Source organism: Glycine soja, chromosome 7, assembly GCF_004193775.1.
Source record: "Glycine soja cultivar W05 chromosome 7, ASM419377v2, whole genome shotgun sequence".
NCBI lineage: Eukaryota > Viridiplantae > Streptophyta > Magnoliopsida > Fabales > Fabaceae > Glycine > Glycine soja.
The window spans coordinates 45,418,280-45,485,380 of NC_041008.1; the positions used below are offsets into that span (position 1 = coordinate 45,418,280).

Genomic DNA, 67,101 nt, shown 5'->3' on the forward strand with positions numbered 1-67,101 from the left:
GAAATAGGAATCGACACCTCCCACTTTATCGACATGCCCACATCCTCTACTGGGGTTCAGGCTTGGTGGATTTGAACAGCACTCAGGCCCTGACATGTTTTTGTTTTCTTAACAATAAACTATTTTTTTTTTTTTGCTACGTATATCTTTGTAAAGAGTATCTTCCTTGATCAAGATTAATCTCTTTCTAGTTCTATAGACCAAACAGTATTCAAATGTGAGTTGTCCCTACTAGCTAGCACTACTCAACTAAGTTCTTTTCATGTGCAAGAGTCAATACTCAAACCTTTGATTACTTGCTTAAAAAACCCGAACATAAAACCTTTTGGACCAACCATTTATTCGTGAAAGTATTTTACTTCTTAACGTATTTTTAGATTTGATCTCATTGGTCTAAATTATTTATCGTTTAACAAACTAGTTCTTTAAAAATGCTTAGGTAGCGTTGTCTTGTCACATAAGCAAAGCAGTAGACTCTAGAGGAATTAAAGGTTTAAAATAAATTCCAACATGCGTTAGCCCTGACGTTTATGTTGTTATATTTATCATGTTAAGATAGTTTATCATAATATATATAAGCAATGAATGACACGAACTTCTTGATAGTATAAATTAAGTGTTTAATCATCCTTTTTAAAAAAAAAAGTGTTTAATCATCATCATGTATTTATAGTGTAAAATAATTGTGAGCCTAGTTATCAACAATTTCAAACGAAGCCTTCCAAGAGCTAGGTCACATAAGTTTGATGGAGTTAGTGTCAACTACAATGTTTATGAAAATATCTAAAACAAGGAAATAGAGTTGCACACTCTTTAGCTCAGTTAGCTAGAGAACTTTTGGATAGAAGCCCCACCTCAGATTGAGGGATTGCTTCTCTCTGATGTAGTAATTTGCCTTTGGCTGAATGAAATTTCAAAGTTCCCCTTTCAAAAAATAAATGAAATATCTAAAACACATTCTCGATCTTAGTGAAACAAGATCACCCTGTGGAGGGGAAAAAAATTCCTTTCGCAAATTATTCAGCTTATACACAAGACATTTTACATAAAGGTTTTAAAATATGATTTATTAAGATCTCAAATCACAATTGTCCACCAAACTCAAATCACGGAAAGCAACATTATTAGGATCATCTAGCAATAAGATCCACTTCCAACATGTAACAATACAACATTTATTTTCTTGCAAACTACAGCTACGTTGATTGAGTACCATTTTACATTACATCCTTCACTCAAGTACTCCATTGTACAGTCTTAACAGAGCAAGATGTCTCACTTATGATGTTTAGCAAGCCAGTCCAGCAAGTCCTGGTGGGCCTCTTCTGCCACCTTTACGGTTTCTGCATCTTCAGTGTTATATCTCACAGCCCAACCGTGTGAAACTTTGGGAAATATTTTAACAAAACTGGCAACCTGAACATAAAAAAAAATATGTTCATGAATGATATCTAAATACATGAGAGATTTTTGTATATGTCCAAATTAAAGAACTGAATAAAAATAGACAATTTCTTTGACAAAAACTGCTGTCCTGTACAACTTGTACCCCATTGTGTAATTTTTTATTTCCAAAACACATATTGCATAAAATGTGAAAAAGCTAATCAAGCTGACTTGACTGCATACAGAAATCTTGTAATTAACAAGAGAGAGAGAGAGAGAGAGAGAGAGATCACAAAAAAATAACATTGTGAAATTATCAAGGTAAACATAAAATGATGGCAGATAACCACAAAAGAAAGAACAAATCATCTGACCCCAGATTTAGCAGCTAGGACTTGTTCAAATTGTTTCACAAGCTCTGGAGGAGAAACTTGGTCTACCTCGGCTCCAAGTATAGCAATTGGAATATCAACACCTGAATGTCAGACCAACAGTTAATTGTTAAAACATGAACATCACAGTCACTGCTTTAATAAATCCGCTTCTGATTTTTCTTTTTCTTTGTCTTTATTCAATCATTGAAATATGACCAGTGAATGAGTTTGTATGGAAAAGGCTCCGAATCATTATACTGTTGCAAAAGAAGAATACACGACAGGAAAAGTAAAAAAAACATATATCAGTGTAAATTACCCCTATGACCTCTAGAGCATGGATTGCATGCATAATCCAGAAAAAACTGTCTTATATCTTATACATAGTCTACAAGCAATTGAATTCCTAATTTCTTGCACCAATATATAATCATTTGTATATAATACAAGTGCATATTACATAAAAAATTTAAAGCAGGCATTGAAAACACATTCCATTGACGTTGTAAGTGTTGCTAATCTTTCAGAAAAAAAATTTAATGATCCAATTACAAGTCAACACATTTTTGTTTTACTAAAATTTTATACAGAAATATCTTTCAGCCAAATTTCTTTCTGCAGATTTTTAACATGTTTTCATGAAAACAATCCCAAACATGCACTAAATGTAATGAATATCATTATAACAGTAGATGTCAATATAATTTTAGTAAGTTAAAAAAATTAAAGAAAACAAAATAATGGAAAGAAAAGATAAATAGAATAACAAAGGCAATTCTTCCCTTAATAGTTAATTATATACAATTACAGTTATTACTGAAAAAGAATATATTACAAAAATATATCTCTCATCTGCATGAAGATAAATATGATCCTTTAGCAAGTGACATTCTTTTACTCGAAAACTTGCATAAATTGATGGTATTTGTTTTGTTTTTCTTTTGAACAAGAAACTGCAACATAATTTTAGTAGCCTTTTACCCTTAGTAGATGCTAAGAGGCATTCCCTAAACAAAGATTATGCATATTAAGGGGAAAAAATAATCTAAATATTGAAAATTCATACCCTTGATGTCATCCAGGGAGACAAATGATGGATGCAATAGCACTGCAGTTTGGATCAGTCTGGATTTCGCAAGTTCAACCACAACCTTTGCTGAGAGAAAGAAGAAAATATAGTACATTCTGTGAGTTCAGTTATTAACTTAGTTGTCCTTAAAACTTCAAATCCAACCAATAAGTACACCTAAGAGGATCTGAATCTGCTTTCAACATAAAAGGAAGAGGGGGATGCACAGAAAATAAGTAGGCACTCACCACCCCAACAAAAACCAACAGCTGCAATAGCTGAAACACCTTTACTTTTTAAGGCTTCAATTATGGGTTTTGTAGCTTCAGCACCTTTCTCCTATTAATACAATACGTAAGCATCAGAGAATGTCACCATTTTGTGTATCTGATTTGAGACAATTCATAATGTTCAATCACAAATCCAACTGCCAACAAATGTGGCAGTCCAGTGGCTAAAGTCATAATAACATTACATAAACTAGACATCTAAATCCAGTCAGAGTGTTCAAAGTTTCAATAAGGATGCAAAAATTGGATTTCAGTAAAACCACAGAATTGTGTTTTATTTATAAAAGAAAAAATAACATAAACAACCAAGCATCATTATGAATCTATATTTTTTTAGATTCTCAGTGACTTCAAATGGATATTTGAAGGAGAAAATTTCGCCTTCCTCATTTCATGAATTGGGCCTTATGCTACGTAGTAGGCAGAGTTACACTGAAACATTTTAATCCAAACAGGCTCAATATAAGAACTAACCACTGGTCCATGATCTTTTATCCAAGCAGGAAAGGGCCTGTCCGAATTCTGAGGATTAAAGGGTTCGCCATCCAAGAGGTCAGGAACAACTACATAATACCCAGCAGCCCCAACTTTGTCAGCAAGCTTCCTTCAAAACAGAGAACATTATTATTTACTAGAAAAACACATTACATTACATTCATCATGAAACTGAGAGATGGAGACAGGGTATGGGAAAAGAGAGCAAAATAAAACAGACTGATTGTATTGGCAGTGTAATTTACCAAAACCTTGAAAAAAATTTCAAGTGAAAAGGTATATTATCTATAGAACTTAAAATTAATCTAACATATTATATTCAGCTTACAGCATTACTCTCACAAATTGTTCCTCTTCAAATCTCATTTATATGTCCTTGTTAGTTTTTAGTATTCTAAGAAAATATGTGAGCAAGTAGTTTAAAAGAGGACAAGTAGGTTCAAATAGAATATACTGCAGAATATTTTTTTTCACAAACTTTGTGATTCTCATTTATCTATATATGAGCAATTGGATCAAAGAAAACATAAATTTGCATTCCTAGATATACACACCAGTTTTCTCATTCATACAGATATTGGATTTCAATCACCCAAAAAATAAAGAGAAAGAATCAAATGCGATGAAATGTACACTACTTTGAACTCGGCCAGAAGAGACCAAAATAAATTGCCTGAACAGATAACCAGACTATAAAACATAGCAAATTAGACATAGAAAACCGACATGAAAATTAACCATACCTTAAATTTGGCGCTTCATATCCTGTAAAAAAAAAAAAAAAGATATTCAAAGTTAAAAGAAGATTTTGGTTAAAGGCAATAACTGTAAAAAGATTATCTGTATATCAAATTATCAATTCAGTATATAAACCACAGGCTGCCAAAATGCTGACACTTGTAGTTTTCAGTTGGGCAAGAAATCATATGCATATATATAAATATTTAAGAGACACAAGTCATGGAAGAAATTCATAGCCACACAAATAATAAGAAATCCAGAATATCAAAGCAGTATGATATAGTGTCAAGTGTCAAAAAAGAGTTTAATTAAAAAGAAAAAAGACAAAGAGATGAAATTAATACCAAAAACATCGGAGAGCATAAGAACAGCGAGTTTGGAGTGAGGAGATCCAGTGAAATAGGAATCAACACCACCCACTTTGTCCACATGCCCAACTCCTCCACCGGGGTTCAAGCTTGGTGGATTTGAACAGCATTGAGGCCCTGACATCTTTTCTTTTGTCTCTCTGTCACACCTCTTCACTGTTGACTTTGCCTCATGCTCTATCTCTATTCATATATATATATATATATATATATATATATATATATATAGATATATATATATATATATATAATTATTTATCATTTTAACATAATAAGGTTAATTAGCATGTATTTACAGTATAATTATTTTTAAAATTACATATAACAGTATTTTTTTAATTAATGCTATAAGTATTTTTGTATCAATAATACATAAGCACTGAACTCATGGATCAATTGATGTGGACGTGTTCCTCCTTAATTTCATATAATATTAGTTCTTGAAGATTAAATATTTCCTTTACATAAATTATTTTTAATAAGGATGAATTTATTAATGAGTTGGCTAATAGAATCTTATGAACTAATTCATGTAAATATTTTTTTTAAAGAGAACAATAAAATTATATTATTCGGCAAAATATTATTACTAACTAGAAACTTACGCTAGCAATGACGTCAATTGATACGATTTGATGCGATTGACCGTCAATCACCTCGGTTCTAAATTTTGAATCCTACGAATCGTTTCACAAGTCACAACCATGTCCTCACTCCTCACAATAGAAAATTTGGGGGGCGGGGAGACAAAACAACATGATTTTTAAATTTGTAGGATTAAAAAATAACTTTTAAAATTGTGAAAACAACAAAATTTACTTTTAAATTTAGAGGAAAAACATTTAGGTCAAATTTAAAATAATAAAATCATGTCATTTGATTGATGAGTTTAATAATAATTTACTAACAATATGAAAATATTTTATATTATCATTTTATTATAAATGATCGTTGCTATAACTTTTAAACTAATTACTATAAAAATCAATAAATTTATCATACATAATAAATTATAATTATAATTAAATAATAATTTAAAATTAATATGATTTATTTTCTCTCAGTTAATTAATTACACGTAACATATGTTAACATGATTCTGTCTAACAACATCATGAGGAATTAAAACTAGCATTTTTTGTGAAATTTGATGACTTAAAAAGATAATTTCAAAGACAAAAAATATCAACCCAAATTTAAGAGATAAAAATTTTATTTAAACAATTAATTTTTTCTGAAGAAATATGGGCAAAATAATCACATATTTTATTTATAAATATTTAAATAGCATTTATTTAATTAATTTTTAAATTTTTATAATATAATATTATTTTATTACAATAATCACATGATTCTTTCTTTAAATTTCTTGGCTAATTATTTTTAATAATTATAAAAATAACTAAAATTATTATCAATGATTGATTTCTAAGTAAAATAAATCTTAAACTAGTATTATAGCATGTGCAACAGAGGCTAAATACACAATTAAAACTTATAGAAAGTTACTTCTAAATATATAAATTATATTATAATTAAATTGTATAATCAATAAATATATTGGTACTTAAAATTATACTTAGGTTTATAATAAATAATTTATTTTATGATATATTATTATTTTTAATTATTGATGTTTTAAAAAAATATTGAAATTTAATTTAGAACTAATTTTTTTTTTCAAAGATAGAACTAAAGATATAAAAATAATAGATGGAAAGAAATAAAAACTAATGTAAATAATTCAATTGATATTAAAAGTATAAGAATATATATTTTAATGCTGCTTAGTTCTGATTAGTGACAAAGTGGTATGCTGTAAGAAAAAAGATACACGTTAGAAGAGCGTGCTTGAATTTTAAAGATAAAATATAAACTTAAAATTAGTTTCAATTACTATTTAGTGGCTAAGATAGAAAGATGAAATGTAGCTATTTTAAATTTGTGTACAAAATTGCAAAATGAAATATAGGTTATGACCAAAATTGCATTGAAGGCTAATTAAAAAAAGGGGTTTTATTTAGAGAAAAAACGATAGGGTCTGAAGCATAAACGTCGTCGTATAGTATCTGTGGACGGTTGAAACATGGGCGGAAAAAAACAAAAACAGAAAATCGGAATGATTGATTATAGGGGTCTGTTTTGGGTGTCTTGGATCAGCGTGCTTTCTGATAGATAAGGGGTTTTTGTAGGGTTTATTCTATTCATCCAAAAACAATGGGGTCTTTGGAAAATAATGGAGTAGACAAAGCAAGGGATGAACAAGAACCAATTCTAATGGAGCAAAGCCAGAGGTTTTGCATGTTCCCCATTCGCTACAAGCAAATTTGGGAGATGTACAAGAAGGCTGAAGCCAGTTTCTGGACTGGTTCGTACTTATTTACTGTTTCATTAATCATTCCATAAACTAAACTTCATTCCTTTCATTATAATTTTGTTCCTTAATTTCCACTTTTTCCTCTGCTCTGCTTTAATAACATTTCACTTCCACGCATGGGAATTCAACACAGTACTGATGTTATCGAAATTCTGAGTAATCCATTCCCAGCGCCGAATTTCAATTTCCATATTTATTTATTTTGTATGTTGCCTGAGTACTCTGTTTGTGTCACACATGTTTCATGTCCCGTCTTTTCAATATGGGAGATTTGTCTGTCACTTCTAGATTTCATTTGCATTCTTTTTTTCAACCTCTCTGTCTCAACGTCGTTTGGAATTTGAATGAAACGAGGGTAGGTATTTAACATCCATACAGAGCCAATTGACTTTTTCGAAATAGATTTTTCTTTTTTTTGTAGGCTCTGATGCTATTACAAAATATTGTGGGATTTTGTTTTTCATTCTCCCTTATATATATATATATATGGAGAGGAGAATGGGGCACAACCAATGAAGACTCATTCATGAGGACTACGGCGTAAATTTTAAACTGTATAGAGATGATGCAAATTTTTCAACCATTAATTTGAGCATTTTAATATCTATTAGTAATTAAATCATATTGGGTTTAGTTTGTGCAGATTAATGACTACGTTTCTGATAAAACCAAAAATAAAGTAGAATATGATGCTATGTAATATGAAATCATCACATGCTTAGATTGAGAATAGAGTTGATCAAGGTGCATATTACACTGATACTGAAACAGTATTGCGTCTTGCCCACTGAACACCTTGAAATAATACTGAGCATTCGATTTATGTTTTATAATGTGTTTTATATATATTTGAAGTATATGGTCACTTTTTTTTTGGCAAAGTGAGCCACCCTTCAAAGCTGTAATTGAGCCATATAGTTTTTATGTGATTGGTTGGATTAAGCATTCTGATCATTCAATTTTAATAACTTGGAAGTTGGTTACAGCTGAAGAGGTTGATCTCTCTTATGATGTACAACATTGGGAGACCTTGTCTGTCTCTGAGAAGCACTTCATAACACATGTCCTAGCTTTTTTTGCTGCTTCTGATGGAATTGTCTTGGAGAATTTGGCTGCAAGGTTTCTGAGTGATGTTCAAATTCCCGAGGTAATGTTTGTTTAAAGCTTGTGTTTTACTTATTTTGTTAATGTCTCACTAACTCTGCTTTCAAGTTATCAAAGTAGCTTTTATATTTGTGACAACATATTACTGACTTGCCTAAGATACTTGTTAGATTGAATAATCAGTGGTGGAATCTGCTGCTGTTCGCTTTATGCTATATATTTATTCTACTTTTCAAGGAGGAGCACTTTAAATTTTCATAGTAGTTTTGGTTTAACATTACTTTTTAAAAAAATAAATTCAAATTTTTTAGACACCCCCCACTTGGCCATTATTCATTTCTTGGCAGCATTTCATCTGTTGACTTATTGTTTAGTATTTAACCATCAGACTATGATTATTGGCAGGCTCGGGCATTTTATGGGTTTCAGATAGCAATGGAGAATATTCATTCAGGTATAGCTTGTAGTTGATGTCTTCTTCTCTTCCTTAGCATAATGTCTGGTTGCTTCCTGATTTGAAGTTTTATTTTTGTCAGAGATGTACAGCTTGCTGCTGGAGACGTATATTAAAGATTCAAGAGAAAAACATAAATTATTCAATGCAATCGAAAATTTGCCTTGTGTTGCAAGGAAGGCAGAATGGGCATTGAGTTGGATTCATAGGTGACTAATTAATTCTATTCACACTCTGAATAACAAGGTTTGTTAATTCAATGAACCAGTTAAAGGTTGGCCCTGTCTGAAGAAATTGACTGGCTGGCCTAATGGGCTAGCCTGCTAGGCCAAAATATAGATATTTGAGAAATATACTGCCAGTCTGCCAGTGACTTTTGGGTTTATGTTATCTACTACTTTCTCATCGAAAATCAGAGTGAAACCACTGGTAACATAAAAATTGTTTGTGAAAAGAAAGAAATATTAAAAATGAATTGTACGTGAGCTGTGTATATTGTTCATTCATATTATTTCTGTAGACTTTTATTCATGTACTTGTTTAGAAATCAAGCACAGAATTAATACATGTGTAATGTGTATGTCCAATATGTACGGAGTTACTTCAGTGCTACTTTACAAAAAGGCATTGAAGTTTGTGGTCTATAAACTTCTGGATGGAGGCTTTTATGTGGATCCATTTACTTTATTATTTAATGGGGATATACACACTTCATTCTGTGAACAACTCTTTAGTTTCTTCATAGGAAATATTGCTCCATCTTTTTGTGAATTGTGATCATAAACTTATTAGATTTTATGTTTTGCTGTTATCTGCTCTTTCTTTTGTTGTTACTTTCTTTAACTTTGTGTTGCTTCATATCTTCTAATGGGAACATAGAAATTGCTTTCTAATGACTTTTCTTCATGTATGAACTACAGTTCCACTTCATTTGCAGAGAGACTTGTTGCTTTTGCATGCGTTGAAGGGATATTTTTCTCAGGAAGGTAGTTGTCTCAAGAAAGAACAACTTATAGGCCTTTCCTTGTTTCTTTATGTGAGTTATGATGTCCTACTTTCTGCGTAACTTCAATTGGGATTTGCTTTCAGCTTCTGTGCCATATTCTGGCTTAAAAAGAGAGGATTGATGCCAGGTTTGACATTCTCAAATGAGCTAATCTCTAGAGATGAGGGCCTTCATTGTGATTTTGCTTGTCTTCTGTACAGGTAGCGTTGACCTTTTCATTCATTATTCTAAATAGAATGAAAATGTATGGATGTACTGGAATATGTTCTCATATTTGTTTTGGAGAATTGATAAGATTTTGAGGAGGAAACTATTAGTCAATGCATTGTTATTGCCTGCAGTTTGTTACGGAAGCCGCTAATTTCTGATCAGGTTCATAAGCTTGTACACGAAGCTGTTGAAATTGAAACTGAGTTTGTGTGTGACGCCCTCCCCTGTGCATTGATTGGCATGAACTCAGTGCTCATGAGCCAGTACATAAAATTTGTTGCTGACAGGCTGTTGGTATGACAATAAAACTTTTCATTTTACTTGTGTAAGATGGGAAGGGAAGTTGATTCTCTCCCCTTTCCCCTTCCACTGAGGTTGGTTAACTGCTTTTCTTTTTACCCTTCAGGTTGCCTTGGGGTACCAAAGAAAGTACAATGTGGAAAATCCCTTTGATTGGATGGAGTTTATTTCTTTGCAGTGAGTATTCTATAGATCTAGTTTATTCTATTATTTCTATATTATTGTTCTTGAAAAAATATTGATTTGAATTGATTAATGAGCTTCAGCTAGGTCTGACCTGTATTCAGTGCATTGCATATTTATACCATTTTAGAGTATGCTCTTATTTTAATTCCTGAACGTACACACGGTGCCTATTAATATTATTGAGTTGTATTCTCATTTACTAAATGAAACATGCCTTCTGGATACGCTGGTATTCAAAAATTCTTTCTTACTTTGCAGCATTTTTTGGCCGAGCAAACACATCTTATCTTGGGCTATTGTTGCTTGTTTTTGTGTTAAATGCATACCTTATTCATTGTTACTCAGTGTTGATCTTAGTATAACTCATGATTGCGCAGAGGAAAGGCCAACTTTTTCGAGAGAAGGGTGGGTGATTATCAAAAAGCGTCTGTGATGTCAAGCCTCCAAGATGCCGGGAAAAACTTTGTTTTCAAGCTTGATGAGGACTTCTAATTATGATTTATCTGTTTCAGCTTCAATTATTCTGCGGATATACTGAATTAGGCATCGGAAATTTCATTTACTATTTTTTTTTTCAGTAACATGTTTAGTCTACACACATAACTTAAGTGATTCCTAGCCGCTGGTATCTATCTGCACTCAGGTCACTTGTATAATATGTTTCGTTATATTCTTAATGGCATGTAATATTTGTAACGGTAGCCAAAACGGCCTAGTCATAGTCATTAGTGATTATGGTTGAGTTTGTTTAAATTTAAAATAAAAATATTTTTTAAAAAAATAGGTAGGATTTACTTATTAAAATGAATAAAAAAATTATTTTTTTAAACAGAAACAGTTTAAATAAAAATATTAAAAAAACAAAAAAATACTTATTTTATTAAAATAAATATTTATTTCAACAAATAAATTTAAATAAATTCATCCTGAATCTTGTATCTTAAAGGACTCCGTTAATAAGGAGCCACAGAGTTATTATCTATCATGTCTCTTCCTCTTGAAAAGGAAGGGAGCTGAGATAGCTTTAGCACTTGATTTGTTGGCTTCCTTTTTCTTGCATTTGGCTTGGTTCTGCCATCCATTATAAATTAAAACTGTAGTACTGAAGCAGCGCACGTGGATACATTTCTTGGATAAAATGAATTGATTGAATAATATTATAGCGTGAATCATTGAAGGTGGTGCCTTAAACGTGAATCAGATGTAGTTCAATGGTCCATTGATTTCAATTTTTCTTTTTCTCCATTGAACCATTTGTCATTCTGTTAATCTGGTCCACATATTTCTTTTTGCTTGTTAAAACTAGGTTGAATTATTCTTATAATTACAATTTTTTTTATATTAGTCTCTATACTTGAAGAACATTTCTTTTAATCCATATACATACATTTTTTAATCTTTTTTAATTATTATAATTAACATTTCTTTTGTTTTTGTGCTAATGTTACTTTTTTTGTGCTATGATTTTATGTGCTTTAGCATGTATAAATGTTTTTTTTATACTAATAACATGTATACATGTTAATTACTACTAATACTCTTGTTATATTAAAAACAATTCTTTTTCTTTCAACCAAATACTCTGTCTTCAGTTTTTAATTGATTGGTATAGATTTTAACTTAAATAACCAAATACATTTAAATAATAATACTAATAATTTATTTACCAATCACATTATAATCTTTTAAAAAATTCCTTGCTATATTTAAAATTACCTCATATACTAAACAAAATTATTTTGATCAAACTAACTTATAAATTAGTCGAACCAACTTATATTCTATTAGAGTAACTTATCATTTTTGGATAAACATTAATAAAATTTATTTTGAATTAAATTAATTTTAATTTTGGTTAAAATTAATTTTGAAAGGATGTAATTTATGTTTGGATTTTTTTAAAAAAAATTAATAGTAAAATATAGCATAAATTTTTTTAATCACACAAAAAATTATCTAAAGTCACTTTTAACTTATAATAATAGATTCCTAACTCAGAATTAATTTGTCATCATGAAACTAAATAAGTAAAAAATTACTTAAAAATAACTGATATTTTAACATGATTATCCAACGAAAAATCAGATACACACCTAGATTCATCACATTCTAATTTCTCAATTTCTCTCACAGTTTGTTAACTCTCTTAATCAAACTCCAAGGCTATCTACATCAAGATCAAGGAGTAAGATAATAAAAAAAGGATTGACATTTGACCTTCGAGACACATCGAGATTTAGATAACATGCAGTGCACGGGTCATGGGTGATGTTATATATTACGTCGCCAATGATGGGATATGTTACTCAAACACAAACTGCTCAGCTAAATCGGGGAATTCTATAAATCATTCTACACATTTGTGTGTTTTCAACGTAGGAATTCAAACTGCATATATTAATAAGAAAATGAAGCAAATACACAACCAAACAAAAAGTCAGAATAATGAGAATATAACAAAGTAACCTTCGAGTGAAAAGACTAAATTTCAAGAAAGAACAAATATAAAGGAAACCAAAAGTACTAACACCTCGAATTTTCTTCGCAGTTTCAAATTGTTAAGTACACAGCACTCCTTCGGAAATCAGCATCTCGCAGTTTCGTGAAAAAATCCAAACAAAACACAAGAAGAAAAAAACTGCGTATGGCGTGTACATTTTAGTAGTCTTCCTTTCAATTAAGTTTCCCTGAGCAGCCAGCGTGTACGATTCAGTTTTTTCTTTCTTCGTCAACTACGTCACAATCTTTTAATTAATGTCATACATACAGTATCAAGATCAACATGATATGTTAGAATGTTAAACATGTACTGTTCACACACAGATAGTAATTAAAAGTGGTACGTACGTGGCTTTCTTACAGAGCATAAATTAAGGAAAGAAAGGAAAATAAAATAAAATAAACACCACCACCACCACAAAAATTGTTTTCACTTTCGGGTTCTTAAAATTATAAAAAGGAATCAATTTGTTTGTATGATTTCGGTAAAGTGTTAAATAGGTGAAACACAAAACGTAACAACAAATTTATTGATCTCATTAATTAGCACACATATGTAATGCAACGAAATTACAGCGCTGATGTGAACGGATATACCACTTTGTGTTTTTTTTTTACAGAATACCACTTTGTTAGTAATGAATAAATACGAACTAGAGAGAATTTTAATACTTTGCCACACATGTTATATGAGTTTATCAGAGTAAAGTAACACAAAATAACTAGTATTACGCATATAAATAAATACTCAATTAAAATACTAATTAAATGAACATGCTAATGATGAAAGGTTAGCCTTTAAATAATAATTTTAGTTAATAATATTATTTTTAACAGAATTGCCGTCAAAGCATCGCAAGCAATGACTTAATTACGACAATTTCTATAAACAAAACCAAAGCAAATTTTAAAAGGGAAAAGCAAGCGTTTGCCTTCTTAAAAACATCAGGGAGGATGACAAATTGTCAAAAACTCTTTTTATTTAATTAGTTATTACTTGTTTATCTCATATTTTATTCGTTTACCAATTATTAAAGGCATTAAGACAGCACAAGCAATTCGTGAAGTGTACTGTGTTGTTCCAAAAAGGCAGCGCCACCTCATCTCGCAATTCTCATCCCTCAAGGTTCCTATGGTCAGACTTGTGAATATTGATGTAAAAGAATACATGCTCCATTAGAGAAGCGTACCAAAGTTGTACATTAAATTAAGGCATTAAGCCAACCCCCCTCACACGTACAACATCATCTACTTTCTCTCTTAAAAACCACACTCTCTTCCTTTCTCAATATCCGCCTCATCAGAACACAAACATATTTTCCCTCCCAAATATTTGTGCTCAAAAAACACACTTCTCATCAAGACATAGTTGATAAACATATGGGCACTCTAGTGGGACATGTGGCTCCAGGTTTTGGTTTCTTGTTGATAGGTTTGTGGCACCTCTTTAACCACATCAAGCTCCACGCCCTTAACCCAAAGTCCTACAAGGGCCCATCATGGTTCCCAAGTGCCAAGTTCAGATACATAGAGCTTGTGCTCATCATGGTTGGCTCCACAGCCTCCGTAGCCATGGAACTCTTCATAGGCCCTGAGCGGCACCAACCTCTTGACCCAGATGGAACCATTCCCTCCAACCATCTCCACAACTTCGAGCACTCTTCAATCTCCATCACCTTCTTCCTCTACGCAGCATGTGCCATCATCTTGGACCGGGCCCGAGTCCAGGCCCAATTCGAACTAACCCAATTGCTTGGGGCCATAGCCTTTGCCCAACAACTGCTTCTCTTCCATCTTCATTCCGCGGACCACATGGGCCCAGAAGGACAATACCATCTTTTGTTACAGATTTTGGTCTTTGTTTCAGTCTCCACCGCCCTCATTGGAATTGTGCTCCCCCATAGCTTCTTGGTCAACTTTGTTCGCTCCGTCAGCATATTCTTCCAGGGTTTGTGGCTTATTGTGATGGGCTTCATGCTTTGGACACCTTCACTCATACCCAAAGGTTGTTACATGAACGACGAGGATGGTCACATGGTCGTTAGATGCTCTTCTCACGAGGCACTTCACCGCGCTATTTCACTTGTCAACATCGAATTCAGTTGGTTCATTATCGGTGTGACCGTTTTTGCGGTTTCTTTGTACTTGGTTTTGGTAAAAGTTTATGGGGAGAAGAAGGTGGAGTATTTTTCGTTGGGGAATGAGGATGAAGAGTCAAACGACGACGTTGAGTCACAAAAGAGCGGTGCCTTTGATCACAGCAGCAAAAGCTTCATTCAGGTGGGCAAAATCTTTTCTCAAAATGACATGGAAAGGTAGATAGATATGTAGAGAGTGCGTGATGAAAGTATGTTCATGTTAATTTGTGATTAGTGGTTGGGTGTGTACAGGTGTCTTTTAATTAGGAGTTAAATTAATTAATTTAGTCAGCAACAAAGTAGTTGGCTAAAGGAATGTTGTGCATGTGGGTAGTTTTGTAAGGGAATTATTTTGATTTGATTGTGCTTGCTAGTTGGGGCAAGAGTGTTTGCTGTTGTTCAAAGTTGGCGATGACGTACAGTTACAACGTGCTTTGCATAGTCTTTTACTTTTTTATTCACAAATATTATTTGTTAATTTTTATTAATGAAAAAAGTTAAATCTACAACCTCTCACCTTCTCTTTTCACTATCCAAATAATCTTATATTTTCAATAATGCGATCTACTTCTAGCTAGCCAATCTTCGATCTACTTCTTCATTTCATGCAGAAATCTCTATTAGTTTCTCTCCATGAATGACCTGTTATTTGCGTGAAATTGTGTATACAATATAATTAAGAAGTGTATGGATAAATTAAAATAATTCTAAAGGTTTAAACATATATGAAGAATTCTATTTTCGGTTCTTTTCTTGCCACAAATGCGCCATCCCCCACCCCCGCATGCGCCAAATAAGGTAGGGGTTTATAACGACTCTAATTTACACAGTAACGCAGACTCATCTTATGTTAAATATATAAACGCAAGGCTATTTGTTTGTTATCACTTATCATGTATTAGAAACTGGGATAAATAATATTTCTTTAGGAAAAATAGGAGCGTACCCTTAAGTTTGAGGGAAAACTATACTCATCCATTCGCTATATCTTTTATCTCATTTTTTCTCTCTTCTGTTTTAGTCAGATTACCTATCACATTCATTATTAATCGTTTTCGAATGTAGTATATATATGGGATGTATAAAAGAGAAAGATAAAAGAAAAAAGTAAAACAAGAAAAAGGTGATCAATGTGTTGTAAAAGAGAGATAAAAAAAAAAGAGAGAGGAGAAAGTGAATGTATTTTAAATTTTAAGTTTTAAATATGAATTTTCTTCATTTGTATTTAAGATTAGTTATTATTCATATTTAAATGAAGATTTATTTAAAAAAAATAAATCATTATATTTATTGTTCAATTGAGTAAATACATCACAAACTATTAAGAATATACCAAACATTTTAAAAAAGGTAACTACTTTCGTGTTACTTTAATTTACACTAGTTATGTATTATTCAATATGTCTTATACATTAGACAATTCAATTTAAATTTTTTATTTTTGTAATTAAAGTCTGAAGAATTTTTAACAAATTTGATATTTTTATTTTTATTTGATTTTTAATTTAATATTTTATTAAAATACCATTTAATCCTACCTAAATTTACTTGTTCGTTGTCGTGTTTCTCCATAACAACTTAAAGGTTGTTATTACATAATAACCGTCTTTGAATGTCGACCAGATGTAATTATCAAAGGCGGTTATTACATAATAACCGTCTTTGAATGTTACATCTGACGGTTATTATGTAATAACCGCCTTTGATAGTTACATGTCCTCGAGATTCAAAGACGGTTATTATGTAATAACCGTCTTTGAATGTTGAACGAGACACTGCATTCAAAGACGATTATTACATAATAACCGTCTTTGAATTGTTCTAACTTTCAAAGACGGTTATTATAATAATCGTCAAAAAAAGAAATTGTGTTTCAACGACGTTATATACAACGACGATTTACAACTGTCGTTAAAAGCACTTAATAACCGTCGTAAAAAGCCATTTTTCTAGTAGTGAAAGAAAATAGAAAACTTCCCTCCAGCAAGTGCAGGTAGCAGCGGAAGAAGAAGCAGCCCTTGGGCCTCACCCGAATTCGAGTTGTGGATGGTAAACCCCTCTTTATAGTGTTATTTGTGTCAGTAATCCACCTAATGCTCATGCCAATATTGCTGGTAAGTTTTTTACTCTGCACAGACCAAGAAGGGCCATGTAACTTCTCACTAGTCTCTCGTTCTATTTATCTAACTATGGTAATGGTACACACACGTGTCATTATTTAATTATCGCAACGATCAAATTTTCTTTGGTTGTTATGGAGAACCACCGGCAACGATCAACCAGAGCAAGACATTGAATTAGCTAGGGATTGAGTTTGGAAGAGTAAGGCTTGAATGGTCTTTTAATAAAACATTAAATTAAAAATTAAAATAAAAAAAAATTGTTAAAATGTCCTGTAGAAATAAATAAAAATTAAACTGAAGAATTGTTTGATGTGTCAATGTATGTCATTTGACTTTATATGATTAAACCATCCATAATTCTGGTGAAGTAATCGTCTTTAAAAAAATACTAAGAAAGCCTATTACCATCAAATAAATATATCAGTTTTTGTTTTTGATATTAAGTAAGCAACTTGTATTTGAATATCCATAAATTTTAAATATTTTATCAATCCATCTTATTTCTTTTTTCCTATCACATTACATCATCAATCAAATCAATAATTTATTTTTCCTTTATTTCTATCTCTCTCATGGTGTTGATACTAAGAGGGTGTACAAAATATTTTTCTAAGCAAAAATATCAAGATCCACAAGGATCAAGAAATAATAAAATAAAGTTGGAGTAATATCTAACCAAATATAGGAGTGTGTAAAAGAATTGATTCAGATTGAATCAAATTATAATCAAATTTAAATTGAATTGATTTTTTTTAAAATTAGTTTAAGAAAAAAAGAAGACACTATTTTATAAAATCAATTTGGTTAATTGAATTATCTTTACAAAATTATTTCAGTTAATCGAATTGATTTTTATTTAAATATTTTTTTTAATTAGAAAAATAATTTTAAAACTAGTTTGAAAATAAGTTTAAAATTAACTTAATTCTTAAAACCAGTTTAAAAATCATTAAAAATTAATTAAGTTCAGAACCATTTTTTAAAAATTAGTTCGATTTTGAATTAGTTTTATAATCAAATTGATTATTTAAATATAAAATCAAACCAATTAAAACATTTCAAAATCAATTCACTTTAATTTTTTTACCGAATTAGTTTTTATACTCCCTGACCAAACACCCTAATTAGCAAAGGTCCAAGTCCTTACCATTTTTATATTACTCCCACTTGTTGATTTTTATCTAATATGTGGTGCTTAAGAAATGTTTGGCATAATTAGCTGGCCAAAGAATCTTCCCTAACATTAAATAAAGCCATAAGTAAAACTATCATCAAGCCAAGAGACATAAAGAAATTTGTCTGTATGAGTAGAGCTGTCTTATGAAAAATCCTCATCGACTTCCTTAATGCACGGTCATATTATATATATATACGTCGCTCAAAAAGAATAAAGCATATATATGCCCATCTCGCAAGCAAAACCGAAACCCTCCTTAGCAGCAATCACCTCTCCTACATGTGAGCATTCATGTCCCCACTTAATTTGACGGACTTATGAAGCTCTCGCATCCTATTTCCTTTAATTTCACCATATATCCCCACACCACACGGCCAACAACATTCCTCTTTGCATTAATTAAGGAAATTACAGAAAGAAATAGAACACATGCGTACAAAATGATTGCATCCAATGTTACGGGAACTGCTGCACACCCCACTAAAATACTATCCTATTTGATTCCCAACCACTTGAAGAGATGATGAGAACACGAGGAGTACAAACGACATGCTTGCAAGCTAACCCTCCAAAAAATACTTGCTTATTTATAGAGATTTTGGATTTGCAAGTAGACCCACCCCTTTGACAACGAGGCTTGGAAAATACTTGCTTATATATACGACAATTAATATTGCATTCTCGTGTCACAAAATCAGTTGGCAAAAACCACAACCAAAATTAACTGAAAAAAACCATAGACTTGAAATAATTGCTTTTGTTAGCTGCTGCATGCATGCATGTACTCACTTGCATATACACATGTGCATCATTTCTATAGCCCCCAAAAATCTTCTAAACAAAATAGACTCTCACGGCCACTGGACAATAAAGGAAAAGCATCAACACCTCGAATTTTCTTCGCAGTTTCGAATTGTCAAGTACAAGTGTCGTAAAAAATCCAAAGAAAAACACGGAAAAAAAAAGAGCAGCCAGATTGTTCAATTCTATTCAGATTTTCTTTCTTCTTAACTATATATGCCACAATCTTTTTAATTTTTTTTCTTGGATAATCCAAAAAAATATTTTTAAAAGCTAATTAAGAACACAATGCGCAAGAAATGCTCTCTTAATTAGCATAAGACAGAAGTACATACAACGTGAATGAAAAGAAAAACAATTGTACAGGGTAGCGGGTACCCCTCCCACGCCACAATCTAGTTAGGAGGCAAAATAAAGAATATTAAACAGCTACTGATGATCATACTTACCTGGCTTATTTACAATGACAGATCATACATTAAGGAAGAAAAAACTACTTAAGATAATAACAAACACACCATGCCACCACAAACATTGTTTTCAATTGCGAGTTCATAAAATTATAAAAAAAATCATTTTGCTTTTACGATTTCATCAGTAGTGTTAAATAGGCGAAACTACAAATAACAACAAATGTAATGGTCATATTAACACATATATAGTGCAAATAGCGTCAACATATGAAACACTACAAGTAACAACAAATTTAATGAAATATGGTTCGATCTTAAAAATTGATTTTGTTAGTCTTACAAACTATGACAAATGAACTAAGCTGAACCTAGAGCCTGTTTTGAAAGGGAAAAAACAAACGTTGCCTTTTAAATAGAGGGAAAATGACAAATTGTCCAAACCTCTTTATTTAATTACTTATTTATCTAATGTTATGCGTTTACCAAGAATTAAACGCATTAAAAATCACAAAGAATTCATGGTGTGCCGTGTTACAGAAAGGTAGCTGTAGCACTACCTCAACTCTCAATTCTCATTCATCATTCTAGGGTCATATATATGGCAGACACTAAATAAAAGCTAAGTTTTTCTTTTTTTACCATCTAATAAATGCGGACATATTTATATACTTTTCTTATGACTAAGTTTTGCCCTAAAATCTAGCTGATTATTTTAGCATAGTTGTTCTTTTTAATCATATTTTTTCTATTTATAAAAATTTTATTTTATTTCAGAAATTTGAACTCAGATTGGGCCACTGTAATGTTCATATATATATAAAAGCTAAGCTTACAAGTGAAGGTGAATCCTCCAAAGTTGGACTTTAAAGCGAAGCCAACTCCTCAGTTCTCTCACTACACCTGCAGACCATCAACTTACCCTCTTAAAAACAGTCCTCTCTCTTTTTTCTCTCTCTCTCTTTTTTTTTTTTTGTATGGACAAATAGTTTTGCTAAAAATATTAGTGGAAGGAATTCCAATGTGTGATCTCTCCTTCCTCCTTTCTTACTTTACCCTTAAATCCCCTTCACAACCATCACACCAACCTTATATCTCCCTCTTCCTTTCTCTTTCTGCCTCATAAACACCAACATACTATCCCTCCCAAATCTTTGTGCTCAGAAAACACACTTCTCATTAAGATCATAAATACATACATAGTTGATAAACATATGGGCAATCTAGTGGGACATGTAGCTCCAGGTTTTGGTTTCTTGTTGATAGGTTTGTGGCACCTCTTCAACCACATCAAGCTCCATGCCCTTAGCCCAAAGTCCTACAAGGGCCCATCGTGGTTCCCAAGTGCCAAGTTCAGATACATAGAGCTTGTGCTCATCATGGTTGGCTCCACAGCCTCCGTAGCCACGGAATTCTTCATAGGCCCTGAGCGGCACCAACCTCTTGACCCAGATGGAACCATTCCCTCCAACCATCTCCACAACTTCGAGCACTCTTCAATCTCCATCACCTTCTTCCTCTATGCAGCATGTGCAATCATCTTGGACCGGGCCCGAGTCCAGACCCAATTCGAACTAACCCAGTTGCTTGGGGCCATAGCCTTTGCCCAACAACTGCTTCTCTTCCATCTTCATTCCGCGGACCACATGGGCCCAGAAGGACAGTACCATCTTTTGTTACAGAATTTGGTCTTTGTTTCAGTCTCCACCGCCCTCATTGGAATTGTGCTCCCCCATAGCTTCTTGGTCAACTTTGTTCGCTCCGTCAGCATATTTTTCCAGGGTTTGTGGCTTATTGTGATGGGCTTCATGCTTTGGACACCTTCACTCATACCCAAAGGTTGTTACATGAACGATGAGGATGGTCACATGGTCGTTAGATGCTCTTCTCACGAGGCACTTCACCGCGCTATTTCACTTGTCAACATCGAATTCAGTTGGTTAATCATTGTTGTCACCGTTTTTGCTGTTTCTTTGTACTTGGTTTTGTTCAATCTTTATGGGGAGAAGAAGGTGGAGTATTTTTCGTTGGGGAGTGAGGATGAAGAATCTAACAACGACGTTGAGTCACAAGAGAGCGGCACCTTTGATCACAACAGCAAAAGCTTTATACATACATATGGGCAAATTCTCTTTTCAAAATGATAAGGAAGGGTAGATATATGTAGTGATGAAACTATATATATATATATATATATATATATAATATGTGTGTGTTAATTTGTGATTATATAGAGGTTGAGTGTGTGGGTGTAGAGGTGTCTTGTAATTAGGAATTAAACTAATAAGTCAGAAACAATGGGGTTGGCTAATGGAACATTGTGAATGTGGGTAGTTTTCATAGGAATATATTGGATTTGATTTAATTTGTTTTTGTTTGCTACTTGGGGCAAGAGTACGTGTCTGCTGCTCTTGAACCCAAGGGATTTGTGTGGTGGAGCAAAACAGTCTTCCATATGACATTTATTCTGATTTGGGATGAGAAAAATGTAAGTATTTTTGTAAGCATGTTTTTGTTGTTCTGATTTGGTGACAGATGTAACAATCTTTAATTATATGCGATCTACTTCTACTTCTACGTTCCATGCAAACATCTCCATTGATTAATTTGTTTTCTATGAATGACCTGTTATCACGTGAAACCACTACTATAAAATATACTTTTCCATCACAATATAACACGGTTCTCATGTGAAATGTAAGAACAAAAATGCGATCACAATTTCTTAAATAAGTAGATATTTCTTTCTCGAGCTTATGAATATCAGGCCACTGTTGATTAAATCTCAGCGCTCTGTCCTCATTACCCACCCTAATCCTAATTCTTCCTCGAGGCCAAACGGCGTAATATAACTGTGTATACAATATTAAGAGGTGTATGTATAGATTATAAGATTTAATCAGGCTCATCTTGTATTTTTGGTTCTTTCCTTGCCACAAATGCACGATTTCTTCTTCTATCAAGAAACTAGTGGTTCATAACATGCATCGAGTCTGATTTACATGGGAGATTCGTCTTATTTTAAATATACACGCAAGGTTATTATGTTTGTTATCATGTATTAATTAGACACCAAGATAAATATTATTTCTTTATTTGATTGCACTAGAATTTTTAGAGACTTAATTTGTATATAATAATTATGGATTTATTTAATCTTGTTGATCCAGTGCAAAATATTATTTTGCGGAATTATGCATGCAGAGTTTTGGACTATGTTTGGCTTAGAGCAGAGAAATTACCTTAGAATGTGGATTTGATTTGATATTAACTCAATCCTAAAAGTTAGTTTATAAAGTGAGATTTATGACCCGAGAAGGCTTGCGGCTTTATGACCCGAGAAGGGATCGGATGCCCTTTATCATCAGAGAAGGAAAAGCAGTCGCGTATTTGGTCTTTGCTTAGAATTGGGGAGTAGGATTTGTTGTTTTTCACAAGAATGGACTACATTGGGACCAAATCTTTGAATAGTTATTGAACATCATTAATTGGGCAAAAATCCCAATGTATCCAAATGAATATTCTATTAAGGGAGAAGAAAAAACAAGAAAAATATAAATATCATCGTTTGCAGATACTGTTCAACATGTAGTGAGGGAAAATATATATATACATCATATATATATATATATATATGATAAATTGTTAATGCATGGGATGTTTTTGTGTGTAGGAGAGGGAAAAAAATGAAAAATGTTTAATGTATACTTAATATGTTATTTAACACTTAAAAAAGAAAAAAAGAAAAAAAAATAGATAGGATCCAATTTATGATATGACAAAAGATAGAAATAGAAAAAATATTGATAAAATATTTAAAATAAAATAATATTTATGATCATTACTAAAAATAAATTATAAATATAATGATTATTCAATACTTATTAAGAAAGATGAAAAAATATAAGAATATATATATATATATATATATATGATATTATATTCTTAGTTTTTTTTCTCTCTCACTAAGTATTAAATATAATATTTACACACACAACATATCAATTATCATATATATGATAAGATGTGAATGGGATGTTTATGTTTGTGTGTGTTCATGTAATAAAGGGAAAAAAAAAGAGTATAAATATCGTAATTGATATGTTATGTGTGTAAATATTATTCCATACTTAATGAAGGAGAATATATATATATATATATATATAAAAGTATGAATAAAGTGTTTTAAAAATAAAGTGTCTTCTAATCAATACTCTGTGTTTGTGTGTTAATGTGATGTTTATAAAATCATTTTCTTAAATAGTAGTCGAGTTTTATAATTGTTTAAACAAGAATTTGGTTTTTGATTTATTTCACTTGCCATTCTGGACCGGACTCTTAAAAAAAATCCTTGGATCCTGTACAAGATTTTTCAACAAAGAACATATCATAAAAAGAGAAAGTAACAAGTCATAGTTTAGCACACCTACACTGCAACTGCAGTGAGACACAAGAAGCTTCCCTTCCCTTGCTTTTGCACTTCAATTATTATTCAAAAAAATTCATCAAAAAAAGAAAGTGCGCATGTGGCTACATGGATGGAAAGTAATCAAGTACTGAAGTTTCAAACTTGTGCCCCCAAAATTTCAAACCTTCAAAAAGTTGTGTTGAAAATTAAATCATTCCAAGCTCATCGCCTTAGCCCTAATGGCAATAAATCTGGCCTCTCCCACAAAATACATTGCATGATTTTCATGTGCTGGCCTGACTCCCTAATTCATGCATTGCCCCCCTCACATACACACAAGGTCAGATGACAGAGCTGTCAAATTTGGCCCACTAAGTCCGTTTTTACAGTTTGTGGAATTTCTCAAATTTCAATTATATAATATAATTCCTGATATTTTTTTTTTCCAATTTGATTGGGAGAAAAACAAAAGAAAGTACTACAAAATTTCAAAATCCAGTTGCTTAATCACATGAGCTACATCTACATACAATACAATTAATATCCAATTCTCCCCCTCTTTAGCAATATTCCATGAGAAATAGGAATTGTTCACCTTTATGGTGGAGTTTAAAAGCTATTGTTGCTTTGTCTCAAGCCCTAGCCAATACAACACAAGTTATAGGTCTCCTATTTATTTCATGCTGAATTATTCAGTTCTGTTTTGTCATCTTCTAGTTGTTCCAATTTCAAATGGACCTCATATTTCTTAATAGCAATCAGCAAAGCATTCACTCTCTCTCTAATATATCTTCCACCACTGACACACACATAATTTGAACATAAATTCAGTGTTTCCCTAAAGGGAATGTTGCCACGCTGGTCCTGTGTAGTCTCAGTTAGTCACATCCTGAACTACACAGATCACCAAACTTTGTCCATCACTGTTCTTTAAAAGATACAACAGATAGTAGTCACAGTAGGTCTCCCCACCAGCCTGGAACTTTCTTTTCTCACATTTCTGACCAAAAACAAAACAAAACCCAACACTTGAAATAACATGTCCCCAGTTTGATCACAAGTGGCCTCCATCTCATTGGTGTAACTATACCTCTTTGTGACTCAAATTTCATCTTGCCAATTTTACTAGGACCCATTCTAGCTGGATATCTTTAGGACTAATCCCAAAGGTCCACAAAGATTAGTTATACATGCTAAGGATCTTATCTTAGACACTTTATGCTTAAAGATAAGATGTAAGGCTGTGGGAGCGTTTGAGTGCCAATCCTTTTTGATAAATAGTGTGAGACATTATTTGACAAGCTTGTAAGTCACATGCTGAACCCATTTTTAAGTAGAACAAATCAAGGTCTTGGAAGTAGGAGTGGACCAAAGAGGGGGAGTGATGTTGAAGTTCTGGTTTATCTTTGTTGGGTTCATCCCCAAGGCTTAAGTGAAAATCATTTCATGCCTTTCATTTGAATTGCTTGATGATCAAGAAAGTTAAAAAGGGTCCTCTGTTTGAGAGGATAAGGTGTTAGCTTTAGCTACACTACTATTGAAGATAAGGCTGGTGTTCTTGTACTTGCTAATCGCTTTCAGGGAAGCGACATTCACTAATGGCCGGCATGATTTAACTAAAAACTTAGCGTCTCAGTTGAATTTGGAAAGAGAAGGCACGTGATTTTGATGTGAAATTCAAGTACAAGTGGAGCCTTAACATGAGCGCGTGCAAATCCAACACGTGGATCCAATCACTAACTACATTTGAATTGAACCTCCTGCCACGTCGGATTTTATCTTCAATAAATTGTGCCCAAATTGGAGCTACATGCACAACTTCAAAAGGAAACATGGGTAGGAGATTTTCCAAGTTGAGGAGAATGGTGAGGCAACAAAGAGGGAAGTTTTACATTATGAGGGTGTGTATCTCTATGCTTCTAAATTGGGATAAGCACTCTTAGCCCACAAACACATTTTTTGTGTTTCCACCAGCTTTGAGGTGTCATCATCTAGCTCAATGGCTTTGACCGTTATACATTAGCATTTAATGAAATTGTGTGGTTAACATTCTATGGAGTGTAATTTGGGGCTGAAATTTTTTGGAGCAATGTATAAACTCCCAACACCAACTTTGTTTTGTTTTTTTAATGTCTGTTGCTAATTACTTTAGAAAGTATGTACATACTGTCGAAAGCACCTGGTTAATTAGTGTAATTCTTTTTTTTTTTTTGTTTCATGCCTTTGAAAGTAAACTCATTCCAGCAGAAATTAATGTTATGATACTAATTGGATTGGATTATTGACAGCAAATAAATAGAAATCAATGTCCTTCTTAAAGCTTTTACATTTGTACGATTGGAATCTCGTGCATAAATTACTTAACTTGGCTATGTTCTACGTAAATACAAAAAAAAATTATCTTCAATTTTCACCCGAACACGCTATGTTACGTGATCTGTTAAAAAGCTGATAATGAATCACAACATTCTGTTGAGTGAAAGGCTAGATGTTATTTTCCATCAGTAACGTGCAACATATGAGGTGCTAAATTAAAACAAGCTAAAGATCTCTTCTCAATCACAAGGTGAAAATCCTAGCTGGACTACGTGATTGGTTAACTTTAAGAAAAAGTAAAATATTTCGGTTCATTATTATTGATAGTATCAAGGAGAATCCATACAACACAACCTGAAATTCAGGCACAAATGCGGTTGCTTTGGGAATATACTATGTGTACAGTTAGAAAGGTAGATAATATATAGGGTTCTAGAGACAGGGTTGGCCACTACTATTAGGATGAGACTATGAGTTGTATTAAGTCCCTCTTGCTTAGGGAGACACTGTGATGGAGACTTCTTTGTCATCTTCAATTCTTTTCAGGGACCACCCATATCACCTGCTACTCGCTCTCACACATTCTACACAACCTTCTATCATTCACACACATATATAAATAACAACAAGGAGTTCTAGTTTTATAAGGGCTACAAAATCAAAGTACTACATTTCGTTCCAAAAGAAGTGAACCTCTTTCTTCTCTGTGTGTGTCCTCTAGGCCTTTTGCTTTGTACCATGCCATGGCAAGACAATCGTTATCGATGAGAATTCCAAAGTCTGGGTTAATGCAACGGTGTACAAGGCACTTCCGGGAGCAGAAAACTAGATTTTACATTATATGGAGGTGCACGGTGTTTCTTATGCGGAGTGAGGATAATAGAATTTGATTGGTGTCTTGAAATTAGGGGGGAAAACATGGTTTTGAGAACATGGTGAGTTTTTTTTATTATTATTATGTTATGTGTACATGCAGAGTGGCTGCAAGGCTCCAATTACATAGTCTCTGCCACAAGAGTTGCTCCACAAAGTGGTTCTGGAGTGTTACTTACTTTGCCTGTGAAGGCCATGTGTCAGCTCAGCTGTGGAGGAACCAAAATGCTTCAGTTGTTGATAAACATGTATAGTTTATAGTTAGTTGATTACTGGATTTTGTTTTAGTCTTCTTTCACTCTCTTGGCCTACTATTCTTAGTTTTCTTTTCATTTGGAGAAAAACTTATGCAAGATCGATAATAGATCATTGTCAACAAAACTTATGTGTAACAAAATCTCTTGGATGATTGATTACCTCATAATTAGTTTCAAAGTCCAAGTGAAGAAAGGACAATTTCTTACCAGATCAATATGAAATTCAGATATGAAATGCCAAAAAATTTATGAACTTATTCGAGGGAAAATTGGAGGCTTGTGGGCACACTAGTTTTACTAGTCTCCCAAGGAGCACAAAATTTAACACAGATATTGACATCAACACAAGACACAACACGAATAGGAAGACAAAATATAAGATATTCCATTGAGAAATAAATTATCATGTCTTGTGTCATATCTACCACAGATAGGCACCCTTCATAACTGCTCTTCCCTAGTTCTGTTAGAAAGAAAGAAAAAGATACGCTAGGTTGTGTTTCTTTGGCCTATTTTAAAAGTTAGTTATTTAACGGTCAAAACTAAAAAATTTAAAAAATAAATAAATAGTTATACAAGTTTTTGCTCTTTGTGAAATTTCAGATTTTATTCCTTTGGTAACTATCTTGCTTATATTTAATCTCTCGCCTATTTTTATTTCTCATATCTTGCAACGAATTTTTCTTTCACTAAACAAACACAAACTAATAGTAATAATGTTTACCTGAAAGAAAATAACATAATAAAAAAATACAAATAACAATATTTTTTGAATTAGATTGGAGAAAAAGTTAAAGAAAACGTAAGAAAAATGTTTTAAAATAAATTTTCAAAATTTCCTTTTTTTTAAACTTCCTTTTCAATTTTAATTTTATTTTTTTTCCTCTCGTATTTTCTTTCCAACAACATATCAAACACATCCTACATATTTTTATATTCGTCACCCTAGGACAAACTTTCTCAGCCAAATATTTTGTCCTACATTCAACTAGAATTTCTAATGTCTCTAACAATGCATCTGTCAAATTCAAAACTTAATTGACCTTGGAAATGTTGTGATGAGATTATATTTTCATAAGGGTATTGAATAGTTACGACGGGTAACAGATGCGCGTGAGATAGGGTAATCATAAAACTTTGACCAATGTATCTTTTGAACTATTTGTTGATTATTATTTATAAATCTAGTTGCCATAAGAAATATATCATGAATATCTCTAAATGTTTTTTTTTCTTTCTCTTGTTTGAAACAAGTTATTAATATATACAGTTCACTTTTTTTTGTAAATAATAGATTATTGAGAGAAATGGGTAAAAGAAACTAACAAACACACTTTTCTTTCGGTAAAAACAAAAGACATTTTGGATCTAACATAAAATTGCAGCATGGCACCGGCTTAATAACCTATATAAATAGGAATACATCCGTTTATGCCCTTCCTAAAAGGAAAGTTATTAATTTGATACATCATAAAGATCAAATGACTAAAAAACTCTCCTTGACTTCTTTTTCATCATATTGCTGACACATAAACAGCCCCTCAGTATTAAAGGTTCATTATCCCGACAGGCTAATATGCATTTCCTTATTGCTTTGTAGAGTTCAATCCATTTTCCTCTGCAGATTTCTTTGGAGCTTGCCCTGGCTTACTTTGGATTCCCTGGATGGTTAAAAAACATAGACCAGAAAGCAAAAAAGGATGAACACCCATTCTGGATATACAGTAAAAGGCTAACAGCCTTTACGCAACAAAAGTAAAATCATAACCCTTCTAGCTAAGAAAATTTGAAACTTGCCGTGAAATATCCATAACTCTCCCCCATATCCTTTGATGAAAAAGAAACTAACTTTAAATTCTTAAAATTACAAAGGGGTTGGGAGATAGATCTGCAACTTAATGCTACTCACATAGCCATAACCAAGTGATACAAAATAGGACACACACCTCTGCAGGAGCCATTTGATCTCTCTAAGAGGCAAATCAATTACTAGTTCATGTCATTCAATGGCCTAAATGTTGATTTGGATAAAATATATTTTTGGTCCTTGTAAATATGACTAAACATAGTTTTAGTCCTCCAAAAACCTATTTGTTGGTTTTGGTTTTCATAAATTTTAATTTTTTAAAAAATAGCTTTTATCATCATTTACTAATGGCATGACATACATTAGAACATGTGATGTCACATGTCACCTCAAAATAGTTACTAAAACTATATGAAAGTATATTTATAAGGACTAAAAACATATTTAAGTCTATTAATTTTTAAACACTTTTTGTGCCTGCATACTCTTTTTTCAACTAATCAAAAAAGAAAATGTATTGTATTACTCAACTTCAGACTTGTACAAACACTGAAAATGGGTATGATACTATGATGCAGAAGGACTTGATGGAATCTAGTTTCATGACAAGCACCGTTTCCTTTTTCATGCTCCCATTATCATCAGAGTACAAATTTTCACTTACTTCCGTAGTGCTTGTTTCAATTGTCAATGGTATATATAAATAATAAAAAATGTTCATCTTCATAGCCAGGAGGCACTCATCAACAAAACAAGAATGGAACTATGGCATAAATATCCAATTAACCTTGCTCTTTGGAGAGGAGGAGGAATCATACTAGGATTTACATTGAATAAAGGTGGTTAATAATTAAATTCAAAGTGAAAAAAAAACACTTTAGAAACAATAAGAAATACAAAAACAAAGTATTACCTAATTCAGGATTTAAGCTACTACGCATTTTATCAGAACAAAGAAACTTATTCAAAACAATTTACTAGACCCTGACACTTTGATAATATAATGAATACCAATAATTCATACATCCTTTTCATGATAAAATTAGAAATAAATATTCAGTTCCAAAAGATTGAGGCATGGATCACTAATAATATTATCAACCCAACCAATGAGGAAAAGATAAATCTTGAAATAATTTGTTAAAAGGAATATGACTTATGAAACAAGTAATGTCTTTCTGGATCATAATGTTGGAGTCATGCCAACAATTCTGAATTCCTATCATCTCATTCTCATCCTTGAATCCCATTTAGTTACAAATTCTCAAAAAATGTTATGTGCTAATTTAAACTTGATGCTTTTGGTGGAAGGAGAGATATTACTTAGACTAAGATATATCCCTTCAATCCACGTCCTTAAAGTCATACAATACCATGCAAATCATCTAGTATTACAGGATAATAAACCATGTAGAGAAACATGAAAATTCAGGACCAAAAACCCCTAAAAGGAACCACTTTCTTGTCTCAAGAGGTAAGAAAAAGAATGATTTCATTTATCAACTGTAACAGGCAAGAAACAAATATTAAAAGCACGAAAAATGTGTCATAATAAATCACTTACTGCTCCCTTCTGGCTAGTCAACCTTCGCGATGATGGAGCTCGGGCCACTGAGGAAGCAGCTGCAGCTGCAGCAACACGTATTCTGCAAAATAAAATTTATGTACCATCAAAATTCAGATTTGCAGAAGTTTCATGCTTCTCTGCTACCTAATTTTTGAAAGCATGTACGCTATTACCTCTTATGAACATCCACATATTCATCTGTCTCATCAACAATTTCTTCCTGTATTGAAGAAGTGATGATAATCAGTTTTCAGGGTTGGAAAAAGATAAACACTGAACAGACAAGGGGTAATGTCTCAGAAGACAGAAATTTACTTGCAGAAGTTCTTCAAATACATCTTCTAAAGTGATAATACCAATCACTTCACCATCTTCAATATTTTCTGAAGAGGGACCATTTGTTGTGCTATCACTACGTTGCAAAACAGACAGCTTATTAATGCTGGAAGGCTTTGAAGGCTTGACTATGTCAACAACAACACTTCCTGATTTTGCATCCTGCTTCTGTAGCAACGGAGTGGTCAACTGTGAATCCCCACCAATGCTTTTGTTTTCTTCATTTTTCTCTTCATCAATGATTTGTGGAGTTTCTTTGCCTTTTCCCCTAGCCTTAACAACAGCAGCCATATGACTACTTCCCTTTTGGAACTCATTTAGTATATCATAGAGAGGCATATCTGATGGAACCCTGTACATATAAACCCGTCCACAAACTTTGGATACTTGACTATTAGATTGGAAAAAAAAAACATAAGAATAAATTAATAAAGGAAAGCACACCGTGGAATTCTCCGGATGGATACAGCACTGACAGGTGTCTCTGTTTCTGGTCGTACAGTAAGAAGACTTTTGACCTAATTTAAATAGAAATAATGATAAGAAAGAACCCAAAAATAATAAAATGGGAAAATATAAAGTCAAAATGTGGAAAAACACACCAGTAGAAGCCCAATAATATTCCTTGGATTTCCAGAATAGACAGGAACTCGGCTGTGCCCGCGAGCAAGAACTTTTCCCATTGCTTCCCTGATTTAAGATTGGCAGCATTAAAAAATTAAGGAAAAAATAAAAGAGGGGGAAAAAACAAGAATGATTCTACTCTTTACATATGTTTTGTATCTTCTAACCAAGAATTCTACTCCCAACATGCATCCAAAGTTAGGTCCCACTAGTTTTGAGGGAAATGACTAGAGAAATATTTTCTGCATGTTCTAGCAATTGGTGCAGTGGAAAAGAAATATTCAGCAACAAAAAGTGAAACCACTTTCAAAACACAAAGGTCAAAAAGTGAAAACAAATGAATTCATCATCAACAAGAGAAGTCATTTTCAAAACAAATTCAATCACCTATTTGTGACCGGCTAAAGAATAATGATCAAGAAATTAAGAAAACTTACCAATCCAACTTTGAATTAACATCCAAAGAAAATGTCGATTCAATAGGAGTCATAGCCTCCTCAGCAGTCTGTACAAAGAGACAAATTAAAACACAGTAACAAACAGAAAAGTCAATTTGTAAAGCAAGCTGGAATAGAATGCGTTGAATGTGCCACATATAAGTGAACAGCATTAAGCATGATAGTTAAGTTAATAACGAATTTAAACACAAAGAAAACTCAAGTATGCATGATATTGCATTATTTATAGAACAGGATTACTGGAAGTGGATGGCCAAATTGGCATCAACATGGAGTGGTATGTTGATAAATATTTAATCGAATACAGTTTCCCATTCCAGTTCTAACACAGTTGAGTATTGACATTTTCTAGCATTCCTAAGCAGAAGACAAGTAAACAGGTACATGAAGTAAACTTCTAATGTCTCAACTTTCTACCATCATCAACATATATTAAAACTCAAAAATAGGTAAGAAACTTCATATTCTGCTGCATTGAACATCACCTACTAAAAATTGTATTGGATTGACATGAAATGGAACACTAATGAATAGGTTGACATTCAATCCAGCAGGTGAATTGCAGCACCTACCTTTTCAGTCAAATCGAGTGCTCCACTGATAATTGTTGTTTCATCATGTGTAAGCTCACCACCTTTCCCGGCCTATAAACAAGCAAATTCAACACATATGAATCAAACACCAAGACAGGACAATGAATAGCTTCACCAATCTTGACATGACTTATTCTGTTTATTCAAAAATAATTACTAATTTATACCTCCTGGCCGTGAATGGAGACAAGGGCTTTTAACTGAGCTCGCCTAAATAAAGCCTCATTATGCCCCAATAGGTGATCCAGAACCTGGAACAAATATTAGTGAGAAAAAGAAACACTTGAGGTCATCATGATTAAAATAAAATCCATCATAAATAAATGAGAAAAACTGGTTCTCTATGCTTTCTGGTGTGAAGAGCTAGTGAGATTGACCAGAGTTTCAGCCCTAAACGCGTGCCAGTAAATAGTAATATTTCTCATTTTCTGTTGCTATCATGCTATAGCATTTTTTAAACTAGGAAAGACAGATGTAACTATCTCCACGAACAACTTTAAAAATACCTAATTTGTACACACATCATAATCAACATAACATTTGCATACTGATGACTCATGGAAAACCTTGAAATGATATGCTATAATTTCCATTTCTTCGTTCTCTTCTCAGTTATATTATATAGGTTATCAAAAGAATGCCAAGGAACAACCACTACAGAAAAATATACCTTTCCAACTGGATAAGAAACTGGGTAACAGATAATCATTAAAATCCGCACTAGCCATGCAAAGTTGGCACCTACAGCAAGACCATATCTACTACAAATTGCTTGTGGAATAACCTGAAATAAAAGAAGTGTTTTTAATATATATATATATATATATATATATATATATATATATATAAAGGACTTCATAATATTCATTGGGTACAAATATTGAGGCTAAACTACTGAATCAGAAAGTCAGAAAATCACATACCTCCCCGAAAAACAGAACGAAAGTTACAGAGAGAATGATAGCAACAAACTGATTGAATAGTTTATCTAGGTATAACGGCAGAGCCTGCAGATTGCAAGTTTCAAAGCCAATGGCTGTAAAAAGTTAGGCAGGATCTAGGAATCAGTATGAACTGTACACATAATCCATATGAAGCATAAATAAGTATACAACCAGTCACTAGCTAGTGCCTGCCCATTACATAGAAAAGCATATTCAGCAACAAAAGTGTGGTCATTTGAAAGAAGTTATTTTAATAAGAAAAGAAAAGAAAAAAACTTGACCATGGGACTAAAACTAGTCTACATAACCTGACTTCTCCAATAAACAAAAAGTGTTAAAGCAGTAAAGTCAGTCATCTGATGAGCTTCTATCAAACAGCTTAAGCTTCAATCATAGTAAGTAGGAATGAGAAATTAATTGTAGGCAAAGGGGGCGATGCATTTCAATTAAATTACCTCCATGGCAACAGCATTACAGAGAAGTAGGGTGACAAGAAGCTGGTGTTGTTTTTTAACCACAGGAAGTATAATCGCTGCATATACACACGACGACACAAAAAGATTAACGTAGGATAATTGGGAGTGAAAGAAGAAAGAAAAGAGAACGAGGAAGTACCAGCTTGCATTTTCTCGGCAGGAGAACCACTGCGTTCGAGGATCTCGAGGTCCACGAGGCCCAGAGACATGAGTCCGAGGGTGAGACCGGACATGATGCCAGCGAAGAGGACGAGGAAACAGGAGACGCCGGCATAGGCGAACCACCACACCGATCCGAAGGGTATGCTTTCGTTGCCAAGGACAGGGAGCGAGTGGTCCCGCGTCAACATCCGAGCCACCATTAACGCACTTACTGCCCTCATCGTTTCTCTCTGATTCTGATTCTGATTCTGATTCTGATTCACTGTCTGGATCAAGCGATCGGGATTGGACAGTGATTCGCAACACACCGCATCGCAACCAAACCACAGATCCAACTCCCTACGTTATTTCATCATTCCGTTTCTCGATTTTCAATTCAACTCAAAATAGCACGTGTTCTTTTGTTTTAGCTAAATAAATTAATTAAGTTAATGGCAGTAGTATATAACAAAAATTTTATCCAACACCTTTGTCTGACTGTTACAATTTCGATTCCCTTTAAGTAAATTTTTGAGATTTGAGTATTATAGATAAAAAAAATTATTATAAAAATAAAAACATATTAAAAGTGATTATTTAAATTTTTTTATCAGATTAATTATTAATAAAATTAATTAATATTTTATATCGATAACATAATAAAAGATAATATAAAAAAATTTAAAACAAAAATGAATGATGTACATGTACTAACAAGTGGTCAATCAGGCCCAGCTGTCCTTTATTGAGTGGTAGAGAATAGTGTCTACGTCTACGTGAGATGTACCAGTAAACCAAACACCAATTCCCTCTCCTATTAAAATATTGCAGGAGATTTTAAATCAAATCTTACAAGTGATTATAGTCACTTTTTTTTACCCAAAGAAAAACTATAACAAAACAAATTAAATTAAACTGGTTAATGCAGGTTTGGTTGGAATGAACTGGTCAAGCAAAACCCAAAAATAAGTTTTAAAACAAAGGCTGTATATCTATTTTGAATAGAGATGCAGAGTTAAGTCGTTGCAAATTAAATAATTTAACACACTGCGACTTTCAAGTGAGACAGTTCTAAAAAATGGTTGACAAAATACCCACACCTCGATTATACTACATTTTAAAATTTGGCTCACCTTTACTTTTGCAAAGTTAGACTAGTGTGCGATGATCTTTTCAAAAACAAAGACTAGTCTGCGATGAGATAGGTCAATTTATGAGCTTGTTTATTTTTTTTTTATTTTATTACTAGGTAATAATGGTAATTTTTTTAACATGTTTTTTTTATGTTTTTGGCTTTGGATTTTTTTTTACATTTTTTAGAATTTTTTTCTGTTTTTCATTTTCTTTATTTAATAAGTGAACTCACCAGATTAAAGGGTTATGCTGAATTAACATTTTTCCAATTCACTATAAAAGTAAGCCAAATTTAATTAGCTTATCTTTGAACCCAACTTATGGTAATTGAAACCGGTACATCTCTATTTTTTAGTAAACATGAAATGTACCTAGACCTTATTTAAATAGTTTCTAACTTTTTTTAAGTGCTCTTCCATCCAAAATTAAACAAAAGCTATAAAGCCCAGTTTGCCTTTATTTAGATTGCTATCTTTTTAAGCTAGGATAATAAAAGTACGTAATATATAAGTTCCAATACAAATCACCTAATAAATTGGCACAAGGCTGCGCTGCTAATAGATCAGATCAGACAGAGACAGATATAGTGCGCACATAAGAGACAAACAGAATCCAAAATGGCAAGAAAAGACAGAGGACAAAAGCTGAAATTTCGAGTCTCGGTGTTCTTATTTGGCACTCAAATGGATTGCAAACTGTAAATACATTTTGTAGTTGAACATGACCAATAATCCTACAGCGTGAATCAGCATCCTTTTAACTTTTCCATTCTCTACACAAACTTTTTTGCCTTTTTCAGTTTTCATTAGGCTTCCTATCACCTTCGAACATCGGCCTTTTAAGGCATTAGTAATCCACAAGATATATATTTACCACTTAGTTCCAACCCTATAGCTAGCTAGTTAGCTCTCTCCCTCCACTTCCAAAGGAACCATATAGAAAAAAGTCGGGTGGTTCGATTAACAATCGGTTACCATCGAAAAATGAATTGCACAGAAATATCAATTTTTTTTATGAATTTAATTGATTCACAGTGTACAGAAAATAAGAGATTCGCAAAAGAACAAAAAAATCACAATAGAATATCACTTGTCAATGTTTGCGGGAACTTCAGATCAAGGTAACATGTTATAATGTACCCACTAGTGAAATACAAAAACTATTATTGTTTACCCAAAAATTCCCACGACCAGCACAGCCAAAGTACTGTTGAATTGATTTTCTAGACGGAGACTATAGAAATGGAGCTCGCTCTCTTACGAATGAATTTTTTTTTTTTTTAAAAAAAAAAAGAAGGCAAAAATAGTGTAACTATTTAACTCATGACAAACAAACTTGAGAAATAAGTTTAGACTTAAGAGCCAAATTCAACAAATTCAGCAGAATCTGGTCTCGTTCTCTTACGAACTGAGATAGAACCTCTCATGATCCCAGCAGATTTTCATCTCAGAAGAATCCCTCGGATCCTTGAGGCTAATATACTGCTGCTTAACCATCCTTAAGGAATGACACCCTGTGTCATGAATCCAAAATATAAGGGTGACAAGTTTCATCATAGCAATACAATAAGCTCTTCAAGCTCCAACCAACACTGTCACTCCTTCCAGGCATATATGCCTTATATATATATGCTTTTCCGTTTCAGTCTTTGAGAAGACCCTTGCTTCAACGTGTGAAACTTCTTCAGTGATGATCCCAACCTTACTTGTAGCTCCACAGGTCGATCACTGAGGTACCATATCCTTGTCCCATATCCGGTGCCTTGAGGGAGGTCGCGACAGCTATCAAAGCAGCCACCGAAAGATAGAAGGCTAAAACCTTGCACTTCCCCCCACCCCCCAGGAGGGACTAGAACTGCTGCTTGTTCTTGATCACCAACTTCAAAGCAATATATGTTTTTGTTATGGGAACTTCACTATGTATATAACCCACACATAATACTATTTGTGATAAGTTTAGTTACTTTGCAAATCAAGGGGTCTCTTGATTCTGAGGCTAGGGAATAGAATGTGTAGCATTCCATCAAGGAATTGATAGGGTCCTTTAATGCCAACCAAGATTCAACAAGACAGTGGAAAAGTTTGTGGACACTAACAATTAAAAAAAGTTGCTAGAATAGCTTTTCCTTTTCTTTTTTTTTGGTGGTGGGGGGACGAAAAAGATGCAATTGGAAACTGTTCATATGATTAAAATTTGTAGGCTGTTGTCCTCTTGGAACTTTTTGATGATCCAGGCTTTGCAATTGTAACATAAATAAACCTGCCATCAAAAAACTGCATCACAAAACCAGCGCCCAGGTCAATAACATTTTAGTATGGATAGGATATCTCTTATAGTTAGAAACTCTCAAAAGTCATGCACACCTTTCCATTCATCTCTTGCACAGCCAATTGGGCAGACTCTTCCTTGACAAACCAAATATATGCAAATCCTAAAGACTGCCCAGACTCTCTATCTATTGGAAGCTGGACTGCCATGTGATAAAATCAATCAAAATTAAAGGTCCTTAATAGATTCAAGACTTTCATAAAATGAGATTCAATTCATGAAAAACATTTTTCTACTAAATATCCCCCTGAAATAAAGGTTAAATCCAAAGATAGCATGCCAACAACCCAAAAAGAATTTAGTATTACCTAGAGTAACTTCACCAAACTCTGAAAACACCAACCCAAAAAGAATTTATTATTACCTAGAGTAACGTCACCAAACTCTGAAAACACCTTCATCAGACGTCCTTCAGAGGTTGAGAGAGGAAGCCCTGCATTGGCCCACCATGAAAACTTCAGTATAATGATTAATCACAAAAAATGGATATGGAAAACTTATTATTAAGACTAACATTGCAGATAGTGGATCAATCAGTTGATGTTACCACAGTCCACATGCAATACAAGAGATTTTGTGATGATGATACAAGAGTCAAAGGGATCCAATGATTTCTATTCAGTTGTAAAGATTATTTATTAGATGATTGGTGACATCTAAAAAAAATCTTTAGCAACACAGAAATAATACTTAGTATTGAACTAAAGGACACACTGCCCAGGATTCCAGAAAACTTGTGAAATTCCAGCATGTAGCTTTGCATTCCTAATAAAGCTGCAAAATAATGGATCAGGCTCAAATAACCCAATAAAATGTGTGGGCTAATCTAACATGTTCAAGCCTGAAATTTGGTTAACTTCTTCTGACTCAGCTCAAAGTTGGGGTGGCCAGCCTTTGGTGCTAGCATATCACCATTTCTTTTATTTGAAGAATTGAAATCCAATTGCAAATAAGCTAGCTTGCTAATTTGTTATCAATCACAAAGCACAGATATCTCCGCAGAACGGAATGATGGACACAGTCTTGTTGGACACACGCATGTCAGACACCCCTCCACTGTGTCACAAAAAAAATCAGTTCAGACACCTCTCCAAGTCTCCAACACGACTTGGACACCAGCCTAAAGAGTGAGCCAACACCTACTCTGTGTCATGCACTCATATCAGGAATTTTTTTAAGGTCAACTCATATTATAAATATTGTGAGGCTCATTATCGTAGGACTTAACTAGTTGTTTTCACTTTTATGAGATATATGATTCATCTTCTTATCCTAGGAATTTCTTGGAAAAGATTGCATTGTGAAATGATCCCTCTTACTATTTTTTTTAGGGTCATTATCATTATCATATGAAAATTGTAAAGCATAACAACTTGGTTTTCAGAAGGTGAATATATATAAATCTTAATTCTCAAGTTAGATTTTTGTAATGATGATATATATATATATATGTATGTATGTATGTATGTATGTGCAGAGTCCTGGTGATCTTATCGTGTCTGCATCAAAAATAAGTGCTTCATTGGTTATCATTGATTCAAAATCATGCTACTCGTGTTCATTAATTTACATTTTATAAATATTAGGCCTATGACATTTATTTTAGGGGGGAAAAACTAAAGGGGGCAATGGACCTGCTTGTCCAACCCACAGTTTAGATTGAATTGGACTAGAATGACAAAATGCTAACTCAAAGTACATTAAGCCTGAATTTGGCCGGCCTAAAGTTGCTTGTCCCAAGATTTAACATCTATAATTCCTCAGCAAAGGAATTAAATTCCACATACAGGTCTTCTTCGGGTTCAAGAGGAGTTTCTCTAAAAAGTGCACAAGTAATGGTACATTTATCCATTATGTAACTAAACATAGATAATGATCTTAACCCACCAAAATCCAAGGTTGGACATAACCATATTTGCTCACTTTAGATGAGATATTAATAATAATACGACAACAAATACAATGATGGGGAATTTTCAAGCAGACAGATGTAGTAGGCACGTCCCTTTTAGTGGCATGAAGTGCTTCCATCTTAATGCAAATTAAAGTAAAAACTAGTCTGTTGCACTAGAACGCATAAGAATGAAAAGCCTTGTATTGTGCGTAATACATTATCATCCGGAGACAGAAGCAGCTAGCAACTCAATTATTATTATCCAGATACATGTAATTAATTTCGTTAAGCAATTGTGTTTAGCTTCTCAACAAACGAAAACGAGAAAAATTGAAGAAGAGCAAGGTATTAAAGGGACAAAATTGAAGCGCGATAGAGGGAGAAACGTTACCTTTGACGAAGATTTTGGGTGAAGAAGGTAAATTGCAGTGGACAGAAGAGGTGCAGCAAAACGACGCGTTACGAAGAACAGAAGAGGCGGAAACTGATAGTGAAGGAATAGTAGCACACTTTAATTGCTTCGAAATTCCGATTCGGCGAAGGTATTCGTATTGAGGTGGTGGACAATAACATGTAGTGAATACTTGAACTTGTTGTGCCATCGGAAACTCACAACTTCGCTTCTTGTTTGTTGTGAAGGTGATGACAGAAAAGATAACTAGCAACTTCTGCTGCCAAAATCTGAATCATGGATATTGAAATAGCCCAATAAGGTTGTCCATCCATGTCTGTCATGGGCCGGCCCATAGAAATCTTAGAAAGGAAAAGGGAAATGCTCACGCCAGCCTACTCTACACTATAGTGGAGTTTAAATTTACGAATTAGGAAATAATAATCTCTTTCAATTGTTTCATTATATAGTTCTTCTAAGTGTTGTTTGGGCTATTTTTTATTTTTATTGATATTCAAAAAAATTACATTTTTTTTTAACGTTTTGTGAAGGAAATTAAATATACAATAATTAAAAGTGAAAGTAAAAAACTAGTCTCCTAAAAAAATAACTAAAACGGATTTAATGTTATAAAAATTCAAAATACTTCTCATTATAATAAAAAAAACATAAAAATATTCCTTTTTAAAATTTGAGGAATCAATTTTCTTATATAAGGATAGATTTTCTTGTGATTCATACATACATATACTTCTACTAATATTTACTGGTGTGTGTATATATATATATACACTTCTACTTTGAAATACAATAAAATAATCTATAATTTGAAATTTTACTGGTAAGTATCTTATATACATTGTAAATATAAGAAATTGTGAAAAAATTCAGAGAAAATTAATTTAATCAATAAAATATTATTTTAAAATTAATGAAAAAGTTCAATACATTTGAAGCTCTTAATTTTAAAGTTAAAGAAATTGATTTGATATAAAAAAAATTCAAAATATGTACCCAAAAAGAAATTAACTTTGAGAACAAGGATAGAGAAGTTACATCCTTTTTTTAAAAGAACTCAAATTTATTATACTAGCCAGGGTTATTGTTTTAATTAATTTCTTTCATGGTGTAACTTTTTTTCTTGGTACTTAGAAGAATACGATCGAATGGTACATGCTTAATTAATCCGTTCACATGCGCATGCAAGTTTAGACGGCAGAACATGATAGCATGCTGAATTAATGGAACCATCAAATCTTTCTCCAATCATAGATATATCTGAACACTAAAAAGGTAGTTAGCATGACAAAGATTCACTAATCCAGCAATTCAATCTGATAAAAGTTCTAAGAGGAATGTCATAATGCGCATGTGTCTAGTTTTGCAGGCTTCAAAGATTTTTATCTTGTCTTGAGTAGATACAGATAATTGATTATTTAGAGTACGAAAAACACACAGCAGGCTAATAAGTGAACGACTTGAACATATATAGTTTGCACCTTCATTGTTATCACGTTTCAATTATCGATTAATTATTAATTATATATATATATAGAAAGCTCGCATGCAAATCAAAGATAACTTTATTTGGAGATACGACGAGAGACCCCGGAAGATTTGCAAAGAAATAATCTCCGATCCAAAATGATCCGAGATAAAAATCTAAGTGGAAGATATAAATAGGATCTACGTAAGATAACGTAACAAAGATTTTTATAGTGAAAAAATGGACCGAACAAATATACTATCAAATCTAACTCCCAAGCTTATAAAAAATAGTCGTTGAAGATTCCATGGAATAATGGCCCCCTAACCTCCAAAACCGTGTATAGCTATAGCTTGCTACGCGTTTAAGTTGAAAAGCAGCAAATTAGCGTGGACCATGTAGGACATATTCGATCACCCACTCCAGCTAAGGACGCATGGATGCTACGTAGAAGACCCAACAATTGCATATTATGGTATGGTACTAATTAACTTGGCCAGAAAACAAAGTAGTAGCTGGGAACTGACAAAGTGAAGGGGCCAAAGCAAAATTAATAATTTCCACCAAGGTACGAATTGGGTAGAGTGACGTATCAAAGTGAAGAGGAGATAGATAGGAAGGGAACAAAACATTCAAATGGTATTGTATAGTATTAATTAAAAAAAAGAGGTGACCAAGACCCCAAAATTGGCAGCTCCTACCACACTTTTGAATTTGTTTGTCTTGGCCAGCATGCACACGTGCACATTGCCTTGTACTGTAGTTATTTGATGAAAGAAATGGGAGTGGGTGGATAGTCTCACAGTCAGATATTGAAAGGAGTATATATATTGTTCCAAAGCTACAAAATTCCGGCACCGTCGGTTCTCAATTTTCATCACCTACGTATAACATAGATACAGCCTCCGATCCCTAGCTATTAAGAATCTGCTAAAAAAGCTCTCTGATTAAATTCACGTATGGTATTGAAAATACCCAACATATACCAACTTCTTTTCACCTATATGAAGTAGATAGAATATATATAAATTTATCACATAGCACGAATACTGTTGTTTAGTATACTCTAAAAATAAAATAGAAAAGAACATCACAATAGTAAGTGGGATATGTTAATTTTACTAAAAGATATAAATTGCTTATTTTTTTTTCGACAAAAAATCCAGCCAAAGATTTTGTATCTCTGATTTTCAGCTGCATCGTGTGCTGTCGCTCGCGATAGCATCCTCTGATGTCTAAGTTGCAATTGCAAGAGCTCCGACTTAATTGTAAGTTTGTAACAATTCAATTCCCAAATGTTGACCACACATATAGATAAGATTGATAGGACACTTAATTTCATCTGTATATTATATTATTTTTAGCAAAAGACACTTTGACCCTTTTTATGTCGTTTACACTCTACACTTAAAAACGAAATGTACACACTCGATATTTTCCTTCTTAATAAGATGAATTTAGTTACGTACAATGACTCAAAGGAACAGCATATTGTCACTTAGTACACCTATAGCACAATAGATACGATTGATGAGATATATACTTTCATCTCTAAATTATCATTAGCAAAAGAACTTTAATTTGATTCTTTTTTCGTCGTCTTTCATAAAAATATATTGGTTGTATTGGCCACCAATTCTGTCATCAATTTAGGGACAAAGGAGAGTTTTAGATGTATCTCCATCAAGCTATATAATTATCTTGCTATAACCAAGTACTAAGTACAACAGAGCACAACAACGAATGGAAATTCAAATTAATGGAGGGCAAGTGCGTCGTCTCAATATATCTTTTTTCTCATAATGTGTATTTCTTTTTAAAATATTATATTTTATAAAAATTTATTCTGTAAATGTTAATCTATTTTGTTTTATTTATTAGTTTAAATAAATAAAAAATACAAATTGACCGAAGCTTATAAGCATTTCAATAAAATATAATATAATTATATATTTTGATATCTAAACTTAATAGGAAAATTCACGTGATATCTTTCCTTTTTTAACGTATATAATAATCTCTTTAATTATTTTAAATATATTACTCTGTATATTTTTAATAAAAAAAAATATTAAATTATATATTATAACTTAATAGATTAAACAAGATGTGTGAATTGTTATACTTATAAATATCTTGTTATCTATTTTCAAATTTTCGTAGATAAAAAAATATTAAAAACATTTAAAAGGCCGAAATATCATACAAACTTTCAAGCAATACATGAAATGTGATTGTAATATTGTAATATATTCTATTTCATAAATTTTATAAACAAGATAAAGAAGAGTAATTATGTTTTGTCAACTATGTGGCCAGCGTTTTGTACCATTTCGTTTTCATTGATCATGACCGAAACTCCTGGATAAGAAAGTGTAAAATCGGTATAATAATTATGAATAAAAATAAATAGAAAGATAAAATTTTAAAATTTTATTGAGGAAAAATTAAAATTAAAATTTTATTTAAAGAAATTTTTCGCAGCAAAGAAAAAAAAGAAATATAAGTAGGGTAAAATGGAAATTGTATGTGGTTAATTTATGTTTTTTATTTTTATTTTCTTACCTACCAAATTACTTTTTTTTTAATCATACTAAATTACTTTAATTCAAATTTTTCATTCTCTCTCTTAGTTCCCAGTGTATAATCGATTATTGTTATAGTAGATTATAATTAGAATAATTTTTTTTAATAAAATTTGTTGAAAAATAAATTAATTTTGTTTTGATAAAAAAAACACCATTTACATAATAAATTATGAAAATAGTGTGTTTAAAGCTAAAAGAGAACAAAAATGTTGAAAAAATTGGAGATAACGTTTTTTTATGAGAAAAAAATTATTAAAAATTAATTACAAGTTTCAAATTTTCAAATACATGAAAAGAACTTATTCTTAAAAAAAATAGTAAAGTTTAGCAATTATTCGAAGCACACTCATTATTTTTGAAACACCTGTTTTTTTAATTAAAAAAACACACAGAATTGAAATATAATTGAGAAATTTCAGTTATCTTAAGCATGCGTTTAATAGTACTTGGACTAGCCATCTACCTTGATGGAGAAAGACTAGCAATGTGAGAGTTAGCAGAAATGATGACATTGACATCACGAGACGAAAGGATGAAAGTTTTGGGACAGAGATGCGATGTGAGTGTATCTTCTTCCCTATCAATCTCAACTACATATACTGTCGTACAGTCAATGATTTGAATCATATACATTCTCTTTACAAATTTAACAGAATAGAATTTTGTTCTTTATTCATTCGTTTTAAGGGAATTAAATCTGTTTACATTTTTTAAATTAAATTGTCTTCAACGAATAATAGTAACTCATTAAAAATATTATATTATAAAAAATATTAATATATTGTTAGTATTTAATTAAAGATATAAAGAATTAAAGAAAAAGTAACAAAGTCAGAATCATGTTCAACTCTTTTTTGTAAAACCAAATTAAATTATAGCTTATCAAAGTTATTCAACGAGTGAAATTACTGATACGTGGTATATAAATATTATTGTGAGTTTTTGTTAAAATTTATAAATAAATATATATATATGATATACTTTTACTAAAAAAAACTTGAATAAGGCAACATTTAATTTAACTTTTTTTTAAAAAATAATTAATTCAAAATACAGTAAAGATAAGGTTGATCTGCTCACGTTTCAAGCGTGGACGCCTAAACATAATAGGATTTTATTTTGGTACATAAAAAACATTCAAGCTTTTCAAATTAATAGAAAAATAAACAAAACTTTTTAAAGTGTTTTTGTGACCACAAATTATGATTCAAATTTATATTTATCATTTCTTATAATAAGAAAAGTTCTTAGACAAATAAGAATCCTAGGAAATGAGAAAACAATCTTAACCATAGAATAAATTTATAAAGAATTAAGATTACGGTAATGCTATATATATTGCAGGAAAACAATATCTTGGATGAAAACACATAAATTGCATATCAACCAATAAGAATACACATAACCATTAAAAGGAAAGTGAAAATAAGTATCATTCTCTAATAAAATAACAACACTTCACTATTTGGAACTTTCGCAAATCAAGGTTTCGTATTATTTATCAATTTTCTTAATAATAACATTTTTTATAATTACGTTATTATTGAATAATATTTAATATTAACCATCTATATATAATTATATAAATCTAGATTTACTTATCTCACTTAATATATATATATATATATATATATATATATATATATATATATATATATATATATATATATATATATATATATATATATACACACACGAGGGAACAGTACACACTTTAAGTTGTAATCGATTTAAATTTCACAAATGTCATGCAAAAGGTGCCAATAACCTTGTATATAAACTGATAATGATGTCTCTTTTAATTTATAGAGGTCACTATCCAAGGGTTGATCATGAAATGCTAACGAATGACTTTCATGCACTTACTGAATTAATATATGAGAACAGATATGTACTATACTTTTTTTTACTTAGAAGATATATTCTATGCATGTAATTTGAGGTGGAGCAAGATGCTCATCAGGCAGCAATATTGTAAAATTATATTACTCCTTTTATCTTTTCCTTTTTTTTAATGGGATGCGGTTATGCCAAGTCAAGAGACTATGCCCTTTTGCTAAAGGTTATTTTGACCATATTTCCACTTGATGATTCATAAATGTGGCAATTCCCTTTATTTGTTTAATTGCAGCAATTGTCAAAAAGGAATTCTGCCAACAATTTTTTATAGCTGATTAATTATAAGCATTTTATATAAAAAAAATGAGAAACTAAAACAAAACCGCTCAAAAGAAGGAAATATTTGTTTTCTCCTTCTAAAGCGGGTCCACTACATGTTTATAATTTAGTTAATTTTTTATGTAAAACATATATATTTAAGTTTTTAATTTAGAAAAAAAAACACAACACTCGATTATTATATAAACATTAGTTGAAATCATGATGGTTCAAAACAACTTAATAATTTCTTGAGAATAAAAGCAAACTGTGTTACTTATAAATTGGTTGGAATCATGCAAGGAGAAGACAGAGTCCATTGCCACCACCATTTTTAACCCTTTCCCGCCTTTTGTCTCTTTTTCAAGATTCCCCATAAACTCTTGGCATAAGAATATATCAAATAATTAGTTTAGTTACTCACACAATCAATGTACCTGCAAAAGTAATTAATTGAATTGATTTAACAAGTAGAATCAGTTGTCGATTTTATAGAAATTAAGGCTACATGCGAAATATATTCTTTAACAGAAATTTTACGTGACAGCTTTAGCATACAAAGTGTTGAATTTGATTTGATCAATACCCCTTCTGAGCTCTTCATCTATCCATCACAGACTATGTACATTCAATTTCATCAAAATAATAGGCTCTACTAGTAATTGATTCCGGCATCGGGGTTGACTTCTCTCATTTGGTTGATCATATTGAATGGACGGCGATTTAGATTGCACAACACAAGTTCATGAAAAACGTTATTTAGAAACATGAAAAACGTTATTAGAAGGAGAAATTTAACTATATGTAATTAGTTAGTTAGGTTTTTTAGCAAAAACATAGTCAGCATCCCATTTTCAACACGAATTTTCCTCGTTTCTTATAAATCTATGTATTATAACTTTCACATATGAAATATTTAGGGTGTTTTTGCAAATCAGTTGAGTTGGTGTTGAAAAAAAACTTCTCTCGTGTGTTTTTTTTGTTGAATGTGAGTTTCAACACTTAATCATTTTAATGTGGGTGATTTTTTTTTTCTTCTTCTCAAACTTGTATTCAAACACTCACTGAGCAAAAAACTTACTCTGTTGTTACTTGCTCCTCTCTCTATCCCAAATAATTAATGTTTAAAATTTTTTCACATAAATAAAAAAATAAGTATAACAAGTGAATTAATATTTATCAGGGAACAATTTTATTAAAAACATCTTTGTTCTCTCTTAATTTCAATAAATATATTATTAAATTATCAAAGAGAATGTTATTTATTACAGAATAAAATTAAAATTAATATTTAAATATGTCATTAAAAAATAAAAACGTCAATCAATAAATAAAAAAACCTAAAACTAAGTCATTTTGGGACCGAGTGATTACTTGGCAGTCCACATAAACGGATTGGCCTATCACATATTAGTGAAATTACTGAGGATCTAAAACAATGGATTGGACCCCACGAAAAGACAACATTATTACGTTTAATGCAGGTGCACCGCATCCTATCGGCACGGAAGATTCAGTAAGGTACATAGCAGGCGCCGAACTACCAAAGTCAATAAGAATGAAAGATAGTAGCCAAAATTAAAAAAAGTCTGGTTGTTGTATTTTGCTATTTTTAACACCTTATTTTAAATAATTTGTTATTATTAATTAAAATAGAGTTAATTAAATTATTAGTCCTTCAACTTTTTTATATTTCAACGGTTAGTCCTTCAATCTTTTTTATAACTTTTAATTCTTCGTGAATTTTTTGTCAGCCATTTTAGTCTTTTTAAAAAATTATTTATTTTCAATTCTTTATTTATTTTTAATGCACAAAATTAGTTATTATTTTTTAAAATTTTATTCTCTTATTTATTTTATATCTAAGACTACTTTCAAACAATAAAAAATAAGAGACTAAAAATGTAAAAAAAAATTAGAAAAACTAAAAACGATGACGAAAAATTAATGAATAACTAAAAATTACAAAAAAATACTTTGAGGACCATAAATTATAATATAAAAAAGCTAAGAAATTAAAAATTTAATTAATCCATTAAAATATCATAAAAGTTCGAAGACTAGATAAAAAATTATATATATATATATATATATATATATATATATATATATATATATATATATATATATATATAAACTTTCAAGCTCACTAAGATGCTACCCCCCATTTGTGTAAAAAACGAAAAACAAGAAGCTATCTCATTTGAACATAATTATCCCAAATAAAAAATACTTATGATTTAGATTAAAAAAATATATCACAAAATATTCTAAATTTTTTTAAAACAAAATACACACCATAAATAAATTGTAATAGTTTTCTAATGAATTTGAATAATGTAACATTATGATTTTTCATAATGTTTGGGTAAGTGTTTTAATTAGATTGTAAGAGTAATTAAATTTAATTTAAGTATCTACAATTGATTAATTAATTATGAGATGATCTTTGGGATGTTTATATCTTTATTTATATTGATGGTTATGTTTAGAACCTTGTTTTAGGTGTGTATAGTAAATTTTAGAGTGGTTGGACCAAGATGAGTGAGTCTTGAGTGATATGGATCAAGTGGATAAGTTTAGTGAATCGTGGGATGTAAAGAGTGATAAACCCTACAATGGACCCTTTCAAATTTGAACTAAAAACTCATATCACTCTTATTTTACTCTCATGTTCCTCTCTAAGAGAACCCTCCATTGGAGAGCATGAGACCGTGATTTCTATTGCTCAAGGGACCATATGACTAAGTTTCTTTCAAGTTGTGAACTAGTTCAATGATAAGAAACTCTCATTTTCCCTTTAATCTTTCATTTTCATTTTCCTCCCATGAGAATATTTGGGAACTCATAGATGCGGTTTTGATGTTGATTCTACTTGTTTTTGGAGTTTGGTCGTTGTTGTTTGGTGTGTTATTGTTAGGGTGGAGGAAAGTTCTCATCTTTGATCAAAAGCCTTTTCCTTTTCACTTTCTCCTTCTCAAAATTAGATCATTGGTTTGTGGAGGTAAAAGAAGTTTTGTCCCTTTTCATGTTCTTGAAAATTAGGGATTTGAGTGTTTGTGATTTATTGAGGTTTTGATAATTTTGGGTTGGATTATAAAATTATGTGTTCAAAATTGATTAGAAACATGTAAGGAATCAATCTTAGACCTCTTTGTTCGTGTAATTGATGTTTGGGTCGATTTGGGAAAGTAAAATCCCAAGGTTTGCAGAAAAATTGCAACTTTCATTATGCTGTCAAACTTTTGTGCTAATTGCAAAATGCTTATGTGCTAAGAGCAATTTTTCTAGAAAATGATGAGTTTTTGGACCTTTCGTGTTAAGTGTGATCTATCAAGAAAAAGAAGTGTTATGTTTTTATTAATGCTTGTGAAAGTAATGACTTTAAAGTTCCTTGGAATGTAGTTAATGAATGTGTGAGAACTTGGAAAGGAATACTGATGTAGTGTAGCTTTGAAATAAAATTGAGATTGATTCACCCTTTGTTATCAAGTTTCCATTTATCTTTAAAGACGAGAAACTGTTATTTATTGTTGAGATTGTCATATTGTTGATTGAGAAGTTTATAATTATTGTGGAGAATAGTAATGTTGTTGAGATGACAAAATGATTGTGTTAATGTTGAAATGATATATTATGTTGAAGTTGGGATAATTATAACTTTAAAAGAATGAGTGAAATGTTGATGAGTTTATGATATGATGATTTGATGAATATTGTTATATTGATGATGAGATAATTATGTTAAATAATAATATCTTGAATTGTGTTGGTTGATTTCTTGATGATGATATGAGCATCGTTTGATGAGGTGAATGTGGGGATGTGGATAAGATGATGATAATTGATAATAATCTTGCCTCGTGACAATCCACATGTGTTGGAAGGGTTAGTTATAACCTTTGAGAATGTTTTTGTTGAAATGAAAATGATATATTTGGGAGGATGGGTTCTACGCTAGAACTCTGCCTCACTAAAGCGACCCAGGGATCTCGTCTAGTGAGGCATATTCCCAAGTACCACCCTTAGGTTTTGATTTCAGATGACGTATTGGAGTGGTGACAACTACTTCCCAAGAGGTTTAGTGACTTTTCAGTGTATACGGGATGAATTGTTGTTCATGGTGAAACTTGGATACTTGAGACCAACCATGAGTGAAATGGTGAGGACGAATGTATCCTACCTAAAACATTCAAGGAATCTAAGTATAGTTATTGTTGTGAGTAGGGACATAAGTTGGGGGTGTTTGATGGACCTTTAACCTAGTGCTAGAGTTTGTCGGTGATGGCTAATGGGAATAGATTATCGAATGGATGAGTGAGGGAATACCTAGATAGGTTAACATTTTTGCAACCCTTTTCAAGGTGAACCACTACCCATGCTTATCCATTTTTTTACAAAACCAAATTTTTTCATAGGATTAATTTAGGTTTCTCTGAATGGTCAGATCATATAGTGCGACTATGTTAAGGGATGTACTTGGATTAATCGCTTAAAGGTAAAATCTCTGTGGAGTCAAGTCTGTCTTTGGTGTAGAAGATTAATGAATTGATAATGATGATGTTTTATGGTTGAATCATGGTAATGATGATTGATTGATGTATGATGATTGAATCTTTTTGTGATGGTTTGTGAATTAAGGATTATATGAATTCTAAGATTTATGCTTCAATTATGACAATCGAATATTACTATCTATGGGTACATGATGATGCTTGTTTATGTTTTAATAGTTAAGTTATATATTGTTTTGGTATGCTTATTTTTTGGTAAGCTTACCATTGCATTGCTCCACATGTGGTTTGTGCCTATGATGATTTTGCATTTGGCGTAAGTGGGAAACAGATGGTTAGGAGGTGACCCGATGTCTTTCATAGACTTCATGGATATGCATACTTGGGTGTGAATATGTGATTTTTTTCTGGTTTCCTTTTTTGTGTTATAAATAGTGTTGATCGATTTAGAGTTTAGGTGATTTATCTTTATGAAGTTGTTTATGTTTATATGCATGTTTTGAGGAGTTTGAGTTGCTATGATGTTGTATAAGTTTATGTTATAATGGAATGTCATAGGATACATGGTATTTTTCACTTATGTATATGTATTATGTGATGTTTTATCTTAATATTTTGCGTTTTAGCTTTTAGGTCTTTAAAACGTGAAAAAATTATTAGTATTTTCTTAAGTAAATTAATTAAAGAGCTTGAAGTAGAGTGAAATAAAATCTTGGCAAAATTGTAAATTTGGTCCCCAATTTATCTCTCGTTTCGAATTTGGTCCCCCAGTAATTTAATTCACAAATTAGGTCCCCCTATTTTGTAAAATCGTACAATGTTGGTTTCCCAGACCACAATTAAATGTTGACCATTAACAAATGATATTGACTGTCACGTGTCAAGTTCTTATTAGATGATGATTGTCACGTGTCATGTTTTGATTGGATGTCAACTCCATGAAAGATGAAATGAATTATTGTTTTGATTGATCAATCAGAACATAACACGTGACAAACATTATCTAATAAGAACGTGAGAGGTGACAGTCAACATCACTTGTTAACGGTCAATGTCCAATTATGTCCTGGGGGACCAACATTGCACGATTTTATAAAATAAGAAAACCAAATTTATAAATTAAATTATTGGGGAACCAAATCCAAAACTGAAAATAAATCGAGAAATCAAAAATACAATTTTATCTAAAATCTTATACTCGCCTAAAATGCAATTTTGCAATTCATGCAATGGTGGTGGGGTAGTTATAAATAATATTACGCTGTATCTTATATTTCAAAAAAAAAATTGTAATGAAATTATACCGTATTTCGTGTAGGAAAATATGTGTTAGTCATCAGTATAAATAAATAATAATTATTGTACTAAATTTATGTCTGACAAAATAAAATAATATGAAATTAATGTCAAATTCAATATGATAAGGTACACGGGAGTCAAACACTTCCTCAAGGAATAGAGGAAAGAAAGAACCCATCTGCTCCACTCGTGCAGTACCGCTCCCTGTTTGCTTGTCACCTCTATCTGTATATATGGCTGCCAAATGTTGCTAGCTAGGTAACCCGCTCGCAAATGGGTAATGAGATAACCCTTCATCCTATTTTGGGGTAGATTTTGAAGGAAAAAAAAGAAAAAAGACTAAGCTAGAGGAAAACACAGAAGAAGAAAAAAAGCGTAATAAGTAATGTAATAAAAAAAATTAAAGAAAAAAAGATGAAAATGAAAATGAGCGTGTGTTGAGTATTTTTTTACTCCTAATAAATATAGCAGCTCTCTTGATTCAATGACCAATTTATGATTTATCTTAGCAGTACTTAAAATCTTTCTTATCCTTTCTCTCATTAATATTACTTTATCATAAAAATCTATTATTGGTAATATTTTTCTGTTAAAAAAATTGACTTTTAATTCTTCAATCCAGTGACTTTAGAGAACTCGTTAACCTTCCACATGGAAAACTAGCATTTAATTACCGGTTCAAGTTGCAAACAGTCACCCCATAATAATATTAGCGAACAATGTAGCTAGCTAGGCATAAGCTGAGCTGAGCTTGATTAATACTATAATTAACTCATGGATCACTGTTAAGTATTTCGGTGACATGATGGTAATACATTACAACTCCCACCTTCTCCAAGATTTTTTCAACTAATTTATATTTCTTAAAAAAATAACTAATTTAATTAATCACATTAAATCTATCCATTAATTATATTATATTTTAAAATTATTCTTTCTTTATCTTATTATCCATTTAGTTGTTTTTTAATTAACGTTTAAAAAAGAATAATTAAATAAGAATATATAAATAAAAATAATTAATACATTTAATTATTTTTTTTTAAAAAAAGATCTCATAGAACAGGACAAACAAATCTCTAAAGGAAGATGTTATAATTAGAGACGAGAGTAATAAGTAACAAAAGATTACAGATTTTCTGTGGTAAGTAAACCTTTTTTTACGATATCAAAAGAAAATAAAATAAAATAAAAAAGATGTTAATTAAATGGCATGTAGTAGTGTCATCGGAGGCATGTCAGCGGGAAACGTTTCTCTATATTAGATTCTCTGGCCCTATATATATATTATCTCTAGTGAGTTGCGGCGGCGGCGGTGGCAGGCATGGGCGGCGGCGAAGAAGCAATAACAACAGACGCAATACCTGCGGGAACAACATGCGTGTCCTCATACAGGAACTTATGGAGAATCCTTCTGGTCTTGGACAAGACGTGATCCTCCCAGGCCTCCTCTGCCTCCTGGCGAGTGGTCTTGAGGAAAACCTCGGTGGCGTCGAGGCGGTGCATGTTCCGTTTCCACATGCTATAAAGGCGGTGAATCTTCTGGAGCTGCCGCTTGGCGAGGGTGCAGTTGTTGGTTTTGAGGGAAGCAATGGCAGCCTGGAGGAGGCGCTGTTTGGTCCTCTGATCGGCTCCGTCGGCTTCGGCTCTGAAAAAATCATGAAACTCGGGTACGCCAATGGCCTTTCGTATCCCTAAGGTATAATCCTGGTTGTGGTATTGAAAACTCTGTCGAACCTCGTGGAGCTGGCCAGAGTGGATCATGCGATCCACACGTGCGGAGAGAGAGGAATGGAGGACGGGGAGTGAGACATCGACCCAGAGGAAGCAGCAGTCGTAGCGTAACCGAAACTCGGTGTGATGGTTGACCAACGCGTCGAGGAAGGAGTTGGACCCACCCGCAATGATGGGTAAACCGTCACGGCCCAATATGGACCCAACGGCGAGAGTGGCCTGGTCGCAAAAGTCTTGTGCAGTGAAACTGGTGTTGGGATTCACCGTGCCTAGGAGATGGTGTGGGACCCCGCGACGCTCTTCTTCGGTGACTTTGTTTGTGGTGATGTTTAGGCCTTCGTACACTTGCATTTTGTCGGAGTTGACTATCTCCGCTGGTGGGAATTGCGTGGCCAACTCTATGGCCAGTTTTGACTTTCCTGTCCCCGTTGCGCCCATGATTACCACTACTTTTTCCTTCTTGTTCATGAAGAGGGACAGCGAGTTCATATTCCTCAGTGAATGTGATGCCGGGTTGAAACTCGCTACGGGCTTGCACAGCGCTGCTGACACCGAAAGCATGTTCATCATGGTCTTTTTTTTTCTTTCTCTCTTCTCTAGACCTGCCAAGTTGACCAAACCTTTTTTTATATATATATATATATATATATATTCAGTCTTGTTATCTTTTGCACTAGCAAAAACAGCTCATATGGGGATTTATTTAATTTCTTGCACCCAATCATAAATGGAGAACTTGAAAGAATCTAGCGACCGGGGGAATGGATCATCAAATGCCAAAAAAACAATATTAATCTGCAAGCAATGCCATGTTTATGAAATGGAGGAAATTCACACAGATTTTGAGGCAGGGGACAAGCATATGTAGTATATATGTTCATGTAAATTAAGCTCACTGATAGACAAGGATTATTATTTAGATAGCTACTAGCTAGCTAGTGTATGCACGCAGACGTACCTGGAATGTCAAACACGCGGGGAGCTGTTGAATATTTGCAAAGTAATTAAGGATGTGAATGTGACTGTGGCTGTGGCTTGCTAGTTATGGTTTGTTTGGACACACTTACACAACCACGAGACTCGAGACCAAATAATTAGAGAAGAGGAGCTGTGCAGCGGTTGGTGTATGTATGTATGCTGGTTTCTTTTGTTGAGTATGAGTAGGCGATATTATAACTAAGGATGACCTGAGAGAAATTAAGGATATTGAATTGAAAGTACAAACTCACTGCATATTAATGTTTGGGGGAGGGATTTGTGAGTTGTGACCCGAGTTTATGAGGTATTGCAGATGGGTTATCCTACTGCTATTTATACCAAACTAGAACTACTGAATGTTCATGCGCTGCCCCTTTTTAGTAATCATGGATGGGCTCTTATATTATGTGTTTTACTTGTACGTTTATAGTTTCTGATATTTTTTTTACCAATAGTAAAAACTGTCTAAAAAATATGCTATTAGAAAAGAGAAAAAAAAAATCAATAAAAAATCACGGTTTATAACAAAATTATTTTAAAAATCAAGGGCTTGTCAACACATCACTATTAAATTTATTAAAAAATATACTAATAGCTTTCCTTTTGAGAACGATTCATTCCAAAAAGATTGTACTTCCTCCTTCCATTATAATGGTTAGTTCTAAGTTATTTTACATTGATCAATAAAAAAATTAATAAATAATTTCTTTTTTGTCTTTGTAGTCCATATGATTAATATTATAAAAAAATATAAGTAAGTAGAAAAAATAATTAATGTTACATTAAAAAATTAAAATAACAAATATTTTAAAGTAATTTTTTTATTTTTATACTAATTATAATGAGACATAGGAAGTGTATTTTTAAATTAAAAAAATATGTTATATAAAAATAAGAATTTGGTGTGGAATATTTTCATATTTTTTAGGAGTCTTAAAAATAATACTTTTAGGTATTATTTATGCACGAGAAAATAATAATATCTTATTATACTTAATTTTTATTATCATGAAAGTTGTATTGCCATCCGAATATGTTAAATCATTTTAAATTTTTTTTATTTTTTTTTATTTTTACTTTTATTCCATTAACTTTGATTTGAACAATGTGTCTGAATTATTATAAATCTTCTAATACATGAGTTTAATTCTTATTAACAAAAAAAGTTATTCAATATTTTTTAATTAACATGTTGATATCATATTGTAATATTAAAAATTGCAAATCTAATTTTTATAGTGACATTATATGTGTAAACTTTGTTGATAGAAAAAAAAATATTTAATTCGGTGATCTCCAGGTATGTCTCAAGGGTTAATATCTTGACTTTTGAATTCTAGTTATGGAAATAACTTTCTTTCAAAATAAAATAAATTAATGGGACTCAATTATAACTTAAGGATGTTGTAAGGTGAAAAAGGGTAAATAAACCCATTCATTTTTAAAAGGATAATGCATTGATCCCTTAAAGAGATGAAAAATATATATTTAGTCTTGTGTATTGTGAAATCATCTTATCGTTAAATCCTAATATTAAAAAATAATAAGTTTTATTTTTTATTAACCCATTTAATATTAAATTATAAAGTTTTTAAAATAAATTTGTCATTAAATTATCTACGAGGATTAATTTGTGATATTTTTTTACATTCAAATACTAAACTTAAATCTTTTATCGGCCAATTTTTTAGTATACAGTAAGGAATTTTGTGTTTTATTTATCCGTAAAAAATATAATAGATTATCTAATCCACGACTGCAGGTGTATTTTTTATTTCTTGAAAGCTCTAACCTCGTACGGCCGTACAAAGGTAAGTAAATTGAAATATGTATTATATATACTCTAGTTCCGAACTTACCAAAGGACGAAGAGGTGAATCGCATTGGTACCCTTGTAGTGTTGATGACCTTCTTTCTATTCTGTGTCGAGGAATTCCTAAGATGTGACATACTCATGATTGAATTCATGTACCAGCATATATCCAAAGTTACCTTTATTAGAGATGCAATCTTGTTGCCAGGAAAGTCGAATAAAAACCAGTCACAGTTAAGTTTCCATTCAATAGAACCCTGTGTCTGCATTCAAAAGGAGAAATTAAAATGTAGCTTCAATTATTTGCTTCAAGATCCAAGAACGCAATAAGTATCAAAATATTTGGAAATGAAAGTATTGTTGAAGATATAATAATGATTATCTTACACTTCAAATGTAGAGTGTGAGAAAGGGAAAGATTAAAAAAATGAAAACAAAAGAGAGATATAATAAATAACGTAATAAAAAGTAAATAAATAATTAATAAGAAAAAATAGATATAAGAAAATATGAAAGAAACAAATGTAAAAAACAAATAAAAATCGATAAGGATATATCATGTAAAAAGCTAGCAAGTTGTATGGGAGGAAGAATTTACGGTTATGCATTGGAGTAATTGCCGTGGAATATTTTTTGGTGGAGTCATTGTCATACACATCATTTTTTTTTACCGGATCATTTTTTTTATTCATATACATATCATATTTTAGTATCTGTGCAAGATAAATATTTTTTTAAAATAATTATATTTTTAAAATATAATTTATATGTTAGATTTATAATAAAATATTTAAATTATAATTATTGATAATTTATTTTAAAATAGAAAAATTTAATTTATAGATAGAGATAAAATAAAGGTTGTGTATTTAAAGGAATAAATAATTAAGAATATCAAGTATATGCACTTTCAAAGAAGAGAAAGAATATTAAGAATAACTAATTAAGAGAGCAGAAAAAGTGAGAGTCAACTCTTCAATTTGTCTAATCTAATTTACAATATTAAAATAAAGAAGCAAATAAAAATATGATTTATTTATGAGATCATTAAATTATTTCTAGGAATAAATTAGTAATAATAGAAAAATAAAAGAATGTATTATTAATATGAATTATTTACAAGTTTACACGTGTTTCTCCCTAGTTACTTTCCCCTTTCGCGAAGCGTGCTTCAATTTTCTGTCCTGGGTAATGGTTGGAGTACTAATTTTTGGCTCTTCTGTGAGATTGACTTTCATTTTGACGCCACTTTAGACCACCTCGTTTTATCAATTACTAAAAAATAAGGAGAAAAGTAAAAGCTATTCATGGGTTGTCTTGAGTTGAATTTGGTTAAATCCCTTATCCAAAATTATCAACATTTTATGAGTCATGGGTTGTCTTGAGTTGAATTTGGTTAAATCCCTTATCCAAAATTATCAACATTTTATGAGTTACATTATATGGGTTTTGAGAATTTTTTATTTTTTTTTTAACCCAATCCATTCTAACTGATCAAAAATAAGTTTGGCTAGATTTGGTTAATTAAGTTTAAATATTTTATATTTTTCTTTTAAATATTTTTTTAGAACAATAATTTATTTTTGTCTATAGCTTCATAAGTATATAATGACCAAATGCGCTACATTATAAAGAAGTCAAATTATAAAAATATTTGACTAATATAATTAATGATTTCAATATTAATGTGATATTTTTATTTTAGATAGAAATGAAGTATGATATTAACATGTGAAAACATAAATAAAATCAAGATAAAAATAAAAATAATAACTTTAAAAAGAAAAATATCATGAATAATTTAATTTAATAAACTAAGTGAGCTAAAAATTATTAATGTTTTTTATTTAATAATTAATTTATATGTATAATAACTTAAATTATATGGTATATATTGAATTGGGTTAAAAAAATTAAACATAATACACAATTCATTCATAATCGAATCTTAATTGAGTTGAGTTAAATTCAACTCAAATAATTTTAAAATTTAATCTAATATAATTAGATTGGGTTGAGTCACATATAAACCTAAATTGATAAATACCCCTAGAAAAAATGATTACGACCTTTTGTCACATGTTCAAACTATAGCAAATTCCGCTACTAGATTTAACCAACTTAGATATTTTGGTTACTTTTTTTATTTTTTTATTAGTTAAAAAACTTAATTAACAATTTTTTTAAGTCTTCTACTATTTGTTTAAACACCACTTTTAAGTAGTATTTTTAAAACACTAACCTTTGTTAGCTTATAAATTTTTATATTTATTTTCCTTTTATCTTTAAATATTTATTAGATTTTATTTTTAATATTTTCTATATAAAATATGATTTTATTATATTTTTTCTCTATTTTTACTCAGAAGGTACAATTTTTATTTATTAATAGTTTAGTTTTTACACAAGATAGTTTTTTTCTTCATTTTTACCTTTAATTAAATAAGATATTGATAATGATAGGTAATTAGTTTATTTTATTTTACTTTTATTACTAGTATTTTTTTTATATTTTAATATTACGCTATTTATTTTACCCACTATACTATGCATAATATTTATTTTACTGTTTTAGCGTATACTTTAAGATACTGATATTGTTAGATAGTAAGTTTTTTTTAATATTTAAATATTAAATTATATATTTTAAAAATTATTCTATTCATATTATTTTTCTAATTTTTTTAATATTATACTTCAAGATATTTTAACTATTGTACTAATTAATTTAATGAAAGTGTGATGTCTATTTAAATATATGTTATTTTTACTTTATTTTAAATTTGATTAATTAAAAATATTTAGGATACAGAATGGATGAATAGTAAAAAAATACAACATGTAAAAAAAAAATGTAATAATTGATCTATAAATAAAAATTGCAAGTGTTTAAAATTAATTTAAAGCCAAAACTATAAATAGCCATAACATATTTTTCAATGAAATAAAGTTAAATTTTATATTAAAATATCACATAAATAGATCTATTTATGTTATTTTATATTTTTTAGTTATTTCAACAGATAATTTTAAGAAATACTTATAATTCAATAAATTAATTTAATCACTTTCAACTTTTAGATAACTTTCTTACTAACTAACTTTTCAACTAGCTTTTTAACTAATATTACCATATATCCTTAATGTTTTAAGAGGTATGTAATATCTTGATTATTGATTATTGACAACTTTCACACTATGACATTTACACTTCACTCAATATTTTTGTTGATTAGAATCTATTGTAAATAGTTCTTTTGAGACATCAACAACTAGCTTTAATAATGTCATTCAACTGTTGAAAACTAAAATTTTTAACGTACTTTGTTTTCACTCACCCTCTCTATGATAATTTTTTCAAAAACAAAACAATAATATAATTATATCAGAATTTAATTGTATAGCTATTATTATTTTTAATCAAACAACACACCTAAAACATTTGCCCTGGTTACGGATAGGATATGAACCCAATTTATATAATAATTTTCTGATTTTCTTGTACCCACATTGATAAAAGTCTGAAATCATAAAAGTTGTCCGAGGCTAAGTTAGTGATAGAAAAATCACAATGTGATTGATAAAAACAAATCACATATCGGTTAGAAACAAATTAAGTTGTTCTGTAGCTACACACACAAAAAAAGATTGTTCATGAGAAGTCTTCGATGGATATATAAAATCTTCAATAGATATATAAAATTGCTTGGAAGGTTAAGAAAAAAGAAAAAGAAAAAAAATTAAAAGTTTGATCATTTTTGTTAAAAAAACTAATAAATTAATATTTATCGATTAAAAAATTAAAAGTTTTTAGTTCCCTGCCAAGGAATCTAGTCCATTTTAAATTTTACTTCTATATGTACCATTAGCAAAAAAAATAATGAGATTATTTTTTACTTAAATATTGAAGTGTTTTTTGCAAATATGAAATATCTACTCACTTTTCATGAGGTCTCAGTTGCGTTGGAGCACTACGCGACCTCCGGAGAGCTCAAATCTTGCCCTACCAAGAACACTAGCTTGGATCAGCACTCTAAAATGTCTATTGCAAATAGAAGCTGTTGTTTTTCTTCTAATATAGTTTTTATATATACTGTTTCTTTTGGAAAACGATTTTTTCTCCGTGCAATATATATAAACTAGACAATTAAAAAGCTACAGTAATATACGATAAAGCTTGATTAAGTGGCTAATTCTTCATAAACTGTTCTGATTAACTAATTAATTATAGGTATATCTTTAAAAAGTTAGAAAAAAATTAACTCCACCAAAAGAAATCAATAAGATAAGATAATTTACCATTAATAATTAGTAAGTTGCTATCTAACGAAGCAAAAAAAGAAAAAAGAAAAAAGTTGCTATCTACATTTTTAGGAATTAGGATAATGTTGAATTGTTTTCAGTGACGCACAACTTTATTTTTTTTTTTTGAATTTTCTGTTGAGAGTAATGGACGAAGAAGCTTCACTTTTAGAGATTAAATGTTCTTGATAAGTTTTAATTTGTCTTTATTCTCTTAAATAAAGCACCTACATTATATTACCAACAAATTTGGGTGGGGAAAGCAGTTGTTTAAGAAAGTAGTGGCAAAAAATAATTTCCTTTTTATTGGTGATGAAGAGAAGAAACTTTGTGATATTAAATGGATTAGTCTGACTTGATAGCATTTTTATTATTTTAAAATAAATATACTAGAGGGACTGTGCAACTTGTTAATTAATCTATATAGTTTAGTTCGAAATAATGTCTTTATGTTAAACCAAATTATTGTTAACTTTTTGTCAAGGGAGGATGCATACTGGAGTAGGTCTTGGTGAAAGCTCACAGGAAAATTCGCACCGAGGTAAGGGACGGATTCTTCATATATAGAAAGAAAAAAATTAAAAATAGGGTACGTGCAAAAAAAGAGAATAAACTTTCATAGGCATAATTATAGTGAATTACACAGTTTAAATTAGAGAAATTCTGTAGCACTATCGGAACCTAAATTTAAAGATTTTGGTACTGTTATTAAGAAACTCTCCTCCTTTCTTTCTATTTTTTGTACTCAAATTCATTCAATCAACTACTGACCATGCAGTATAAAAAATTATATATTTCTAAGGACAGCGTGAAAAACAATTAATTTGTGTTAAATATACATCCATGTGAGTGTGTGATGATATTTTATTTACTTCCCTATGAAATTTATTTTTACGTAACTAAACCAATTTATTTTAAAAAATGTGACAGTTTTGCTAATTTATTGTGATGGACATGTGGTTCCGATTTCAAAAGGTGTCACCCAATGCTGTATTGAGTAATAATAATTAAGTTATGTTTGTTTTAACGTATCAAAATCGTTCTGAAGAAAGTGAACATAAAAATATCACATGTTTGTCACAAGTTAATTTTAAAACTATATTCTCAGACATTATTAATTTCCAACATGCATGTGATATTTTTGCAAAAAACACTTCAATAATGTGACATTTCTGCCGTGTTTGGTAGAGGGAAGAAAAATAAGATTGATAGGAATAAAAATAATAAGTGAAAATAAATGAAAAATAAAGTAGAAATTAGGGACTAGACAAGTCGGTTGTTTGAAATTTCTGCTTTGACTTTTTGTTTATATATGGTAGTCGTGAATGTATAACTTTTCATTCACGATCAGTTTGACCGATCGTTAATTGATCGTGAATGTAATTAATAACTTTTCATTTGTACAACTTTGTAATTAAAAAATAACTAAGGTAATTATATATGTAGTTGCATGCTTTTAAATATATAGATATGCCACCTGATATTGACAAATTACATGAATCCCTTTTGCGACTTAATGGAGCACTTAAGCCTAAGGACATAGTTAAAATTCTACTCTAGTAATTAAATGATAACAAAAAAGCGACAGACACTAAAGATTGCATCTTTTCTTATTACACTTGTCAGCAATTAATCTCCATTACTTGGCTTAAACAATTCACAAAAATAAACATCGTGTTGTAAAATCACGAGTCTAAAGCACTCAAGTGAAATTGGTAATGATACCATGCTAATAATCATTAGGAGGAGAATACTTTACATTATCTGCGGGTACCAACTTGTTGTAAGCTTTATTCTAGAGATTGTGCCAAAGACAGGTGAGAGTAGAGTGTTTTGCCTTACACATATAAAAGAATAATAAAAAAATAAAAATATTTCTTGTGTCATTTTAATTTTTAGATCGAGAATCGTATTGTCGTTTATTTATAAATATTAATCAAAATAAAATTTAATAAATTTGAACAAACGGATACTTTTGTTATATACTATACATTTGTCCACTTAATATATATTACCCTATATAAAAGAGTTGTTTGTTTTCTCATGACTATGATTGATGGAGGGGTTTTGTGTGTTGAATCAAAAGTTGCTTTCCTGTATTTCAAATTCAATATGGTAGTCGCACTAATGTAGTGAGAAGCAATAAAAAGCACACTATGAATTTAACATCTCTCAAGGATTCACGAAAAAACCGATTATTGCCGTGAATATTCAAATACCCATCAATGCCCAAAACTAATCATTAATCTCTAAACTTTATCAGGGGGCGTGAAATATAAATATTATACTAGCAATCTAAGTTAGATGGATGCTCTCTTTTTAGCTGGCTGATTTACAATTTTGAACGGCTCTCTCATCCTTTCCATCATTTCTCCTGCTCACGTGCGCAGCGAGAGAGACTTGCATATATTTTTCCATGAAAATAATGCAGTTATTATTTACACCACTTTTTTATGCATTGTGAAATGAATGAATTGAACTGTGAAAACTGAAATATTATGATACCATCCTTTTCACACTAGGCTAGGATATATAATATTGAATTGAGTTTATCAAAACTGAAAGCATTATACTAGGCTAAGATACAACTTAACTAACATAACTAATTGATTACACAGTTGCTGAATACAGATACAATGTTTTACTGGTTGTAATTAATAAAACTAAAGTTTTATTCCTCTGGTGGTGTTAATAAATTTTGTTTATACAAATAAACACAAATATATAAAGGCAACTTCAAAGAATAAAAAAGTGATCGAGTCATGCCAAATATAGTTATATGCAATTGTGTTTGCAATGATTAATCTTGTAAATAGCATTACGCGATGTCTAGTATTTTCACTAATTCACATCTATCAAATCAAAAAGCATTATAGTCATTTGGAGTTGCGAACTTTTGATGTTTAGTTTCTCTTTCTGTGTATATATATATATATATATATATGCTAGGGTCTGGGGATCACTATATCCTCGGCGCAAAAGCGAAGTAGTGTTGAAAGGCAATCATAAAGTCAATTATATGGGATTTCATAAATCTGGTTAAATTTTAGTTGATATGATAACCACAAAGTATCAACCCGTGCAAAAACCCATTATAAATAATTAAATATGATATAATGATGATAGACTTTTAAGAGTGCATCAACACATTAATGTATATATTAATTGAAGTGTTGTTTCTTGATATTTAAGCCACTTTGTTTCGAGTTTTGATTCCTAACGACCCCACAAAGTGTTCAGTGCATTCGTCCTAGCTAGAGTTCCATTTTAATTAGCAGCTGCCATATGCGTGTTTGTTTATGTTCTATATATATAAAAGTTAATACGTACAAATACACAAACACACACACACACACACACACACACACACACACACATATATATATATATATATATATATATATATATATATATATATATATTACTTCAACATAGTAGCAGAACCTGGTTTAACCTCATAAAATATCACAGAACTCAGCAGGAAGAGGATATTTGTGCTTGAACACCATTTCCGGGTGCCTGTATGAGCAGATTCCGGAGTCTATTGCCTAGTTGTCCGGTTTTGTGCTGCTATATATATAATCTTGCTTGACTATGACTAACAATTTAAACGAATCTTCCGATGCTCGATGTGTTTATTTATATATATGTCGTTGTCAACGCCTTGATCATGTGTTAAGGAATAGGTGTTATTGATAAAAAAATTGTTAGAATATATATGGTTGAATGGCTTTGCAAAAGAAGCTTCCCAAAGTGGTGCTGGTGCGGTATCAGCCACAATTTTTTTTTTCTCCAACGAATTTATAAGAATATAATTAATGTTTATTTTGAAGCCCAATAGCGGCTAAGTTGCAGGATGTGGTGAGCCAAGTGACGCATAATATGGCAACATTATTGTTCGTTAATGTATATGCTTCCTCCCTTAATTTACGTCTGATATGTTTTAATGACAAGTAAATCTAAACACATAGACACTTATAAAAATGACTGTAATGAAAATGGTATTTAGTCTTTCATTTGGTATGTGCTGAAGTAAGAGTATTCAACCCTTACACCAATATAATTTACTTGTTGTATTTATAATTAAAATTTAAAATTTTTAAACATCTTTTATAATTAAGTTAAAGAAATTATTTGCAATACTTTATAATTTGAAATTGAATTATTTGTTAATAATTTCTTCCTTTAAAAAAACTGGATCTATTGTAATTAAAAACATTATAAAACCACTTATCTTCGATCTCTTGCTATAACTTTTGTGCGCAAAGTTGCAAATTCCAATATTATAATGTAACTTTTGAGGATAGTTGCAACTTGCAACGGTCTCTTAAAGACCAGTTTGCATTCACTTGCATTTTAATGGGTTGCGTCTACCTGATTGGACAAATACAATTTATTTTTAGTTTTTTTTTTAATGTTTATTTTGTATATTACTCGCACAACTAGCCAAAATATTCTTTCTCTCAATCTGTATTATATTAAACTATAATTTTTTTATCATTTATTTGATCTTATTTTTTTTTCCTTTCAATCAATCATTTTTTAAAATTTATGTCTCTAAATTAAATTTTAATAGTATTTTAAGAAATGGTCAATAATTAAGAATGACCATATATCACAAGTTATATTCATTATTTTTATAAATCTAAAATATAATATATCTATTCAATTCATCTATATTTATTTATTATGAATTTAATTATAATATAATAGATATATTGAGAAATATTTTTATATTATAAATTTTAATTATATAAAAAACAAATATTTATCATGTTCAGTACACAGGATAAAATACTAACTAAATAAAAAGAAAAAAAATTGTGGTTTTTTTTTATCTCCTTTTGTGATTTGTATTTGTTAATAATTGATTAAATTTAATAATATGATAACTATATTAGTAAAGGACAAACCAAATAATAAAGGAGATATCACCTTAGATTAACTGCCACGAGAAATAGTTTTGAGTTCGACTTTTAAGTTTGATATTCAATTTGAAAGTTTTGCGCATTACATACAGTGATTTTACTATTTTGAGCATTATTGTTTTCTCTAAAAAATACTAATAACTTATAATGAAAAAAAAAAACAATGATTATCTTACCATATACCAATGACTCACCAAATATTTTTAGCAAATAAATCAAATGTTAAAAGTGTCAACAAAATACCAAACATTCTTAAGTAGTTGATAATCTAAATACACTAACTAAATATGAAAGTCTTGTGATGTCTTGACTTTGAAGTATAAATTTTAAATACACATTCACCAATTCTGAATTTCCATTTTTCTTTCAAATTATAGTGTTCGACGGGTCAGCCAGTTAAACTACAAACCAAACTTCCCGGCTACGCAAAATTGGCTGAAAAAACACAGCTTTAAATGAACCACTTTATACAAGATTCAGAACTAATCGTGAGCTCTCATCTATGATTCACAATTCATATACCTGACTGTAAAAACAAACAATTCACAATATATTACCATCTAATTAATTTGGCGTGTACTTTAAACAATTATGCATCACAATTATTACTTATGCGAAACTTTCACAAGCTCATATACATGACAATTGACAAGCAACTACCCAAATACATTTATTGAGCCCTTTTCTACTTTCTTATTCTTATTAAAAATAAAATTCTCTTGCATATCTCTGTATGTTTCAGTGTTTCACATAACCAATTACCTTTGTATAATAAATCTGAATTGTTATTTTGAAAATGATATAATATTTATGCAAATTCTGTTCCCGTCTTCTTTATTTTATAACATATATCTTTCGAGTTTTTAATTTATATTTTTAATTAGCTATTTGATTAAAAGGTTTTAAGTTTCTTCATTTTTATTCAATTAACACAATTTTCTTCCATCAACTTTGAATACAATATGATATTTGAAAATTATTATAAAAATATTTAATTAATTAATTTTTTTAAAATAAAAAATTTTAAACACCTGCATTTTATATTTTTAAATATTATTACTAAAATAGATTTTTATGTATCAATTAATTTTTTCAATTTTTATTTTTTTCACTTATATTTATAAATATTTATGCAATGTATGAGATACTTGTCAATGTTAATTACAACATATGTATCTAATCGTAAATAAAATAGAAAAATATGTATGGGTAACGATATTCAAATAAAGAATTCGGGTCAAGCCCAA

General features: G+C 31.1%; 7 protein-coding genes and 2 pseudogenes across 8 annotated transcripts in view; 3 read left to right on the forward strand and 6 right to left on the reverse strand.

Moving 5' to 3' along the window:
• The window catches only part of LOC114420122 (endo-1,3;1,4-beta-D-glucanase-like), a 6,975-nt gene extending 6,647 nt beyond the window's left edge, over window positions 1-328 (reverse strand). The window contains exon 1 of the mRNA XM_028385987.1: window positions 1-328. This exon is cut by the window's left edge and continues 52 nt beyond it. Within this exon, the coding sequence (XP_028241788.1) occupies window positions 1-96 (96 nt within the window). The 5' untranslated portion in view covers window positions 97-328.
• Window positions 329-1,039: 711 nt separating this feature from the next.
• LOC114420125 (endo-1,3;1,4-beta-D-glucanase-like) lies at window positions 1,040-4,907 on the reverse strand. The gene is made up of 7 exons (XM_028385991.1): window positions 4,700-4,907; window positions 4,358-4,379; window positions 3,594-3,723; window positions 3,078-3,168; window positions 2,827-2,916; window positions 1,761-1,861; window positions 1,040-1,416 (listed from the first exon to the last, which is right to left on the reverse strand). Exons 1-7 carry the CDS (start codon window positions 4,845-4,847, stop codon window positions 1,276-1,278), a joined length of 723 nt encoding a protein of 240 aa, XP_028241792.1. The 5' UTR covers window positions 4,848-4,907; the 3' UTR covers window positions 1,040-1,275.
• Window positions 4,908-6,833: 1,926 nt separating this feature from the next.
• Window positions 6,834-11,095, forward strand: LOC114420126 (ribonucleoside-diphosphate reductase small chain A). The gene is made up of 9 exons (XM_028385992.1): window positions 6,834-7,091; window positions 8,087-8,247; window positions 8,610-8,658; window positions 8,741-8,867; window positions 9,579-9,644; window positions 9,748-9,864; window positions 10,006-10,168; window positions 10,281-10,351; window positions 10,738-11,095. Exons 1-9 carry the CDS (start codon window positions 6,941-6,943, stop codon window positions 10,850-10,852), a joined length of 1,020 nt encoding a protein of 339 aa, XP_028241793.1. The 5' UTR covers window positions 6,834-6,940; the 3' UTR covers window positions 10,853-11,095.
• Window positions 11,096-13,942: 2,847 nt separating this feature from the next.
• Window positions 13,943-15,503, forward strand: LOC114420128 (transmembrane protein 45A-like). Its single transcript, XM_028385994.1, has one exon. The coding sequence runs from the start codon at window positions 14,240-14,242 to the stop codon at window positions 15,176-15,178; it is 939 nt and encodes a 312-aa protein (XP_028241795.1). The 5' UTR covers window positions 13,943-14,239; the 3' UTR covers window positions 15,179-15,503.
• A 4,907-nt stretch (window positions 15,504-20,410) lies between these two features.
• Window positions 20,411-22,077, forward strand: LOC114420127 (annotated as a pseudogene).
• A 6,597-nt stretch (window positions 22,078-28,674) lies between these two features.
• LOC114420129 (DUF21 domain-containing protein At4g14240-like) lies at window positions 28,675-34,732 on the reverse strand. The gene is made up of 13 exons (XM_028385995.1): window positions 34,307-34,732; window positions 34,147-34,223; window positions 33,671-33,754; window positions 33,418-33,531; window positions 32,915-32,998; window positions 32,727-32,798; window positions 32,134-32,201; window positions 31,675-31,762; window positions 31,517-31,590; window positions 31,052-31,424; window positions 30,910-30,956; window positions 30,734-30,815; window positions 28,675-29,023 (listed from the first exon to the last, which is right to left on the reverse strand). Exons 1-13 carry the CDS (start codon window positions 34,548-34,550, stop codon window positions 28,949-28,951), a joined length of 1,482 nt encoding a protein of 493 aa, XP_028241796.1. The 5' UTR covers window positions 34,551-34,732; the 3' UTR covers window positions 28,675-28,948.
• A 1,755-nt stretch (window positions 34,733-36,487) lies between these two features.
• On the reverse strand, window positions 36,488-37,354 carry LOC114420746 (annotated as a pseudogene).
• Window positions 37,353-40,324, reverse strand: LOC114420130 (glycine-rich RNA-binding protein 4, mitochondrial-like). 2 transcript variants are annotated; one of them, XM_028385997.1, is made up of 4 exons: window positions 40,056-40,324; window positions 38,135-38,203; window positions 37,806-37,912; window positions 37,353-37,701 (listed from the first exon to the last, which is right to left on the reverse strand). In XM_028385997.1, exons 1-4 carry the CDS (start codon window positions 40,264-40,266, stop codon window positions 37,621-37,623), a joined length of 468 nt encoding a protein of 155 aa, XP_028241798.1. In that variant the 5' UTR covers window positions 40,267-40,324; the 3' UTR covers window positions 37,353-37,620. The 2 variants fall into 2 exon arrangements, with proteins under 2 accessions (XP_028241798.1, XP_028241797.1); XM_028385996.1 differs by having other exon boundaries at window positions 37,353-37,715.
• Window positions 40,325-53,175: 12,851 nt separating this feature from the next.
• Window positions 53,176-55,202, reverse strand: LOC114420131 (adenylate isopentenyltransferase 5, chloroplastic-like). The gene is made up of 2 exons (XM_028385998.1): window positions 54,792-55,202; window positions 53,176-54,435 (listed from the first exon to the last, which is right to left on the reverse strand). The coding sequence occupies exon 2, from the start codon at window positions 54,401-54,403 to the stop codon at window positions 53,393-53,395; it is 1,011 nt and encodes a 336-aa protein (XP_028241799.1). The 5' UTR covers window positions 54,404-54,435; window positions 54,792-55,202; the 3' UTR covers window positions 53,176-53,392.
• Window positions 55,203-67,101: the final 11,899 nt, after the last annotated feature.

What these genes read in the sequence shown, in the direction of transcription:
- LOC114420125 (XM_028385991.1), bottom strand. Translation starts at nt 4,847, where the DNA reads ATGTCAGGGCCTCAATGCTGTTCAAATCCACCAAGCTTGAACCCCGGT. An exon ending in TATGAAGCGCCAAATTTAAG is followed by an intron (nt 3,724 to 4,357) that starts GTATGGTTAATT and finishes TCTGTTTTGAAG; the next exon opens with GAAGCTTGCTGACAAAGTTG. An exon ending in TAAAAGATCATGGACCAGTG is followed by an intron (nt 3,169 to 3,593) that starts GTTAGTTCTTAT and finishes TTGTATTAATAG; the next exon opens with GAGAAAGGTGCTGAAGCTAC.
- LOC114420126 (XM_028385992.1), top strand. Translation starts at nt 6,941, where the DNA reads ATGGGGTCTTTGGAAAATAATGGAGTAGACAAAGCAAGGGATGAACAA. An exon ending in AATGGAGAATATTCATTCAG is followed by an intron (nt 8,659 to 8,740) that starts GTATAGCTTGTA and finishes TATTTTTGTCAG; the next exon opens with AGATGTACAGCTTGCTGCTG. An exon ending in TTGTTGCTGACAGGCTGTTG is followed by an intron (nt 10,169 to 10,280) that starts GTATGACAATAA and finishes TTTACCCTTCAG; the next exon opens with GTTGCCTTGGGGTACCAAAG.
- LOC114420128 (XM_028385994.1), top strand. Translation starts at nt 14,240, where the DNA reads ATGGGCACTCTAGTGGGACATGTGGCTCCAGGTTTTGGTTTCTTGTTG.
- LOC114420130 (XM_028385996.1), bottom strand. Translation starts at nt 40,266, where the DNA reads ATGGCACAACAAGTTCAAGTATTCACTACATGTTATTGTCCACCACCT. An exon ending in GTTTGGTGACGTTACTCTAG is followed by an intron (nt 37,913 to 38,134) that starts GTAATAATAAAT and finishes ATCACATGGCAG; the next exon opens with TCCAGCTTCCAATAGATAGA. An exon ending in TGCAAGAGATGAATGGAAAG is followed by an intron (nt 37,716 to 37,805) that starts GTGTGCATGACT and finishes TTTGTGATGCAG; the next exon opens with TTTTTTGATGGCAGGTTTAT.
- LOC114420131 (XM_028385998.1), bottom strand. Translation starts at nt 54,403, where the DNA reads ATGATGAACATGCTTTCGGTGTCAGCAGCGCTGTGCAAGCCCGTAGCG.
- LOC114420129 (XM_028385995.1), bottom strand. Translation starts at nt 34,550, where the DNA reads ATGAGGGCAGTAAGTGCGTTAATGGTGGCTCGGATGTTGACGCGGGAC. An exon ending in TCGTTCTGTTTTTCGGGGAG is followed by an intron (nt 33,532 to 33,670) that starts GTATGTGATTTT and finishes CTTTTATTTCAG; the next exon opens with GTTATTCCACAAGCAATTTG. An exon ending in GTTAATTCAAAGTTGGATTG is followed by an intron (nt 31,763 to 32,133) that starts GTAAGTTTTCTT and finishes ATCTTAAATCAG; the next exon opens with GGAAGCAATGGGAAAAGTTC.